The sequence below is a fragment of the Plodia interpunctella genome, chromosome 8 (assembly GCF_027563975.2).
Source record: "Plodia interpunctella isolate USDA-ARS_2022_Savannah chromosome 8, ilPloInte3.2, whole genome shotgun sequence".
In the NCBI taxonomy this organism is placed as follows: domain Eukaryota; kingdom Metazoa; phylum Arthropoda; class Insecta; order Lepidoptera; family Pyralidae; genus Plodia; species Plodia interpunctella.
The window spans coordinates 7,660,883-7,732,971 of record NC_071301.1 but is presented as its reverse complement, the minus strand read 5'-3'; the positions used below and the strand labels follow the sequence as shown (position 1 = coordinate 7,732,971).

Below are 72,089 nucleotides of genomic sequence, written 5' to 3'. Positions count from 1 at the left end.
TACTTAGTTACTTTACCTACTCATTTACCAAATTACTCTCCGGACAAGGAACAAAATGGAGGAACAATATTACCATATTACACAAGCCGTTTACGACCGTGCCAGGGCCGGTACGGCATAGCATTTTCTTTATTACTGCCCAGATTGTAGCGTAGGTACCTGGATTTAGAATATTAGATTATTAAACATTGTTCCGAATTCAAAACTAAGATTTCGACCAGTATTTCAAATAGCGTTATAGATGTTACGAAAAACATCTGGATTGTGATTTGAATATTGGATTAAAACAAATGTTCTAAATTCGACACTAAGATTATTAGCAGCCAGTATTTCGAAAGGAGGCAAAAGAGATTGTTATTAAAAAAATCCAGCATTAGAATGAGGCAGGAAATTAAATCACACTTTTCAAACATGGTGCTTTGAATCTGATTCACATTTAAAAATGAAAACAATAATATTGAAACTAAACTAGCATTGTTCAGTTCATTATATAATCTTACATCAATATTCACATAACATGCGTAACATGAACTTGTTTTGGAAAAGTTAGTTCGTTTAGTAACGGGCATTAGTGCCGCACGAAACGGTTTCGCCCCAACTTCAGATTTCCCATTGCTTTTAAGAAAGTCACAAAAGTTATAAATAAATAAATAATAATAATTAATTGTCTTCACGTTTCAACGACAAATGTGTCAATGATGTGTTTTATGTGAAAGTATAATAGTTTTCCATAATACAATGTCAAAGTTGACTAAATCGAAAACGCTGGCCACCATAATCAGTTTTAATCAAGTGTTATAGAAAACTAAAATACTTTCTACTAAAATTCTTAATATAGTATGGCATAATCTGTCAAAACTTTGTTATTTTTCGGTAAGAAATTAAATAAACTGATAAAAATATGACGGTGACGGTAATATGTGGGTATATCATCTGAACACTTCATTTCATTCGATTATCAGTTTCTTCAATGAATCTTCAAATTTTTTGATCAAAATATTTGGTATTTTTACGAGGAGTTGTGTGCGTGTGAGTGCGTGCCTCATAATACATGTACATCTACACTGACCTACCCTACAAAAATCGAATGGATTTTATCAATATATGACAACGTAACAGAATCATTCAGGGGACCCTCATAAATGACGGCTCCACCGCACCTGTTTTCCAGAAAACCGTCCGTATTGAGGGATATTACATTGGTATTTGTTTTTGTACTAGAGAAAATGAGAAGCCCTGATTGGACTAGACCCTATTTCATGGAAGACGAGTTGTGTTGGCATCGAATAAATTATCGAATCGCCTGTATCGATGGACGCTGTTGTTTTGGTTCCAGTATAAACATAAACATTGTAATGGAAGATTTCACATACTGTAATAAACAAAGGCTTTTTTCTTTCAAGATTCTCTCTCTCTCTCTCATCTGAGCGTATTCCCAGTTTCTTCCTTCTACTTTTCGTCTCCACTTTTTCTTTCTAGATTATAAATACGGTTGTCTCATGTAGTATTACGTAAAATTTAAATTATTTATTTGTGAAAAAAGGAAATTTAAAATATGTTCAGATTTTTAGCTTGTTTAGGGGATGGCTAGAAGAAATAACTGAAAAAAAAGAACATTACATGCAGTGCATCTCTACGTTTAACAACAATAATATTCCCAACAAGGGTTGATGTAGTTGAAAAGGTTTATTTCTACACAGCCCCTACTGAAACACGCAAATGTGAGACAGAAATAGATAGACATAATTTCGCACATTGGCGACTTCTTCACAATGTCAAGAACAAGAAAAAAATTGCGACCAACAGCCCGCTGCTATGCCACCGAAGTCTCGATAAGTGGAGGAACGAGATATAATCTATCTTGCATCCCTTTCCCGCGACTTGATGAATGCCAGAGAAAAAAGTAGTAAGATAGATTGTCGTCTTGGTACTCACCGGTACGTGGGAACACATAACACAAATGTTGTAGAGGTAAAGGCTCATGCAAAATGTCAAACTGTTGGAGACTGGGATTATGTCTTGTAGGTCTTGGATTATTACAGACTATGAAACGATATATTATCCTATTATCAAACTTTAATACTTATGTAATAAAGCTCAATGAATAAAAATATAAAAGATAATCATCATCTTTCCCCAAGATAAAAATTAACTAAATTAAGCATAGGAACTCGGACAAGAAGAAATATGTGTGAAGCTTTTTATAACTTGCTTATGTCAGATGAATCGTGGATTATTACAGTAGGTACTGATGCCCATGCTGACGACCTCGGTGGCGCAGTGGTAAAGTGCTTGCCTCTGAACCGAAAGGTCTCGGATTCGATCACCGGTCGGGTCATGAATGGAAAATGATCTTTTTCTGGAACTTGGGTGTTTATCTATATGTTTTTTTATATGAAATATAGTATCGTTGAGTTAGTATCCCATAACACATGTCTCGAATTTACTTTGGGGCTAGCTCTATCTGCGTGATTTGTCCTAATTAAAAAATATATATTCTCAGACGTTAACTAGATGTAGATTGTCAAAATTAATTTGAGGAAACGACTTTGTTTTTTAGAATATATCTATTAGATAACACCTTTCTTCACATTCTTCAGTTTGTTCAAGACTTCGATCTATAACAAAAAAAAAACTGATCCATACTTATCTTCTATAGTCTCGTTATTTTGCTCTGCGGCCACGGACGATAAATTCTTGTAAACTCAGTTGACTTATTGAATGAAACGCCGCCGCCGCCGTGGGTGCGACGCCTTTTTCTTTATAAATGTCGCTCTATGTTCCTTATTACATGTTTGAACATCTCGCGTCGCACGATTTAGCGCGATTCTTTATTTTCTCTCTGTAACTTCTCCAGTTTGTAAGTGGCTGTTGAGAATGCTTTGCCTTTTCAAGCTTACAGATTGAAGTCTGGCATACAAGCGTTTGTGAAAATATACGCTTTAATATACTTGGTTGGTGTAACGAGATATACTTACAGTGTTGATTTTATATAAAACTAATTCATTCACGACACACACAAACAGTTTTTTGTTGTATGTCCTTCTTCATGCTTTAAACTACCAACATGTACTTATGCAAAATTTCAAGGAGATTGTTTGTGTAGATAGAGCGTGAAGAGGTAACAAACAAACTTACTTTCGCATTTATAATATTAGTGACGATTGAAAAAACTTAGTTTGTATTGAAATCAATTAAAAATACTTGTTCCAATAACAAGCCAGCTATTCCTCTCAGATATTTGTAAAAATAAGTCTAAGTATTTGTAACAATCCAATCGAGACCAATTTGAGAAAGATCATTTCCCATTTTGATCCGACGAACCCGGAACCTCCTCCGGTGTGACCGCCCGACATGATAATCATTAGGCCACGACAGGAGATCGACAAACTGGTAGAATACACAAAAAAATTTAAAAAATCACAACATGTCTGTTGTTTTCCTCATAAGCTAACCTTGTAAAGAATGGGCGCGTGCCGGGTGCTGGCAACATTGAATGATTGCTGACATAATCTTTTTGTTAGGCCACCAACGTATACGCCAATACACAAATTATAGTGGTAATAGAAAGGCTCAAACGACAATCATCACAGTATTGTCGAACGCCGACGCGAATGCTTGCGCAGTTTTGTATGAGTTCTTTACTGGATTTTTTTTTTAATTGACACAGACTATATATATATATATATATATATATATATATATATATATATATATATTACTATGATTGTGTTTACTTATATATATTATATCATATCATAAGAGTCAATTGTTGTATACCTACAAAGTTACTTTTCTGTGTCCTATTCATTTTGTACCAACGGCCCACGTTATTGTATATGAATGACAAGCGCCCACATGTGTGATATGAATTTGTTACCATTCACTTTGTAGTCCAAACAAAGCAACAGCTGTACTGTTATGCTCATTACACAGTCTAATATAAGAAATTTTGGAGTTACCTTTCCTTTTGTGGCCTCTGAAGGAAATTGCAAAATCAAGACTCAAGATTAAAAATTCGTAATAATTACCCCCTATATTATGTATGGTTTTATAAACACACTAGCTTTTGCTCACGGATTCGCCCGCGTTAATATCGTGCATCCGCTAAAAACATATTATTATCAATCTCGAGTTCTAAGCAACGTATTGCAATGAAACCTACCCCAGATTTTAAATTAGACTATCCCTTATACAGATGTGAAAACCACATCAAATTCCATCCGATGAGCGTTCGCTCATCACGCAAAAACATACAGACAGGCAGACAAAAACTCTAAAAAAATTGTTATGACTATTTGTTAGTCCCATAAAGAACCCCTATATTTTTCTTTAATATCTCCTATGTACACACATAGCGCACTTACAGTTTTACTATATATACCTATAGATTATCAATATTAAGGGAAGTTTTAATACTCATGACTCCAATACATGAATTTTTAAACACGCATGAAAGAGCCAAGAATCAAACTGAATCGCAGTCAGAATTCCTTTCAATTCCTCAAATATTTCTTGTCGTTAAAAACTTTTTCAAACAATATTCCTCTGATACTGAATTTTCCGTGGTCTACGATAACCATTTTACATCAGATAGCTTGTTTTAAAGTAGGTAACAGAATATGCTCTATATTCTGTTACCTACTTTAAAATCTTCGTTATCTTCGTTAAAGCAACGTTACGTAATGCGGTTGTTTTGTTCCTAGTTCTAATAGCCCGTGAAGGAAAACAACAGCGTTAATGAACTCTTAGCTAAGTACCAGAAACGGACTTAAAATAAGCGCAGATTTTTAAATTCTAGTTTTATCTGGACTATCGATTATGTAATCTATTTAATATATCTACATATACATACTAGAATTAATAAATCTGCGTCCTATATAATTATTTGTCTGTTTGTATATATATCATTCCTTCACTTCGCAATTTGGGGCAATGGAAGTATTGGTAAACTGAATAAAATTTTATCATGTTAACTGCAGATAACATTTTTTTTATTTTGCCTGAAAACTGAGGATGGAAGCTAGAGTTAAGAATTCTGTCTCCTCTAAGAATATGAATTTTATGTTATAATACAATGTGTTTCTATTATGTTTCAGTACAGAGTTGAGTTCATCATCATTTATACTTTTATGGCTCATCCCATCTTTGGACACAACAAAAAAAGGCGAAACGGTACAATAAAAATTACTTCAAACATAGATGTTTATGTCTCTTTATATCACAACAACAAACAATGATGGTATGTATCTATGTAATTTGAAACGAACATAAATGAAAAAAGCATCCGCAACGAAGCGCGAACCTGAACTTATTTATAAAACATGAGACACAAATTATAGACAGACACTACAGATACTACGTAAAGCCTCGGGAAATTACAATAGACTAGCAAGGTAAGTAAATACAAATAAAAGGCAAGAAATTGCAGAAATTAGCTGAGCTCAAAGTTGGGTTGGACAATGTTAGAAAGTTTACAATGATTGCTGATTATGACAGTCGATGGCTATTTCATCCGTATGGAAATATAGTAGCATGCATTGCTACACTCATTATAATTCTATCGGTAATGTCATCTCATCTTCTATAGTTAAGTTGAGTCCTGAGATTTGTCAAAGAAGATCTCTTCTTTGACAAATCTCAGGACTCAACTTGATTCTATAATCTAAGTTTGAATATTCGGAATTTCTTCTCAGCAGCAGTCGTTCTCAAATCCGAAATGTCAGTAGCTTATTAAAGAATTACTGATTACTGTATAATATCAAATTTTGCGTGAATTGCCTGGGAAGGTAAAATTTCCGAATAAATGATTTTAATTTTGAGTAACAAATATGGACGGTGTACAAGTTACAGTAGGAGCGCATTGCAGGACAAGACACCTTACAAAGGTACAGTATCTCAAGGAAGATAATGCCAACACTACAGCTTACTGCGTACCTACACGTTATTTTGTACAAAAAGCGACGTTCAGCTTGTTCCTGTTTGTGTATTCCCTTTAATTACGGAAAGTAGACAATTTTATCTCTAAACAATTTTGTTGCGTGGTCTACACAAAAATCTCAAGGCTTTACATGTTCTACAAGCTTCTACACTTGGCCTCCGTTCACTTCCCCATTACTAGTATCGCTAGTACGTGATTTTATCTAAACGCCAGTGAAGTTAACGTCAAAGTTACGTGGTGCACCATGTAACTTTGACGTTAAGATCACCCAGAGAATAATATATTATAATCATTGTAGTGTATTACCTAAGCTTCATTATTTTTTACGATTAAAGTTAACGATGTTTTTTCATCTCTTATTATTTACTCTTTAATAACTTTCAGGGCCAGTTAGTACTTTTCTGCTCCATTTAATTCTGTTGTGTACTCATTAGACACTGCCTAAAAACAAAATTATGTAGCTGAATTTTGAAATCGGCAAAATTTAAAAATAGAACGTTACAATTATACATATAATACCAGCCAGTCACATACCACTAACGACGGTAATAAAAATGCTATTATCTTGTTTGGACGAAAGTCGGCTAAGTACAGAGTAATTTTCTTGAAAATGATACCTAACTTTGTGTGTCCAAGTAGCAAAGTATCCAACTTACTGTGAATACCGTGAAATTTTGGAGCTAGCTTCCGCCTGCTACTTTGTCTGAAACTATACACGTAGATACCTTATGTTATGTAAGTATATGTAGGTACATACAGTCGGGACAGGGCAATTTGCAGAAAATAGCATCTTTAACCATTTTTTATTAAATCAAATATTAACGTTGAGATGTGTGTAGGTTATTCATTATATTATCGAAATATAAGGCACATAAGTTTTTTTTATGGTTCTTTCTCTCCATTCCTTGTTAAAAGTCTTAATTTTATCTGACCATCTAGTTTTATAGTAGTAATATGTCTGGAAGAAATGAAGGAAGGATTTTCGCCCAACACTGGGACAAAAATAGCTAAAAAAAAATACCTTCCATGGGAAACAGGACGGAATAAATAATAAGTATGGAATATTACTTTGTTACATTGATGAATTCAACCTTTTCGTACATACAGGGACTTTTTATACATTAGCAATATTTTGTCAATATGTTCAGTCCATGATTCTGAACAACTTTTAGTATGGGAGTAACTCCGAAATTGTGAAAAAAATCCTACTAAATTAAATACTTAAGTTGTGGAAAATGTATGGATCGGCTGATTTTTTCGCGATTTCAAGGCTGCTTCCATACGAAAAATTGTTCAGTACCATCGACTGAGCTTGTAGATAAAATAATGCCAATATATAAGAAATCAACCTGTATAGCCTAGCAACAGTACTAGAAACGGTATCCTCTCCTTAGAAAGAGTCCCCATCTCCTTTTTATAACAACCTGTATTGGAAGCCGACAAATCAGAAGGCTACGTGCTTGCTTGTCGGCAGCTGCATCATAAATAGCCAATTTATTACTATATCGAACATGGTCAAGTTAAGGAGGTTGTAACTTCTATATATCTATGGTAACTACAACCGATTTTTATACTACTACTCAAGCTTAATGTATTTATAATGTTAATTCATACTATATGTATAATTTATGTTTAGAATTTTCTAGAACTGAAACGATTATTTCATTTAAAAAAAAAAAACAATAATTTGCTAATATGTACCACTTATGCAATTTGGGAAGTTATTTCTATGTGTGATTGCCATACTTATGTTATGAGGAAGGTAATATACTTATCCAAAATAATGACATTCTCAAGCAAGCCACTAAAGGCCGCCGTTTTTTTCTTCAATGAATTTTACAAGCTTTTGATTATCTGTTCTATCTATGTATTCAAATTTTGCAAATTTTTGTTTAAAATTTTACACGTCGCTTCAGTTTCCATGACAGGCAATATTATGATAAGCATGAGATCGGCTCATCTTATTTCTTCTTCTTTTTTTATTTGAGTTTTTGTGTTATTACTATCACTACTATCCAAATTGTAACTAAAAACAATACCCGTTTGAAATCAAATCTAGATTTGAATTTCCATTGAGCACATAACGTTTTGGCAGCTCTGTGTATTCCATTGTTCTATGTAAACAAAGCATGCGTCAGACGCGCGCTAACAATCGCTTTATCCCGTGTATCGCATGCGATTCTGCGGACGATGCATGCCTTTCTTAGAATGGGGTTAGGAGTCGCTACGCTGAGTTGTAAACTAAAAGTACAATCGGCTACAAATGGCAATAATTAGTATCTTTTTCTTTCTTTTCTAATGTGTAACTGCTGACACTGGTGTTAAGATTTTATTCAGGAATGCCTTTAGACATCTGATATTACTTTTACGACTACCTACCGACATCTGGTGGCATGGCAAGTAGTCGCACACTCACTGGTCAACTTAAGACTGTCAACCAGTGTGCAGGTTTCCCTATGATGTTTTCCTTCACCGGAAGCACCGGAAAAAAATCTTGCTACAATTCAATACAAAAATCTTTATTTCCAAATCAAAAATACTATATTAATTTAAATTGCTGTAGATTTCTGTACTACCACTCAATTATCGTAGACTGTACGTACATAACAGTTCAGTAGCAATATTACGAATGAATGCATACCTATCTGTTATCGAAACCGAAATTCATTGACAGTTAACTGGAGTTGTAGCTATAGACCGCATGAAATTAAATCAACAATAATAATTATACATATTTATATATATTCTGTTTTCACACAATTATCCATCCATTATTGTTGTGAACACTTCCATCACCAAAATTTCTTTCCGTTTCTCTCGAAAATAAATGGTCTTTAATTTATTTACTCTTTATCATGTTTAGTACTACATTCTCACTGCTGAAGCGATAACAGTAATGGTAACCAACCTGTGTAATCAACATATGGACAAAAAGCCTTTTTAATCTAGCTTGTCCTCAGGCGAAAGACCACAAAAGTCTACAGCCGGTCACGTACGCGCTAATGCCGCTCGTATCTGATTACTCTCGTACTGGCGTATACAACACAAATGAGGTGGCTATTGTATGAATGCCATGTGTAATTGAATGAGGGTATTGTCGTGTTAGACGGTATGTAGCATTCTAATTGATTTTTGTAAGGGAAATTGCTTGCTGTTTCCACGAAGTTAAGACATGTATTCTATCTTCTTCCGAGGTTTTCAATTATACATAATTTCTTTTTTTTATGTCTTATTGTGTATAATTGTAAATAGTAGTTAGATGGTATCTATTTCCTATCATACATTGAGCAACAGTGAAATAGGTAACAAACACAAACATCTGTTTCAAAGAAAAAGAAAGGCATGAGAAATATTCTTACTTAAACCACTAATACTTTAAATGCCCGTATAAATAAAGCAGTTAATGCTATTAGGATTCAATTCTCAGGTAGGCAAATATACCTACCTCTTCTAACATAATCACCGGTAAAGGTTAAACAGACACAGTATAAGTAAACCAAGTAACCTCCAAGGATCATGATAAAACAAATACCCAACACTGTGCCAATACTTGATGCTATGCAACAATATTATCATAGCCTGAAGCGAAGCCACTATTGACAGTTTCAGCTCCTAGGGATTTAGAAGGATACCAACTACAAACACGTCAACATTTAGAACTATAGTAACGGGTTATCCTACCCTTACTCGCTTTGTTGGAACTTTGTTAATTTTCTTCCTATTTTCTTACTCTGAATCCATATGATGCTCCTTTTGTTGCCCTGTTCGGTAAAACAACACGTCCAAAAATAGGTTTATTGTATCTATTCCGTTAGACGACAATAAACCTAAAAATTCCTTTGGTTAATACATAAATTGTAGCCATCAGCGACCTCAGTATGAAGCTAACGATTTTGTATATGTAAAAAAACCGTGTCCGTACAGTAAATAGAATGCAAGCAATGCATTCTCATCCAAACTAAACGTGCACGTTTAAACTACAACATTTCAGCTCGATCGATAGCTATATGTATAGATACATACACTGCAAGTTAAATAAACGCTTGTAAAAATGGAAATATTCCTTCACACATTATGATTGAATATCTCGACGAGCGTGAGCGTATGTGCGCAAACATTTTTGACTTTTTAAGTTCCCATTTCTATTCAGATATCATAGCCGTCATTCGCACGCTTATTGTGATGTGGGCCTTAAATTGAATGACAAATACGCATACAAAAGGCTACATTATTTTTTTATAATATGAATAACATCTACATGTAAATTTACCTACTTTGATAATTTAGAGCAATTTGGCTAGAAGGATGTTGTATTGACTGTGCAAATATTTTGTACCTATATAGCTATATAAGTACCATTTCATTTTAGAGACCAGTTTTACATAAGTAGATATACATTTTGAAGGCTGGACAAGACCGAGCAATTGTATATCATTGGTGGGGTACCCATGATATGCAATAGAGATAGCAAACGAAGTCAAGGAGTAAGCACTAGAGATGGGAATTAAGACGAAATAAAACAACAGCAGAAGTCCCACACTGTAGATACATTATTTGACAATACAAATAGTTAATATCAAACAAAGGCTTTTAGGAGAATGAATAAAAGAAAATATTTCTAAAAATTAAAAGCTTTTCGTTTTCAATTTTTACCATCTAATTAATAAAAATATGTACAAGTAATTAATAACTATATTTATATATCAACTGTATTCGTCAAAAGGGACTAACATATCATCGCCTACTGTGAAGCCTACTGTATGCGATTTCGAGAATATAAGTGGAATTCTCTATCGATTTTCTCTCAGTCATCGAACACCAACATTGAATATTACAAATAGTAATCAAACAACTCGTAAAACACTTGTTTGTTTACTCATTCCGTTAGAAATGGCCGGGGATTTATTCCATCAAACTTTATTAGCTAAGATAACAAAACAGAAGCACAAAATTATGACTCCACCAATAAAGATAGGCTCATTTAGTGAACTGTAAAAATAGAACACCCTTGTTTTATTGCACAGTAGGTGCGGCAAATAAAACTCTATACATATACAGACAGTAAGTTCTAATATCAATATTTTACGACTTTTAATATTTGTTCAGTCTTATTTTCTTATAGACAAGGTTCATTTTTGAGTTATTGTTTCCGATGGTGGATTTCAGCACACCCGTGGCGCCACCGAGCGCCACAGTAAAGTAGTTAAGCTAACACAATAAAATGTAACTCTAAATTAGCTCCTCGTTTTACAAGCAATAAATTTAATAGCAGACGGCGGGGGCACCTATTGCTCTAAATTTTCACTTGGTGACAATCAGGTTAGCGAGGTGGGGTCCGCGTCGAAATCACAAGGCCAATCGAGTGTAATGTGATTGATTTGAGGACCCTCGACGAAAATAGGGAGAACGTAGATTCTGAAACCTAAATTGTAGTGCATAACCGCAATGGTCGTTCGTATTACTCTAAATCTATCTAAAGAAGAGCTTGGCCTTCGATACTAGAATTTTCAACTCATTTCTCTTTTTATTTTGGTTTTAAAAATTTATCTGTCAAACTTAATGTTAGGAAACTGTATTTGACGCTTGCAAATTTTTTGCAAATATTACTTTGCAAATTTAAATTTTATTTTTACTTGAGATCGTATGCGATTTGTCATTATTATGAAATTTGTTATCCAATTGCTTATTTTATGTTATAATTGTATTTTAATCAGCCACATTAACACATAAGAGCATTTAATATTTTATTTATTAAGTAGGTATCACTTTTCATCAGATTAATGAAAACTAATTATGAACATTCGCGCTCCCATTTTTAGACCTAAACCCATAACGGAACTTAACGAATCTTCTGCGGAACAGTTAAGAAATGTTTTAAACCAATTACATAGAGACACAACAACTAGAACACAGAAACACTTCCTTAAAACACTTCTTCCATTTCCTAATTTCAACGAGTACATTTGGAAACTTTTATTTCTTTAAATTGTTGTTTCGTAATTTGTTGTATTTCGTTAATTTTTACAGCTCAAACTCTTCTCAAACATGGAAATACCTGACGTGGATATAAGAAAGAATTTAAGTACTATAAACTATGCGGTTTTCAGAGTCCTAAATTTTCATTGTGTGTTATCATAAGTCATAACGCACAATGAAAATTAAAATCAATCTACCAAGAGAAGAAAGCTATCAATTCTCTCATGAGTGTCAAAAGTGTGATTTTTAAAACTTCTATCTACACTCACCATATTTTAGTCTCAGATAGGATAAAGTTCGTTTTTACTTAGAAACTTGACAATGACTCGACGGTTCCCTTGATGGCGTAATTGGGGAAGCGGCATCCGGTCATCATTTAATTCAATATAACAATATAAATAAAAATGTTCTTAAAATGGACAGTAATGGATATCTAGCGTACCGTGAATAGATAATAAGATAGTCTGCCTGAAGTGAAGTAAATATATTAATAGGAATGTATAAATACGTAGTTCGAGAGTCCAAGCATTTGATGGTGTTTCATTCAGGAAACTTCCTTTTTTTAAACCTTATAATGTAATTGATGTGTGTTAGGATTTACTGAAAAAACGCTTACTTTAAGAAAGATCTTATCTTTTCTTAAGAAAAAAGAAAACAAATTCTTAGGACGCAGAGTAGTTTTGCGTACCACTATCAGAAAAATTTTATTTTTTTGCACGATTATCTATTTGTCTATGTAGTCTATGGTAGTATTTGAACCGTGTAGATATTCGCCAGTCTATTCGCCAGTTAGTCGGAGTTCCATTAATTAAAGCTCGTTTGCCGAGACGCCGCATGCGGGCTTCTTACATGTCTTCACATTGTTCTAGCTCCGGAAGATTTTTACTTCTTTTGACCGCTGATACAGAGAGGTATTGTGAAACATAAAACATTTAAATACCCGTAGTAGATTTTACACCAAGATAGCATTTGAAACGAGCCGTAGGCGAGGGTGGATAGATACATCGAAAGTGAAATGTCGCTTATACTGTCGAAATGTATATTCTACTTTTCACTTCTATTGCGAGGTAATTGAGAATATTATTATAAATAAGCATTCTTATATTCGTTGATGTGTATCACGTCTTTATGAGCTTGAGAAGTAAAAACAAATGCTCTCTTTATCAAAATCGCCGCGTCGTTGTATATTTTAATCTGCCAACCTTCACTGCACACGAACGAAATATGTATGTAAGTGTATGTTGTTTTTGCTTTTGACGTTTTTAAAAATTAAGTATCTAATAATGAGAAATGTATGTCTCAGTAAACATAGAACTATTTAAGTAACGTTATCTTAATTTAGAGTTAAGTAAAGGATCTTATCTTCTCATATACCTAACTAAAAGATTTCATTAATTTGTTTCACTAAAAGATTTTATACTTCAAATATTTTTGTTGACTATTTCTTTACCAAAACTTAAAACACCTTTTTCATTCAACCAACTTCCAGCAATCAATCTAATACCCTCCAATCAAATCGGGCTTACAAAATATTTCTCCCACATTTCGGGGACATTTTTAGAAGGCAAGTAAAGGTGAAAGTGTACGAATACATTGTCCGTCTTCAAAAGATTCTGGGAAGAAAAGCGAGACTACTTCTTTTAACCTTCAATGAAGACCAAGACTGTCGATTTTTTATTTTGTCTTTTATTTTCGTTTTGTATTTTTTAAGATATTGTTTTTGTGTATTCTATTTCGATATTTATTTTTTAAATAAACATTTTTTAAATACTTTCACAAAACTGGCAGGATGCTTATAATTAATAATTACGTCTTGATAGGTTGGTGTGTATAGTTGAAATTTTATGTGAGTAAGGCAGTTATGCATCTTCCGAAGTACTATTGTGTACAATGGGGTATTATTTAACATCCATATTTTATTTCCAAGCTACATGAGTATTAGAAGCACAAGCAGATAATATAGAATTTTTAAAATTTAAGCATCCACTCAGTGAACTTTTGAAACTATATCTCAGAATTCAAGCTGGTATGACTGAATTTATTCAAAATCTTACAACTATTTTAAACATTTTGATACCTTGAGAGAGTTTTGCTGGTGTTATTTTTCAACGCGAATTAGAAATCCGAAAATTCAATGGAAAATCCGATGATTCTCGAAATTTTCCACTGGACTGTAACACGAAGCAGTTTTGCTGAACTCTTTTGTTTGAAAACTGAACAGTCGACCAAAATTAGATTGGTTTTCCTTTGAAACTATTCTATGTTCCTGCAGCAATAAGAACCAGTCTTCGTAACAAGTTTCAGGCTATTTTCGTACTTACGACGTCTAGCCTAGTCAAGTCTGAAATATTAAAGAAATACTTGAACACGTTTCCGAGAACTGTCTACTTGCCTCGGAATAGGTAGGTACCTTTTATATTTAGTTTCAGAACTTTCTGAGGTTGACTTACCCATTAGACGATACGTGATGTTGGTACTACCATTTAAATAATCATTATTATTATATGTGCACCAGTTCTTTAAATCTGCTGAGAAGTAAAAAAAATTGCACAGTCGTATTACAAGTACAGCGTTAGTAATTCGAAACCTTATTATAATTTGTTTTGTAAATCTAATATATTTTTAAGAAAAAAAATAAATTTTATTTGGTTAGAAAATTACGAAATAATTCACCATTCCGTTGTGATATCATTAAACTTTTATACCAAAAAGTTGATTATTTTTGCGAAACGAAAACGTGCGAGGTGTTCGATCTCGGGAAACAAATCGAAAGAATTCAAATCACGCGGTATACAAAATTTATGAAGCCGAGTTATAAATGAGACTTTTCTTATACATACAGAATAGCGGGTGGCATTGCCTAACTGTACCTAAGTAAGGCCAAAAACATCGAGTCTATTAGAGTTTTTATGGTATCGAATTCGAGGTATTTATTATCGATAGATCGATAGATAACTTTGTGATCTTGGAATAAAGTTAATCATCACAACGGAACTTGCCATGACGTACCTTTTTTCGTAGAAAAACCACAATCAAAGAAATATATTTGATGTTATGGATATTAAAGGTTTTTGCCAATACAAATACAAAACTGTTTATTGCGAAAATATATCTTGTATACGATATTTGTATATCTCACTCACTCATACCTATCTAAGTATATTGAAATCTTCGCACGCATAAACTTCGGGACTTGCAAGTCGCATGTTGAATTATCTACATATATATTGTAGATTTATCCTAATAAATGCATAGAAAACAATATGTGAGTATTTATACTTTCTTTGCCCTTATATTTATATCCGTAACAGCGAAATGGAGCCAGCAGTTGGTACTATACTTTTCGTGTCGGTGCGCTAATATGTAAATATTTACAATTACAATTTTCAAGCGCGGTAATTATTCTTTCTTATCGTTTTCAATGACAGGTATTACGTAATTTATTTATTTTATTTTGTACATCTTTAGTTTGCACCCTCTATAATTTGAAAAAATATATCTTAGTGTACTACGCCTTAGGTACTATTTAATTGGACATCGTCATTTGAATTTGCAAAGTAGTAAACTTTTTGTATCGACTTTTCTTTGTGGGACTAGGAAAAGTGAAGTTACTAGAAGACTTTTTTGACAAATAAGGGGCCATACGCCCTACGAACGTTCTTACACCATACCTATGCCCATTGCCCAAGTATAAGACACCATTATATGCACTAGGAATGCTATTCTACATTTCTAGATGTGGCTTGTGATACGTTAACAGTTAATACAAGTAGGTATTTTGTTTACATACCGAACCATTTCTTTTTGAATTACTCATTATAAAAAAGGTAAATTCTTACGTCATTCACTTCAATTCAATTATTTTGATGATGGTAAATAATGATCAGTCATATTTGCCTCCATGATAGTAATTTCATTAAGTAAATACAACGTTTGAATGATAAAACCTATCAATGGAGAATTTACGTCGGAAAATCACTGTTTGTATTTATATAAAATCCACTGTTTATGGTCAGTTATCCCCGAATCCGCTGGGATATGAACGAGCGATGCTCGCTTTTAAGAAATTAATATCGACCAATGCCGTCATTAGGGCACGATTCCATTGGGACTGAAAAGATTAGAAAATACATTAATGTTATTTACATACTCTCTCTTATCGTGTAAATATAAGTTTGGTCGTAATCAACATACCTACCTACATTGCTTTGTTTTAATGTGAGCTCTGTGCTTTGTATCAACACAAGGAAAAGCAATGTAAATTTTAACGGAATACTGAAACAGACTATCATATGAATCCATTAAATGTGCATGTTTCCAGATAAATCGGACAAATTGAAATACAACCCGTCCAGTTGTAATGTAAGCTCCTGCATTATCAGCCATGATGAATCTGTACATAGATCGTTTTCCATGAGTTGGTACAAAGTTCGCATTATAATATAACTAGTTACCCGCCCCGGCTTCGTTCGGTTGCAATATTACCTACGTATCTGGATACAAATCCAACCCGCATCAAAATCTGTCTGAAGAGCTAAGCATATGTACAGAGAGACAAACAGAGGGAAGCAAAAGTACCTATGTTTCTAGTTTCTTTTATTAGTATGTATAGTATGCAATGTAAGTATAAGGCAAACTGTGATAGATATAGGAAGTCAATATCTCAAAATTAACCGTCGTCGCTAGAACAGACAGAACTTATTTCTAAGGAGGATGGGAATGGGATGCCTTACTTTATAATACCTACAGCTGCATTTGGGGGCACGTCGAGCGCGCAACGACTCATTTTTATTCTGTTTACATGAACCAGCTGCTCCATATCTAGCAATGCTCGTAAAAACTGAATTGAAAACAGAATAAAACATGTATTTTAATGCCACTCGCGCATTTTTATTACTCCATTGACATGATGGCACGCCCCGAAAGGAAGAAAATGTCATTAAAAGGCATATTTATCATTCATAAACTTCTTTAATTACATATCTATACAAACATCGGCCAATTGGAATACATCTACACAATAATTTACAGTCTTTCCAATTAATACTCAAAACTTTTCATTAAAAAAGTAATAAATACGAAGAAGCATGTCGAAATGCGAAATTTGGTATCATTGTACAAAAGTTAAATAAGTATTAGAAATAGATTATAAAGTTCTATATATTTACAACATCGGACGATTATCGTCTATAACAAAACAATGTTTAGCGATCGCCTAAGGCTACGTCTAAGGCTTTAAAGATCAATTATGGAGATCGTTCGGGTTGGGTTAATGAGGTCCTTTATACCAGGTACGTTTGGACAGTGTGGTGGAGGACTACGGATTGCGGCTGATGGTTACGGCCTTGGAAGTCTGTGGACGAGTAGTCGGAGTCTATCGTGGAGTAAATATGTTCTGAGAGGGGGCGGTCGCAAGGCGAGCGCTCCGCAGAATTGGCAGACTTTCCGCACAGCGTCTGACAAGTGCTATTCAAAACAGACGCATCCACAGTATATGTATTTGAATTCCTCCCATAATTGAGTCTTTTCAACTTTTGCCCGTGGCGCTTCGACATCGGCATCGCATAACGTAACCTCTCCCAAAATCGTTTCTCTTTCCACGTTATCTCCAAACCTGTTTTGAAATACGACTTCAGTTCCGGATCTCGTGGGACGAGCCCTACGGCGACTATTATTAATTTATGTGGATTCTTTCGGAGCGCTTTCTGGAGGGCCTGTCGGAACTCTATCTGTGACCACTCAGTCGAGATAAAGTTTTTCGTTAGGACTACTATAATACGCCTCGAGGCTTCAGTCGCCTCCACGACTAAATCGGGAAATTGTGCATAAGTCGCTTCAAATTGAGGTACGTCTCTATAATGGAGACAGAGATGGTACGAGGGGTACCCGTTCTCGAGTTCTCTCGCTAATGACTCAATAACGAACTCCTCGTCTTTCGGACTATAACAAATATAAGCGTCATAAAGCTTATCAGCATCCTTGAAGGCACCGGCTAGTGGAGAGAGCTTAATGCCGCAATTTGAATATAACCACATTCTACAAGCGTATCTAAACGTGAACACTAAAGCTAATATTAATAAAATAAGCATGAACCCGGTAAGAACAGACGCCAGCAAAGGCAGGTTATTTGAAACGAAAAATGCGCTTACTATGGAAGTATCGCTTATTTCACTGCAAACGGTCACATTCAAATTCAATGACTTCTTAACAGAGCTCAGCTTATCATTTATACACCATAAATAATTGGTATCGATTACTTTTTCAACATTTTGAGAAACATACGTTAAGAAGCCTTGCAAATATTTACAATCGCAGGACCAGTTATTACTGCCAATAAAAAGTGTTTGCAATTTTTTGTTATTGTCTAAGTGCCACAGTCCATAATTCACGAGCCTGTTTCCATCCAAGCGTAAAATTTCCAACGCGCCCAATGAGGAAAACGTGTCATTTGAAATATACTCAATAACATTACTGTGGAGATACAGTTCCTTTAAGTTGCTTAGCTTCGAAAATTCGGGGCCCGATAAACGTCTTATTTTATTGTTATCTAAATGCAATATTTTTAGAGCACCCAATTGATTAAATGTGTTGTTGTGAATATGTATAATATTACTAGAATTTAAATAAATAACGATAGCATTTCGCATTGGATTGAAAACAGTTTCGTTTATTTCACTATAAACATTGCCATCTAAATAAATATGAGTAGCATCTTTTGGAAAATCATAAGGTATCGATTTTAGTTGTTTCACAGAACAATCAATTACACTGGTTGTTTTCGACGAGTCGTGATAACAAGAACAGTTTCTAGGACACACAGTTTTACAATTACAGTTAATGAAATCACAACATTTACAACTTTCCTCGCAAAAAGTGTCGAATTTGCACAAAAAATCTTTAACAAGTAGCGAACTAACGGGGAGATACTTGACACCGCGTACATAAGACTCTTTACATATCACATTTTCTAAATCCATCACTCGTGGATAATCCCTAGAAGTTACAGAATTGATAAGTAACAGCCATTTCATTGTGCAATCACAACGGAAAGGATTACCACTAATGTAAAACTCTGGTAACGGTCGATCGTCAGCCACTCTCGAAACACGCAAACTATTTATGTCCAAACTTTCAATCTCATTGGCATACATATCGACGCGAGTTAAATTTCTCTTGTCTAAAAACGTGTCGGTCTCTATACTCGATATCAAGTTATTATTTATAAACAGTAGCTCGACGCTGTTCGGTATAGACATTGCAGATAAAGTGACTAAACGATTATGACTAGCATCTAAAGTTTTTACATGTAACTCTTTCTGTATCTTGTAGTAATTACCAAGAATTTCAATGAAGTTGGCGTGGATATCCAGCCATTTCAAACTACCGGGTACAAACGCGTAATCGAACCAAACAAGATGGTTTTCCGATAAATTCAACCACAATAATTTCGTCAAAGCTACAAATACCCCATTTATGTCAGAAATGAAGTTGCTATCGAGACGCACGGCTTCCAGTTGCGTGTTCCTTTGAAAGGTTTCAGTCTCAATCGACTGTATTTTATTTTTTGCTAAATTGAGTACCTGCAGGCTTGGCAAACCCCAAAACATCCCCGCTGTAAGGTTTCCAATTTGATTGTCAATTAAGCGCAACCCGGTCAATTGCGATAGGTTTTGGAACGTACTGTTGGTTATTTCAGTCAACAAGTTCTCCCCCAAATCTAACGATTTCAAAAACGGCAACTGTAAAATGGCTTCCGGTATTTTGGTCAATTTATTAGAGCTTAAATCTAATTCTTTCAAATCTGAACAATTTTTAAATGCATTATCACTAATATAAGACAATAAATTATTATTCAAAGAAAGCTTATTTAAAATAAATAGTCCATTAAACATGTGATCTTCTATAGTGTGCAATTTGTTTTGGCCCAAATTGAGAGTATGTAGATTGAAAAGTGGTAAAAAAGCGTTATCCTCGATGTGCCCAATAGTGTTGTTGTTCAGGTTAAGGATTTGTAAAAAAAATAAGTCTTTGAACATATTGTGCGTGACGCGTGTGACCGCGTTGTGGGACAGGTCGAGCACGATTAATCTTATTAGACCACTGAACGTTTCATCTTCTATGTGGTCGCTCCTCAATTTATTCGCCGAAAGATCTAAAACGAGCAATTGTTCCAACCGATTGAATATTCTCTTGGGCAAAGATTCCAGCTCGTTATTCTGCATATAAATTTCTCGAATTTCTCTCGTATTATAAAACAACCCTTCTGGCAAATAATTTATTGCGTTATCGGAAAGGTTAACAACTTTTAATGAAAGCAGATCACTGAAGACATCAACTGGCAATTCGTTTATTTTATTGTTTTGCAGAAACAACTGTGTCAGTCTTCTAAGATGCAGGATTTCAGAATCGGCCGGCAGGGACATAATGTCGTTATGACTCAGGTCTATAGATTGCAATGTAGACCCACATTTGTGGCCGAAACCCAGTTCGTCAACAAACTTGATCTTGTTACGAGTCAAGTTCAGTGAAATTATATTTTCCAACGCACAGAACAGGTCCGACGGTATCTTTCGAATGTTGTTGTAAGCTAAATCTAGTGTATGCAATTCTCGGAGTCCGTTAAATGCGCCTAAAGATAACTCAAGTTCTTTATTATGACTCCACTCGGTGTTCATAGAGCGTATCCTCAGTGTCTTGAGGCCGCGCAGACCTTCGAACACGTTTCCGGGAAGGCGAAGTATTTTGCAGTTGTTTATGGTGATCTCAGCCAAACCTTGCATTCTGCCGAAGTGATGGTCGCGCAGCGTGCTCTCGAGATGCAACGGGCCGCAGCGCACGGCCAGCCGCTGCGCGCCCTCCGAGTGCGTCGCACCGACGTCCCTGTCCGACGACAACGTCCGCACATTGCACTCCACGCCACCGTTCTCACCGGACACTCGGAAACAAACATCTGCATCGTCAGGCGCTTCCGTAAGCGCCGCGCCCATCACTAAACAAAAGAATATCGCGGTAATTATCATTTTAAGCCGCACTGTGTCCATTTCATTTTGTCACATGGAGAGTTTCATGAATGAAATGTGGATCGTTCTTGGTCGCACGTCCATAGTCAGCTGTTGTTAGTGTTTATATTATGAGAAAACGTTTCGACAAAACTGATTATGGTCGGTGTTGTAAATAGAGCGACACGGTCGACGCGGCATGGTGAGGCATGTTCCCCCCGCGGAGGCGAGCCCGCGACTGCCGTACACAATGAAATGCCATGAATGCGCGCCGCCAGCCGCCAGAGGACCGCGGCGGCACCCATACTACTCTACCATCACATTTCTATCGTCGCCTGTACTAGTGTAGTAACCCCCGTAATTTTCGGCTTTTGTATAAAAAACGGGAGACCGTTGTTAATGATATTAGATCGCTATGCGGTTATGGTTCTCTATACTAACTCCTTGGTGTTTTTGATTGATCAAATATGAATAATTACAATTGTGTGAGTAGGTATACAAGTGCATTTATTGACATATTTTTTAACTACCTAAGTTGGAAATAGAGTCCCGAGAGATATTGGAAAATAGATATGTTTTACTTATTTAACAGATAGTCATATCGTATAGTTTGATAATTTATTTTCTACTAGCGGCCCGTCCTGGCTTCGCTCGCATAAAACAATTATAACATAGAATACTAGCGTACATAGGTACTACAACTACAATCAAACTGCGACACTTCCGCTATAGTACCGCTATGTTAATGTTATAACATTGATTGTCATAACCTACAATCGTATCTCAATGTGTATGGCGTGTGGAATAGCACCACTCCGTATCCTTCCGTTGATGTCGTATGAAGAACATAATCAGACTTGGCACCTGATAGCATTCCCAGAGTGTTGACGTCAGTTAGACGGCCGGTTGACCATTACTTAAATCTTTTAAAAAAAAACTGTCAACAAATGATTTATTGAACAAGTCATAGACTTAGTCTTGGCTCCTGTCAGAAGGGGCCAACACAAGTGCTGGCTTGATGTCAAAGATATGCGTTCCAATTCTAATGAACTAATAACTAAGGATGCCGAAGACCGTGCTAAGTGGAGGAGAAAAAGTAGGAAAGAGGACTCTGGGTGCAGTTCGAAACTCTCTAAGAAGCCGGGAGAACATTGAAAAATAGGCTTCATAATTTTGACAAAATTAAATACAAATCATACAGTCAACCGCATGTCTAGTTACTCTGAAATTACCTTTATGCCGCGGCAATTGGGGCTAGTTTGCAATTAACTTTTTGATTAATTGATATTACGACTAATTATCAGATTCTTGTTTTTTAACTTGATGAGAAAAAGGCCTACGTCAGTCACGTAGAACGAAGTACCTGAAAATTATAATAGTTTGCTTGTTGCATTAATGGGGCGGGGAAAACGTATAGTATTAAATAAAACAACATTGTTTCTATTTTTGCTTTAATTGCTTATTCCGTACTTAAACTTACGAACATATTTACAGTTTTAATCACTTAACAAAAAACCAAATCAACTGTAATAGTTTTAGTAATATCCTTACTTGCCTATATTTTATTGGATAACCGTATTACATATTTTAGGGCGGTATTCCACTCATCCAATTATTTGTCCAATGCTATCTTCTTCATTTTTTATAACATTACGAAAGAGCAATATTAGACAGTAAGAGATGAAATAAATAGCAATTACTATATTGGACAAAGAAATTTATAACTGGAATACTCATTTATGCAAGTTATAAACTCAATTCATACTATCAAGTGTACAAGAAAGATTACATAACTTGTTGATATTTAGTGTAATAATAAATCATTCTTAAATTATGCGGACTTAAAATCCAAGCGATACAGTCAAGCAAAAAAATAACTACCTATTTCATTGTCACGATTATTTACAAAATAATTAAATAAGCATTATACTTATATACAAAAAGATTTAAAATTTTATTGGACGTGAAGCTTATGGCTTAAATGAGAATCGCTGGGTATAGTTTACAAAATAATATCTATTAAATACCAATTCAGCATAGCCATAAATTACCGTACTATCACAAGTCTCTAAAAATATACTCGTATATCTATGTCTCACCGACAGCACAGATGCCCAGAGCAATTTAATAAAAATTCTTACAAGGTTCGTGTTGCTTTTGGCGCGTGGGTAAAATCATAACTACAAATAGGCACATAAATGGCATTTCAAATACTTTGTTCTAGATCAAGTATTATTATTGGAACTATATTTTGTTGTCTATGTGCCTGATCCCTACACTGTAATATACTTTGTACTACGAACTTTGTAGGTATTATCTGTGGCTCTTGTTAACTTGTGCTGTCAGTGACTAAATAACTTAAATTGAACTAATTAATCAACCTAATTGTTATTAGTTGGGGTGATCCAGAATTTCAGTCTTAAATTCGCTCTGGACTTCACTGGCAGAGTTATACACAATGTAACATCTTTTATAACACTATTCATTTGGCAATCATAATCGATAGCAACATTTGTTTCTTTTTATGTTAACAACATAGTTAACAATATCAAACTCACTATTGAAACACTGGATTATTCTATAACTCTTGAAGAAAAAACTTAACTAAACTCTTGATTTTGATAGCAGAAACAATTTGTAGCAAATATGTAAGTACTAATCAAGGCCCCAATACTAATTAGCATGTCTATTACTTTATTGCTTCAAAAATATATGTAATCCTCTTATCAACATTAATATAAGACAGAAGATAACAAGCCTATAGAACAAGGAGATATTTAATATTGTTAGCATCGACTAGAAAACTGTTTAACTGCTACACTCGAAGATATCATTAAGTTTAATTGTCCTTTATTACTGCTTTTATTTAATGACATCTCGGAGGGTGTCCAATAATGAATACTACATTGGTATGAAGTCTGTAAACATTTGTTAAACATACTATTCCATAGATAGATAAACTTAAGTCTAAAAAGTTCCCATATTTGTTTGTGTCAACAATTTCCATCTTTGAAATACATGGAAAACCAAACTTAATTAGCATACTCTTAATTGCTGATCAAACACCTGTACCTAAACAAATTATAATATGCTTTATTTATTTAAAAGATAGATGTCTATATATCACACAGAAATCTGAATTACATACCTTACATATTTTACTTACAGTTAAAGTAATGCATTTAGTACATATTCTTAGAACAGAGGCTATAATATTACAAACAGTAAAAAATCGGTGATATTTGAAGATGTAACTTCTTCACTCTATAGTTGAACCTAACCAACAGCCCCTTTCTAAGTACAGCATACAATTTAAATGTCATCAAACTATTCAACTGCAGCAACTATATCCAGTACATTATAGCACTGATGTTTGATCAGCAATTCACAACACTACAACAAGTGATGTCGTCACACCAACTGATGCGTTGTTGTCTTCCCATTGTGATAGTATCAGACCGAATATTCAGCTTCTGTTTCAGCCAATAATTCAACTTACTATCAACCCGTCAATTTTTTTATATCAATAGAAACAAGTTTATCTTTTTTTCACTCAATCACGATTCCATAGTTTCGGTCAAACACTACACTGCGGATCTCGTACAACACTAGACATCACATCACGTCACATCACAAGGGTGTCCAGTGGTGCCTACTTGTCGAGGGCCTGCAAGTGGTCTGGGCGGTCGCCGCGCGCGTGTCGCGCCCACATCTTGGCGTACAACATCTCGAGGCCGGTCGCGTACGCCTTGCAGTCGAACAGGGGGCTCTCTGTACGCGCTGTCCACACTTTTGCGCGGATTGCTTTTAAACTGCGAAAATATTGGTTACGTTTAATATAAGTGACTGTATAAAATGGTCCCATATTGTGGGAATATATTTCATAATAACTATAAAAATAGTAATTCTACTTCCTTGATGGCCAGTTGTATCCGCCCTTCCCTCTTAGCCCATTCCCTGTTGTTTCCGAAACCATAGAGCATCAGAGCCTAAGATCAGCTTACCTACTTCTTTTCTCCACTTCACACAGTCACTGGCATCATCATATGGACAATTGCTGAAATTGCCCTAAACAACATTTTCTCTTTCTTTAATTTGATTGGTTTAGCTTTTATCTATTATTGAGATTTTATTTCCCAATAAAAGTCATGAATAGGAAATATGATGCAAAATCTACTAAGTACTTACAGTTTTAGCTTTTTAAAGGCTAAAAATCTAACTACTTAGTATACTATATATAACTGAAAATAAAAATACTTACTATTCTCTATCAGTTCCTAATCTTACAGCTATATCTTGGTATTCCTGTCTCGTTCTTGCAATCAATTCCGGACATCCAAGCGTGTTGAGTTGAGAGGCAGCCACACTATAAAAGCAAATAATTTCACCGTCAATTGACTAAGTAAGAGTATTTATTTATTAATTTAAAAACTTTATTGCACAAAATTATAAAAATTAATTACTTTTGTGCTTACTATTTTACTATTATTCGTACTAGTGTAAATGTGCTGGTTAAACAATTGTTTATCTATTGTATCTTGATTTGCGCCATCTACGGGCTACAACGTATTTCTACTCATTCGTTTACTGGGCAGAGATGGGTTTACATCCGGTATTTGTCGTTTCTCAAGTATTTGCGAAAGACCAGATTCATAGCTCACAACATTGTTGCTGAGGGGGGAAGACCATTTTGGTACAATATCACATATGTAATGCTGTATTACTGGAACTCTATTGCCCAAAATAAACATATTTTTCTTTCTTTCTATTAGGTACCTTATAAACCAAAATCCCGCGAGAACAAAAAGACCTTGGACTAGATCAGTAATAACATAAATCGGTTACCGTGAAGCGAGCGTCTCTCCAGGCAGCGTGACGACGGGCGTGCCGGTCCACAGGATGTCCATGCTGGTGGTGTGTCCGTTACACAGCGGCGTGTCCAGGCACACGTCCGCCAGTTGTCCGCGTCTCACGTGCTCCTCTTTGGCCGCCACGTTCGAGAAGATTATGCGGCCGGGCGGCAGACCTGACAGGTTTATCAAAATTTTCGATTCAATATTATGATACGCCGTTTTTTAAATCGTTTTGAGCCCTGGACGACATCCTGCTGTTTTTCTTATATCAATTAGTGTGAGAGATACATAAAACCAAGCTTCACATAATTCAATTTTAGAGTATTGACATTTTTGTTCTAATTGTAAGTGTATATTCAGCTTATTAGCTTCGATTACAATTTGATATTCAAAGGCGGATTGCCTTTGAATCTGGGATAAACAATTAGGATTAGGAAAGGAGGAAATTGGGATTGAATTGATGAATTATTTTCATTGACAATAAGTCTCTTTGCATTGCCATAAAATAATACGTTTGTCTGTGCAGTAACAACAACAATATCTACCTTTGCAACAGATAGAATTTCTAACCAATGGCATGTCTATTGTTAAATATAATTATCTATTGTTTAAAATCAAACAAAAAAATAACGCAAAATAAGAAAATGTTAAACTAACGACCGATTCAGATAACTGGTATTGAGAATTTACATATTATAGGGTGTGTTTCATAAGAACCAGTCATCACGTATCCGGACATTCCTTGTTGCTCGTAAGTGACTATGTTGGAGAAGGTTATAGGATCGGGAGTGAAACCTGGGAAATAATTAGTATTATAATAATATTCGGGAAATATTATCTGTGCAGGACTTTTCAATGTCACATTGTCACATGACGTCTAGTCAGAGCAATAAATAATCGGCGAAGATACGTAGAGATAATCTAATCTAAAAACAACATGCAATATTGCAATGAATATACTCATCACAGGATTTAGTCGGGTAATTTTTAAATTGTATGTACACTATTTAAAATATTTTCAAAGAATAAAGTTTACCTAATTGCTGTGCCGTAGACTGAATATTGGGTTCGCCAACTGCCGGGAATCTTAGCAACCAGAGAACACTATTTGGCACATGTTTCAGTATATAAACCCACATGTGCAAGGTCAATGGGTCAATTTTGTACAGCTGGTTGAAATTGCAGTATACTACAGCATCGTCGGGAAGCCCGTATTGTTGACGGGTGGTGATCACGATAGACTGTGGCACTTCCTCGCCTGTCGCTGCTTTGTTATTGGTTTGAGTTGTCGCTAGGCCGTTTTGTAGAATTACTCCGTTTACTGATGTCTGAAAAAAAGGAAAAGAACATTAGGTTTTATCATCCAAAAGTATATGCATATTGTGAAGTTATAATAAAGTTTCATATTTTACCTGTACTTGTCCGGAAGCAATCATAGTCTCAATAGGTGTAGTGGTAGGTAATTCAGCAACTTTCAATGATATCTCGACGGGGCGGGCGGCTCTCACCACCTCTTTGATCTCTTTGATGTCCGTGTTCTCGACCAACGGCGACAAATCTGTCGCATTGATGACTGCCACATTGTCCGCGAGGCTTCCCAAGTTGTTATGAGACTTCACCTTGTCGCTCAGAATCAAACGCTCTTGCAAATGCGGGAACATTTGCTTATGGTCTCCAACGAAGTATGTATGAGGCATATACGCTAATTTCTCACTGTACTGGCTCGCCAATTCCACTGGTGACGTCACAGCATCAGTGACCAAGTAATCCATGTAACTAGCTCCACTCGTTCCCGGATATCCAAGCCACATGACTTGCACTGGCGCCGGCCGTAAAGCAAATATTTCATTCCGAGCGCCTTTAGTATATCCATTCATGTTCACCAAAATATGAATGCCGTCTCCGTATATTTTGTCTGCAGCTTTACCGTTGCAAGGCATCTGAGATAAGTCTATGAAATGCTCGGCTTCGCGCGCGATTTTCGATCGGAAAGTCGTGCCGTCGTCCGGACTCAGGGCGTAACAGAAGATCTCAACTTTAGTGCGGTCGTGTAGTCCAGGAACTGACTGCATCAAGTGCGATGTGGGATGATTTCCGAAATCACTGCTCACGTATCCAATTCGGAGACGGCCGTTCAAATCCCGCGGGAACTTGTACGGAGGTTTGTGAAGCACTTGCACCTTCTCCAAGCAAAGATTAGCATGTCGGGCGGCTATTGCCTTTCTGAACTCGTGAGTCAAGGGATACAACATTGAGTGGTGAGGGTGGACTGATGGCAATCTGTTCTTGTCCAATTGTTCTGCAACAATGCTCACCAACTTCTTCATGCGAGCTTCATAATCTGTCCAGTCGCAAACTATTTGCAAACAATGAGCCAAGTTGCAATAAGCGTCCGGGAAGTCTGGTTTTAGTTTCAGAGCCGTCCTGTAAGATTGGATCGCTTCTGGAATATTCCCAGAGTCCTTGTGAATACTAGCGAGATTGCTGTGAGCGTCGGCGAACGCCGGGTTGATCTGTATAGCGCGGGTGTAGCACTGTAGCGCTCCGGCTACATCTTGCATTTCTTTGAGTGTATTGCCCATGTTGCTGTAGGCATCCGCGAAGGTCGGCTGGATGCGAATAGCTTCTTTATAATGCATGAGGGCTTCATTGAGCTTGCCTTGTTGCTGTAATACAGAGGCTAAATTGCTATGAGCGGCTGCAAACTCGGGGAATACTTCTAAAGCCTTGAGATACAGTCGCGTCGCTTCTTCTATAAAGCCCTGTTCACGCTTAATATTCGCCAAATTGTTGAGGGAATCCGCGTGTGACGGACAAAGGCGCAGGGCAGTGTTATAACATTCTTCGGCATCGGCCACTTGGCCTTTTTCTTTCAACGCGTTAGCCAAGTTACAGTAAGCATCGGGGAAGTTCGGTTGCAACTCTATGGCCCTCCTGTATGTGTCGATGGCCAAGTCAATTAATCCTTGTTCATAGTACACGCAGGCCAAGTTTCCGTGTACGACAGCGTTGTTCGGAGACAAATTCAAAGCGCGTAGATAAGCTGCTACAGCCCTGGCGACAGATCACATATAATGTCATTAATATTCATTGTGCTTTATTCGTAATATATTCCGCTTTGATATTATAGCATTATGTTAAGTAATTAATTTACGCATATTACGGTAGCGATTATAACCGCAGTGATAAATAATGACGTAACTATTATAGAATATACATAAGCATCAATTTTACCTGTCAAAAATCCTCGCTTCCTTGAGAACGTTTCCAAGATTGATGTAGGCATCCAAGAAATTCGGATCCAAGGCCACAGCCTTCTCAAAATGATGAATGGCCAACCAAATTTCGCTTTGTGCGTTAAATACGCATCCCAAGTTACTCCATGCCACTGCAAAGTCTGGCCTCGTTTCGATTGCCTTCAAGTAACAAGCCTACACACACGAAAAAATAACATGTTAAAATTAGACAAGTGGATAATTGTTGCAATGATGAACGTTCTGGAATGTTTGTTACGCCAATGTCAAGACTACACCACAGCGTGGGTTGGGGCCGGGAGCTCAGACAACGTAGAGGGACCGAGCCCCAACCACGAGCTAAACGTTACGCCAACTGCGCCCTAGCACGAAACTACGCCGACAGCCACACACATCAGTAGGAAATGCAAACGACAGAATGCATCACAAACCCATACAAATCCATAAAGAATAAACAAGTCGGAGCGGTATATCAAACGCTTCCACTTCCTAGCCGATGAGAGGAGATGGTCACGACAATGATAAATGCAAACGAGATCCAATAACCTGTTAAGTGTGATTCTTGCAAACCTTTTACACTTTACCTGCGGCGGGCACGGCAGCATCGCGGCAGCTAGCGACTGGGGTACCAACCGTCACACCTACTGTCTTACCAGACAACACCTTGTGAAAATATAACAGAATTAGTTGATTTTGAGTCAAACTGATCACCTGCTCACGTACTCATATTATATTACAAATCAATTGTGGATTGTGAGGATCATATCGAGTCGGTCACACTGTCTTCTCGAGTGTTGCGACAGGCATGATATGGAATGACTAAATTATATTTTACAAAGAAACATAACTCACTACGTCATACCACTAATGAAATAAACACTACTTATTTGATCCTCAATCGAAATATAATAGAATTCACTACAAGCACAAGGATTGAAAATGTAAACTAAAATAGTGTTGAAGGTAACAGGATGATAATTATTAAAAACGAATAGTTAATACATGGATATTAGTGTAATCTCTCTTTACTATAGTTAATTTTTCACACGACTCGCTTTTAAATAACAGATCATAAATATTATCAGAAAAGAAACAAAAATTCAAAACAATGTTGTAAAGACACCGTGTGAAAAATTATTGTTTACGCAGTGCTCGACGCAAAATATTGAAAACAAAAAAATTTAATATATCAATATTCTGATCAATATTCTGCGAAACAAAATATTGAACAAAATAGAAAGCGACACCGTTATAAAGAATTGTTCTAAGAGATAGGTTTACGCCCTGTCACTAACTGTGCGTAAAGGTTCTAACTCGAGCGTACATATATTTGCCCGACGACGTAAACCAATCTCGGGTTGTGCTCACTTTTCTATTTTATTCGTACAATTTAATAATGGCTTAAACAAACAAAACCAGATAATAGAAAACAAGACAAATTGTTGAAACCATTATGAAAAATGTCTGGACGCGTGGCTGGGGTGAGGGGGGGTTTACGCAACGCTTTGTACGCTAGCGAAACAGAGAGTGCACTAATTTAATACGGCACAAAAGAGAAGAGTCTGAAAATCCTGTTAACTTCTGAGCAAACCGGCAAATGCTTAACATAATCATATTTACCTTTGCCTCGTCCAAACGTCCAAGAGCCTTGAGCAAATTACCCAAATCGCTCCTGACGCAGTAAAGATCCTGAAACAAATATTATTTATTATTTCTCTCTCTCTCTCTCTCATCTTCGCGTGATCCCGGCATATGTGACGCTGCAAAACCCGGGTTGAACATAATAAATAAACCATTAAATTTTGAAAATTTGGCAGGGATTCTACAACCGGCCACCTGCCTGTCGTCTCTCTCCTTGGACAATTGTTGCCTTTCAGCCGAATGAAGGTAACTCCTTGTACAACATCCACGGAAGGAAATGGTGTGCTCCTGTTCTAAGGAACCACAGGCCAATTTAATTTGTAGTTAGTAACAAATCCAAATTAAAGTAAGAACGTAATAAATCATGTCATATCATTCACCATGAATTCAAATGATGACACATGTGTCAAATTTGGTTTTTCCGTTTAAAAGTAGGAAAAAATCAATTTTGAGGAAATTGTTATGAAACAACTTCCAAAAATTCAACATATTTAACCTTTTTTATGAATCTGAAAGTGTGTTTGTTTATCATACTTTCACGTCAATAAAGTTGGACAGCTGTAGAATATTATAGCCACCTTTTGCCGCGGAGAAATAAATGAGAATACATATATGCTAAACATATCAAATCTTGGAAAAACAACATACAACCAATACACACAATACAGATAAAAATGGTGACATACTCTAACGAAACGACAATATATTCAGGATATACTTGGTAAATATAAATCAATCATGAACAAAACTGTAATCTTTCGTAAACACATCTACGCGGGGAAAAGTGAAGTCGTCGGCTGGCTCGCACCCGACGTCCTATATTAAATCATTTTTAAATTAGTACGGAACATCATAGCTCTCAAATCTATGAAGTCATTATCAAGCCATATTATACTGTGCCGATGTCCAACTGTACGAATGATTATCTGTGAAGGTAGGTTACTGATGAGTCATATGCTTGACACCATTGTATTACGGGTGTTAATATTATGTGAATGTTTTGAAGGAAACATATGGAGTGGAATATTTTTATTGAAGGCGATCTCAAGCGACAATAGGTTATTACTGACAAGGAAATAGTGTAAAATTAATGTCCAAGGCTATTATTTTATCTTGCGTAAACAGATCACTGTTTATCTATCTATTGCAATCTTAAATTTAAAACAAGATGATTTGAAATGATCTTTTTTTATTGCTTACATAAGTCAGAATAATATTTTATATATGGATCATTAAAATGTATTGTGACAATGTAAACACGGCTCGTGCAAAAAATATATTTCTCGTAATGTTGCGACAGGGACTTATAAATGGGAAATCGAAAAAACTATACTAGAAATGAAGCAAGGAAACATAAAAATAACTTAATTTCATAATCAGCAATAAAACATCTGGTAATCACTATACCTAGTAGGTTATTAATATAAAATTTAGCTATCAAAACAAAAGATACTATCCCAGATATTGCTCTGACATTGAATGTTTTGTTTTACATTCCAGTAAAACATAATAACAAGACATTGTTTTAAGAAATTTGTCAAATAAATAGCGGAATCAGATATTTGGTGAATATTTTTATGTAAAATAATTTTTGCAAACACTTTAAATCAAACCTTAGAGAACCTAAAGAATCTGGCTAAGAATATCTCGTTAATTTTTGAAACTGTTCACACAGCATACATATAGTTAGGAATACAATAATGTTAACCCATTTTTAATAATCAATATAAATCAAGCCCTGCGTACGATAGGCTTCACCATCTCTCTCTCATCTGAGTGTTTTCCTGGTTCCTTCCTCAGCCCTTTGCCACTTTGTCAGATAGAGGCTTCACCTGCGTATTGAAAAACCACATAAAAAGCAACTAAAACTCACAGGGTTATACTGAAGCGCAGTGACGTATGCCTGCACGGCTTGCTCCATGTCGCCGGCGGCCACCAGCGCCGCAGCCAGGTTGATGTATCCATCGATGAAGTCTGGCTTTAGCCTCACAGCATGTCTATAGTTCTCGAGGGCCTCTTGCAACTGGCCACGCTCCTTGTATACATTACCGAGGTTGCTAAAAAAATTAATTGTTTTTATATAATCTGTATCTTCTACACTGGATAGTCTTTTGTTCTGATTCACCAAATGTGTCTATTTAAACATTCTTGAAGCCTTCCTGTACTCTCCCATTCTGGTTTGTTCCAAAAACATTCTATGACACCCCAAAACCAACAGTCCTCTTATTAAATGCCTGCCAGCCTGATGTCATCCCTCCTTGGTATTTTGGATTGATATGGTTAGCGTTTTAATATTTTTATATATCTCTATTTGTTTAACTTCAAACAACTAGTATTGTCTCAATTAAAAACATACACATAGAAGTTTAAAATAAAGTTGATAAACATAAGTAGTAACTGTAAGTATCTAAACATAAACTCAAAGTAAGGTGAAATGAGCCTGAGGAAGAGTTAAATTTGACTGAAAGGATATTATGGCTACTGCAAGACAGATTTGTAACATGTGGGACCATATGTTAAATTTTAGAATTAATTCATTTATTATAAAGATTCATGACATAAGACAAAATGCTCAACTAATAATATCTCAGGTTTTTAATTGTGCAGAAACAATCACAAATTATCAAAACTTATTAATAAATTGTAATTTTTACTTAATTAAAATAGGATATTATACCAAATTTACTTGTTGGCAAACACAATTGTTGCCACTTAACAGCAAGACTGTTTAATTTTGGTATAGTAAACAAGTTTTGTCCAATTAACACCTTAACACTGGCAGCAGTGTCCTATGATAAAATATTATGGCAGTAGACCTAATTTAACAATTTTAGAGGTGCTAAAAATACAGAGACCATTCTAAAATAAAGGCAATTCATTACAGTACAACTGATGCCATTCTAAATGGGCCAGTGTTAATAGCATAATGATGCCAACATTTTATCTAAAATAAAATTTAGATTAAGACCAAGCCAATTAAAAAAAATAAACAAAATCTAGATTAAATATTTTTTGCTATTAACATTACTTTATCATGCAGTCGCTTAATAATCAAGTGTTACATTATTATAAAGGGTACAAAAAGTCAAGAGCTTGAAGGCCACATTTAGCAGATTAGGATTGTTAATTGAGATTAAATATTGAATACCAATGAAAAGAATATGTATAGCCCTCACTCTTTGGCTGATTTTCAAAATCTGCATGCATAAAGTCTGGCACATTCTATTTCATATTTTGTATTAAGCAATTGGCACACAGAATAAGAAAATACTCTTGAGAGTAAAATAATGAATTATTAAAAAGTGTTTTTAAAGATGTTACACAAAAATTTAGATTACCTACACCTATTTCTGAGTACTGGATGTCAGTACACAAAACAAAGATAAGTGCACAATTGATTTTATTAAAATTGCAATATACATATTATTTACCTGTAAGCTTCTGCCAACAATGGGTTCTGTTTGATAGCTAGGGTAGAGAAATGTGCTGATCTGTCCAGTCGACGGCACTGGAAGTGGATGGATGACAGCAACAGTAACACTCCTGTGTTGGTGCCATCTTGTCGCCACAGCTGCATACAATGCTGTTCAGCACTGTCATAGTCACCAGCCTGATACTCGCGATGCGCAAGCTCCAATAGACCTGCACCCACAACACTCATGATTATACGATGATATCCCAATATTAAATATACAATTTCGTTACTAGACAAAAAATAAAGTACCTAACAGCAAAGTAACTCATGAAGTCAAGAAATAACGCGTCACAGGTTTCCATCGGAAAATTACCACGCGGATATTCAATTAATCGCGAAATAGGTACTTATTTCTCCATACATAGGTAATGTTAACGTGATACACTTACCTACGGTTGATATTTGCTGAATATCAGACATTTTCAGGATTACAGCATTAGCAGGCACGCCAACGCCAACTATTTGTTGAGGCTGCGTTGTGACAGATTGTGGCACGGCAACATTGGCTTGAGGTTGCATTTTTGTTATCATTTTCTAACAATATGGTTTTAGTATAAATATAAAAATATTAAAATTAAAACACTTCAATGTCATTAACCAGATTTAGAAATGTTTATTTCACTTTTTCCATCATAAAATAAGAAAGATCACCCGCACAAAGCACAAAATCACCTCATTACCAACTCATTAAATGTTTTACTCGTCAAACTCGACCGACCTGCGCCCAATCCAGCCAAAGCCAATCATAAGTTTCATAGACAAGAGAGACAGACTATCACAATCGGCCGGCCAACCTGCGAGCGAACTAGTGTTGCCACTTCACTATCGATAGTCGATAGTCATAATTAAATAAAAGCATTATTATCGCTATATCTACCGAAAGTATCAATTGTGTCAATACTATCGATCACATCTATAGCCCCCTTAGCGGCAACACTAACAATAATTTTCTTTATTTATTTACCTAATTATTCACAAAATAATTAAAAATACTTTATTTACTCTAAAATGTGTTTTGTCACTATCACACTTTATAATATTTGAAAATTACAGAAAGAGACATAATATATTTTAGCTTAGAGTATGTTTTAACTTTTTTATGAATAATAGGGGTCTGTCTAGCAAGTCATGGCACACAAAAAAGTATTTTTGTTGTTAACACTGAATATACTACGAAATATCAATTTGATACTTTCATTATGTATTTTATTAAATATAAATACATTAGAGAGAATTAGGCATAATTTACTAGAAAATAGTCACATAAAACGGGAAATTACAAAATAGGCGGATATGGGTAAAGTATCAAAATATTTTGTATGCTGTTGAAACAATTTCAATGTTGCCATATATGATTTTAATAAATACGTTGTGACACTACTCACTAGTCCGACTCTAGTATCGAAGCTTAATCCAATGCACTATCGATATTATTGAGAGTACTGCATTAAACTGATATTATGTACCAAACGAGCCATAGATACTATCGACAATTGATGAGGCCTATCTATACATATAATTTATAATTGTAAGCGGGCTATGTCTGTACATTATTTAAGAATTTTTGACTGTCTGTATATGTGTGTGTGTTCGCACATCGTGTAAAAACTACCGGATGGAATTTGATGCGGTTTTTACAGTCCTAACTTAAAAAATGGTATAGGTCGCTAATAAAGACGATTCTGAAGTAAACTAGATATCGATAGTTCTGAAACACTAAAGCAAACCATAGAGTTTTTTTTTTGTTTCGTTTGTCCATACAGCCCCGTCGTCTGTAGTTGCCTAAGTAGTTGCAAACCATAGAGAACGCGGGAGGCACGCTGCGACGGTGACGACGCACCGGAGCACAGAGGGCTTAGTGCGGGTTTGCGTTTTACTTCTCACGATCGAATGAAATCGGTGTGGTTGTCGTTGCGTCACAATGGCGCACTGTGATTGATTTGCTGCGTCTCACTTCGAATCGATTCGATGATGAAAAATGAAACTGGTTTGCGTTTCATTTTGCGGGCGCACTAAGCCCTCAGTTGCGGATCTTAAATGAATCACCATGGTTTTCGTTCGATAATCACCGGTTGCATAACAGGTTTCCGCTTTGTATGAAATGGGACGGGAAGTTGTATGCAAAGGCAAAACATGGAGGTTAGAATAGTAACGTTACCAATGAGGAGTTATATTACAAAGGTAATGCAAAGGTAACGATATTAGGAAACGGTAAATTGACATAACGTTATTAATGCTAAAATCAAATACTGCAAAGTGCTTGAAAGACAATATAAACTTTAGCTTTCAGGAATTTTGTATGAATGAATGAATAATAGTTTAGTCGAAACTAAAATCCGTATGGCGACAATGGCTTTGCATTGATCAACAAAAAAAAAACCCCGCCTTCATGAGATAAAAATAAAACTGCAATAAACATTTTGAATGTTAAATATTTACTATTATTTAACATAATACAAAAAATATATAATACTTATACAAAAAATATTTCAAAAACATGCGTGTTTTTTTCTATAAGTACTGTTTGTCTATAAAATTAATTATAGTAAATGAATTGTATGATTCATAAAATGATTTATGATAAGTATAAAAATATATCACAAATTTCAATTCAATTTAATATAAGTACCTGTAGAATATTTCATAGGAAGACACTATTTGCTGATGATAGCACAATAACAATAAAATGTAATGATATAAATCTTTACAAATTAGATATTAATTCAACTTTAACTTCAATTATAATATGACTTGAAAATAAATCTTGATAAAACCAACATAATACATTTTAGTCAAAGACCGCAAAATAGACAAAGTTTTAAAGTTGAATATCAAGGCCGAATTTTGAATGAGGTTGCGTCGACTAAATTTCTGGGGATAATAATAGATTCAAAATTAAACTAGAAAGATCATATACATGTAACGTGCAAAATACTTTGTAGTTCCGCTTATGTTTTATTTAAGTTATCAAATGGATTAAACACGAAAGTTCTTACTGCATATCACGGTTTAGTTGAATCAGTTCTTAGATACGGAATAATTTTCTGGAGGAATTCTACAGACAAGGATTTAGCATTTAGCCTTCAAAATGCAAAAACGTTGTATTCGCGTAATGTTTGGTCTACAAAGTATCGTAAAAGCCGCTTTTTAAACAACATAAAATTCTAACACTTCCTTCACTTTATATAGGTACTTGAGGTTGCAATATTTGTTAATGTAATGCTCATTTATTCCCACGCCTTTGTGATGTTGTGATAATTATAGACTTTGTTTACACCCTTCTAAAGTGACATTACTCAGTAAAAGTATTGTATGTACCTATGGCACCTAAAATTTATAACAAAATTCCACAATAATATAAAAATCAGAATTTAAATTTATTTAAAAAGCACCTCAGGTCCTTACTGATTGATAAATGTTATTATAATTGGAAGGATTTTTTTTATGATAGAAACAGATTTTTAGTTAATTTTATTTATTCTATTTTGTTTTGTGGGATACCCGTGGACGGTGAAACAATGTAAACTCATGTTTTTGCAAATGAATAATCTTTGTCTAATTTTTCAACATTTGTTTTCATTAATGTCATACATAACCTATGCATTTTGTCTTATACAAAACCTACAAAAAATATTAACTAATTTTATCTCACAACCCATTTGCAAAATACTTATACTAATGAGGAATGTAAAGTACCGATTAGTAACAGTGATACTTATTGGGAAAAACGCAAGTGGGAATGTGTAACACTGTTACAAATTGCAACAACAATTTTATTCCCGATGAGCAGCAGTGTTTATTATGCCACACTATCGCCGAACTCAGACAAAATGAGGACTCCAATGAATGAACGTAGTACCTACGTATTTTGTATGAGAGCTTTTATTTACCGTAATGAAAAACCAGCAATGCATGCCGAATCCGCTAAAGTTCGGTGACGATAATAAAATGTCAATTGATCAATTTTATTTTTTGACTTCGACATTTGTGACGTCACTTGTGCCCACCGTCATAGCCCCATATATTTTTTTGTTGTTGACACATACATGAAAAAAAGTATCAACTCGATGACAACGGCCCTATTGGGGCTAACAGCTAACTCGATCTGTGTGATTTGTCCATATTATATATTTATTTATCACTATTTGTGATTTATTCCAAATAAGAAAGAAGATAGGCAACTTCGGTGAGGTCCTGCGGCACGGACTCATGATAGCACAGATACAGTTCGCGCGGCTCCGGCGAACTGAATACGCGGCTGGAAGATATTCAAAACATGTTATCATAATTTCATTTAATGTAATTTCTATGCATAACTGTTGAATACAATTGTCTGAACAAATAAGATTTAACGAGAAATAATAAACAATATGCCCGGTTGCTTCCCAGACCAATATAAATTAGAAGATGATAAATCTAAAAAAAGTTTTTGTAAACAAATATTAGAAAATCATCCTACTAATATTAGAAATGCGAAGGTTTGTGAGGATGTGTGTATGTTGTTACTCTTTCACGCAAAATCTATTGGACAATCGGTGTTATGAAATTTGGTACACGGGTAGAATATAACCTGGATTAACACATAATAGGGTACTTTTTATCCCGAAATTCCCACGGGAGCGAAGGCCGGGGCGCATCTAGTAAAAAATACTCCTTCACTGCGGAACCCAAAAAAATTTAAACAATGTACTGTACATACCCAACAACCCAAAACTGGAAGTTTTCGGAACCCTTCTTGTTGATCCCGCACTGAGCAAGGACGTGCGCGGGCGCTTGGAACAATATGCCGTGCTCTTTCACCGCGATGAGGATTTTATTCAGCGGCGGCGACGGAGTCTGGTTAGTTTTAAACCTGTATTTGTCAAGATATAATATATAGTATCATTTTATTCATTACCAAAAAATGCTGTGGCTTAGCTCGGGTAAAAACATTATCATCAATACATATCAATCAATACTCGATACATATAATAAAATTGAAGAAATGTGAAATTTGTACATTGGATTTTTTTTTAATTCTTCATGGAATGTACTTAGTTACTGATATAGATGACGAAAATATAGTTTTGGAAATTTTTGTCTGTCTGTCTGTCTGAACGCGCATCACTTGAAATCTACTGGACCGATTTGCTTGAAACTTGGTATACATACCAAGTTTCAAGCAAATCGGTACCTTATATACCGGGCTAACATCTTAGATACATTTCATCCCGGTAAATGGTCAGGTTCCCGTAGGATAATTGAAAAACTAATAATGAATGAAAATACCTCGGAATCCCGGGTTAACATCTTATAGACATTTCATCCCGGAAAATGAGGAGGGTCCTGTAGGAAAATTAAAATAACAATCCAGGGAGACGATTTACTTTAAAATTTTGCAGAAAGAAAAACGGGTGAAAATCTGTTAATATAAAAGTTCTACACCGTCGAAGTTAGTGACTTGAAAATTCGGATTTTGGTTGTTTACAACAAATTAATGAATACGTGTTTCAGATTTTTCTGATAATTAACCCTCAACCTTCAAAAGGGGGGGAAGGTGAAAGACTGTATGGGACTTAATACAATTTTCAAGATAAAAAGCTGAAAATTCTTACTGACACTTACTTTTTGTAGTAAATATCAGTAAGTAAATACAAAGAATGTTTAATTTACGTTTGTGGTTAATAAAAAACCGGGACGTAAAACGTTAAGGAAAATGGGAGGGCACGCGTTGCAAAAAGCGGGAGTGGGAGTCGGAGCGGGAAATGGGAAGGAGACACGTAATGGGAAACAGGACGGGACACATTGCGAAAAACATGATGACACAATATGTAGGAAACGGTACAGGATATCTACATTACATAACAGGAAGCGAGATTGGACAAGTTTGCGGGACGAGACACGCAGCGGGAAACAGGAAATTGAACTAAAGATGAGAAAAAATGCGAATTTAAATCATATATCTTTATCAGTCTGACAGAGTACGCGATAAAAAAAATTACTAAGATTTTGCTATGCAATTCACGCGGGCGAAGCTGCGGGCAAAAGCTAGTACTTAATAAAATTAAACACCTAAACGTCTCTCAGGAGAGCCACGTGAAAATGCGTACAGTAGTTTTAAAGAGCTAAGCAAACATAGGAATAACAGACAGACAGCAAGAGGCGACTTTGTTTTATACTAGCCGCCCGTCCCGGCTTCGCTCGGATAAAAACATAACACATAAAATTATACACCTAAACCTTCCTCGGGAATCACACTGTCTATTGGTGATAACCGCATGAAAATACGTAGTTTTTAGTTTGTCACGAACAGACAGACGCGGTAGAGGTCTTTGTTTAATAATATGTAAGGATAATAATAATTACCTAATACTGTGTTGCAACAAGTCGTGTATTCTCCTGCAAGCGGACCTAAAAGTCCCAATGATATAGGAATACAGAGCGTTGTTGGCTTGCGCTTCGATATTCTTGACGGGCGCTATCAGCATTCCCTTCGCAGAGTCCAATTGGACAAAGTGGAATAACACGTTTTCGTCGCCAGCTGTTATCCTGAAACCACAATTAATTCTTATTTTGATTGCTTTATTACTATTTATTAAAACAGTTTAGCACGTATAATCACCACTAGTTTTAGTCAAAACCATTTATTAAATACATTAACTTTGGCCCGCGGTTTCGCCTGCGTTAATTTATTTCGCGTTAATAACTTATTATATAGTAACTATTATCTCGGGTTCTGCAGCGTATCGCGATAAAACCTATACCAGATTTTAAGCTGTCATATATAGCTATATAGCTGTCAAAAGCGCATCAAATTCCAGTAGTTTTTGCGTGATTCGCAACAAACATACAGACAAACAGATTGTAAATAAATTCTGTTTTAGCTTTTAGTCCTATAAAGACCCTCTTCTATGTACAGACTTAACCCACTTACAGTTTTATTATATGTACTAATTGTATAATGATGAATAGTTACCCAATGTGAAAAAAGAAATATTTACCTATGAGTAGTGACCCTGTCTATTTCATTGAGCAGAGATTTCCTCATGTCAGACATGTCGACACTGCTACTCGCTTTGCCATCCTAAAATAATAAAGTATATTTAGCATTTTACTGCATGCAACTAATATTCCCGTGGAATTAATGTTCTTATTAAATTTATGTTCTCATAGAATTAATATTGTCTTTTAGTTTGAAATTGTTTATAAAAATAAAGTTTATTTCATGTTCCTAGCTAAATATCTATACTATTATTATTAATAGGTAAGCGTTTGTGAGTTTGTATGTTTGAGGCGGGTAATATCCGAAACTACTGATCGAGCTCAAAATTATTTCATCATTATAAAGGTATATTATCTAAGATTGCTATAAGCTATATTTTGTCTCAAAATTCCCACGGGAGCGAAGCCCTGGGCAACATCTAGTTTTTAATAAATCATAATCAGTGAAGGAAATCCTTGTGAATTCTTTACCTATTTTGTTTTTTGACGACCTCATTCACCTATATAATTACACCTCCCGATCGGAGGTCCCAGGTTTGATCCCTAATAATGATTAGAAAGAAAAGAAGAGAAACATTCAATGGAATGTTTCTCTTCTTTTCTTCTTTTTGAATGAATTGAATCTATATATCTATTTAAAATATACCGTTGAATTAGTACCCCAAAACACAAGTCTCAAACTTTTGGGCTACCTCAATCTTTGTGATTTGTGCCCACACATTTATTTTTTTATTTATGTATTTGCGAATGCCGTACCTGCCTATCCCAATCTGAATCGGAACCGGAAGAGTCCCTTTTGTTTTTCTGTTCCCTATCAGCCCTTCTTCCTTGGACGCGGTCGTCGTTGATTTCACTGAAAATTTTACAAAGTAATATACTAAATTCTTTATCCATGTTCTTCTTCTTCTCTTCGAGTCGAAGTTGCAGACAAATTATATAAATTTCGATTATGACTAGTAAACCGTTGTTTTTTGTAGTAAGATATGGTAAAATATTTGACAATTTGCAATATAAATATGCGTTTCGCACGAACGGGAAAAGAGGAAGAACCAGATGAAAAAAATGCCGCTTTCCGGCCCCGCCAAATCCAAAACGCATACACATTAGGTACAGTGTTAAAGCGTAATAAAGTAATTAAGTACCATATCAGACACATTAAAAGTTAACTTACCTATTACTCTTCAAACTGTTGGAATCTTCAGAATAGCTGACATCAAAGCTGCTAGAGTGGCGATACTGTTTCTGCGGCCCACTGTACCACTGGTTATACAAACTGTGATGGCTGCCAAAGGTGTTCTCAGAGTTACATGAGTTTATTTGCTCCGACGAGCTGTGGCGCTTCTTCAAGTCGATCGTGGACTTCGACAGTTTTAGCGTTGACGATTTTAGTGTGTCAGCTTTTAGTGCTGAAACAAAATAAATCAAAGGTTATCAAAGGAAATAAAGGCGTTTCTTAGCAGCGTACCAAATTTCGTTAAAAATAACTTCATTAAATAATTTATTGTTTGAATAAATCTCAAACACTTAACTCATAGGTTTCGCTCACTAAAACAATTTACAGATACGCAGTAGAATTGGAATTCTCATATGGTGGGGAGGTTGCTAGCCCTTTGCCTATGAGAAGAATCTACAGCCCTTGATTGACCTTCACACCTGCGCGGGAGCGCGTTGGGATTTGTCGTGTCTATGTTTTTTGTGTGCAGTAGACTATTTATTTTTTGATTAATTTTTGCTACAATATTCTATGTTTTTCTAGAGCCATACCAGCATAGAAGCAAAAATGTAATAAAGCAACATTATTTTACCATTTAGTTCCCTCATTTTCCTGCCATGCTTGGTGAGGTACTCCGGCGACGTCTCCAGTTGCGGCTGAGTGTTGGAGCAGAACCACGAGGCGAGGTACTTGTTGAGGCCCACCTCGTACAGTAGTTCTAGACAACTCTCGCACTCCTCTACGTAGAATGGCGATGGCGGCGTCACGCCTACTGCCTGGAATATAATCACCCTTTTCACTTCTTTTGCTCGTAAAGTTTAACATTGTTAACACACGCTTGGATGTGTGTGGCCGTTTAAAATTAGATTTTAATCTCTAAAGCATAAAGCATGATTTTCTTTTTAAACTCAAGTGTGTAAAGTAAAAAAAAGTAAAATGTTCTAGAGCAGCATTGTTCAAATAAAATTATTAGTGGCCAGTAATTTTGATTAGCCAAGACAGCCAGAACATATCTGTGACTATTCGATATCGATACTAATCTATTAGCCATTTATGGCCGAGTGTTTGTGGAAGAAAGTGAGGCAATGGCCCAGTGGCAATTGCCACTTTCTTCCACGTAGCACAATTCAGTGATATACGTTCTAAATAAATACCTACATCTTCAGTACAACCTCCAGCCTCCATCAAGGTGGCCAGTATAAAATGACCTTTACCAACGAGCAGTAGAAACCAGCGGCCGTCTGGAATTCTGAAATAAAAAATATCAAATTTAATACACCAATGTAATGAGCGGGATTTTGAGTTTACTCTCATGGAAACTTAATCTTTGGTCTTAAGAATGTATAGTATAACCGACCGTGCGCAAAGTGACACTACACTCTTAGTACTGTCTCTTAGTACTCTTCTAAAAACAAAGGGTTGATTTTCAAACATATAATAAATACATTAGGACAAATCACACAGATTGAGCTAGCCCCAAAGTTGACACGACCTGTAATCGAATCAAGGACCTCTCGGTTCAGAGTCAAGCACTTTACCACTGCGCCACCGAGGTCGTCTATATTATTGTGGCTTCCTTTACTGTATTTTACCAGAGGTAGACTATAGAGGTAATAGTTGTTCGGTTTGAAGGGTGAGAGAGGCAGTGTATTTACAGGGTACTGTAGCAAAATATCCTATGACACATAGTAGGCAACGTGCGTGTGACACCCGTGGTGTTGCAGCTTCCATAGGGTGTGGTGACCACTTGCCTGTTTGCCTGTCTGGTACTGTATAAAAAACTTAATGAAAACAATTACCTAAATTCTGTATTTTCTTTCTTATTAGCAGTTCTATGTTCATGAATGAAAACTTCTTTCCACATAACGAGTTTCTCTAGTTCCTGTTCTGTGCTCAGCTTTAAAATACCATTCAGTTTTAGATACGCGTTGATCTCCTTCAAATCCTCGTCTTGCAAGTGACTGCTGAGCAGGTGACCAGAGTAATATAAACAGGCTCCTATCACTGTGTATAGTCTTTGAAAGTTTTCTACGTCGTCTGTCTGAAATAAGTAAAATATTTTATTTATTTTCAACAAAATTCAACAGGCAGATTGATTGCATACTGTGAAGATTGTTTTAGTGATCTGTTATACCGAACTCAAGAACTGCTGTACTAATTTAATTTTAAATTAAATTTTGGTAAATGGGTAGTATCTTTATCCTTACATGTTATAAAACAAAGTCCTCTGCCGCGTCTGTCTGTCTGTTCACGATAAACTCAAAAACGACGGCACGGATTTTCATGAGGTTTTCACCAAAAGTGATTCCTGGGGAGGGTTTAATTGCATAATTTATTGTTTTTACCAGAGCGAAGCCGGACAGGCCGGTAGTATGTATATAATTCGTGTAACACGTCACAATTCGCGAATCCGTTTATAACAAATTGCCAGATGTAGACCTCACAAAAAACCCGAATGACCAATACAATGAGGTGTTCAATATAGTAGAAAAAGAATTCAAAAAATCTTTTCCTATCAAAACTTTCATCAAGAAAGATAAACTTAACTTTTGTGATTGGGCCTCAAACGGTATCTATATTAGTAGAAACAGACTTTATGAACTTTATGGCCAAAAACAGTACAATTTTAATGCGGAATTCATAACATATGTTAAACGCTATTCTAAAACTTTTAAAAAAGTATGTTCTGTCGCGAAATCTTTGTATTTAACTAATAAAATAAAAAATTCGAGTGATAAGATAAAGACGGCCTGGTCTATCATAAATAAAGAGACTGGTAAAATTAACACGCGCGACGTAAATTTTGTATTAAAACTTGACGGTAAAACCATAAGTGCAGATGACGAAGTTTCCAACGAATTTAATAATTTCTTTTCCAACATTTCTAAGAATATCACAGGATCCCTTTTCTCTTGCTCCTATGCGGCAGATGATCTATTAAAAAGAAATGCTCCGGACCCTAAGTCCACTTTTACATTCAGACATATTACACCAGATGAAATTATATGTGCTTTTAAAGCCCTAAATGTTAAAAACACTGAGGACCTGTGGGGGATTTCCGTCTCAGTATTGAGCAGCATTATTGACCTGATTGCTCCTCACCTAACCATAATATTCAATAAATGTATATCTGAAGGCGTGTTCCCAGACTTAATGAAAATAAGTAAAGTAATTCCTCTATTTAAACAAGGCGTTAAACATGATCCCACAAACTATAGACCTATTTCTATATTACCCACTCTAAGTAAAATATTTGAAAAAATTATTTTCAGTCAACTTGTGTCGTATTTTAATATAAATAAAATTTTACATAATCGTCAATACGGTTTCACCAAAGGTCGTTCAACTACTGATGCAGCAGTCACTTTAGTCGAAATAATTAATGAAGCTTGGGAATCCAAGCAAGATGTCATAGGTATTTTCTGTGACTTATCGAAAGCTTTTGACTGTGTAGATCATAATATACTCAAAAATAAACTTCAACATTATGGTGTCACTGGCGCGGCTCTTAGTGTTCTTTCGTCTTACCTAGATAATAGAACACAGAGAGTAGAAATTAACAAAACAATTTCCGATAGTGCACCTGTTCACATAGGCGTACCTCAAGGCTCCATTATCGGTCCCTTTTTATTTTTGATTTATATTAACGACCTCCCATGCCTTGCCCAACATTTATGCGAAGTAGTTCTATTTGCAGACGATACATCCTTATTATTTAAAGTCAATAGAAAAAGTGAAAACTATAACTTTATAAGTAATAGCATGTCGGTAGTGCTTAACTGGTTTACAACCAACAACTTAGCTCTAAATACAGAGAAGACAAAATGTATTAAATTTTCTCTCTTAAATAACTCGCACAATGTTATACCTTTAACAGTAAATGGTAAAGCTCTAGAATGGGTACATAGTACTAAATTCCTGGTCATTACTGTGGACGACAAATTAAAGTGAGATAAACATATTGAAATCACGGCCAAAAAACTTAGTACGGCAGCTTTTGCAGTGAGAAGGATCAGACAGTGTACGAACATAGATACAGCTAGACTTGTGTATTTCAGCTACTTTCATAGCATTATGTCCTACGGACTATTAGTTTGGGGTAATGCAGCTGACATAGGAAAAATTTTTGTATTACAGAAAAGAGCTATCCGTTTTATTTATGGGTTAAAACCTCGAGATTCTCTTCAAGAACTCTTCAAATCAATTAACATCCTCACTGTTGTATGTCAGTATATCTTTGATGTGCTTATTTTTGTCAAATCAAATTTACATTTATATAAAAAATTAAACGAAGTAAATAGTGTAAACACTAGAAATAAGCACAAACTTTGTATGAATAGATTCAGGCTTAAAAAGGTTCGGCGGTCTTTCGTGGGTCAAAGTGTAAAATTATTCAATAAACTCCCTGCAGAGGCTATTAATCTGCCAATGAAAAATTTTAAAATTTATGTTAAGAAAAATTTAATGGATAAAGCGTATTACACAATTAACGCCTATTTGACTGATAAAAACGCTTGGATCCTCCCGACAACTTTGCCACTCCACACATGATCTCCTAATTTTTATTTTACTGTTTTTTATTATTTTATTCACAATTTTGAATTTTGTTATAATAATTCGTATGGCATTTAAATTTTATTTGTAAAACATGTACGTGATTTGTGATCTTCAAGTGTCTGAATTATACTTCTATTTCGACGAATAAGAATTGTAATTATGAAGTCATGGGAATCGAGTGTGTCATGCTCACTCAAATGGTCAATCTGGTGGTGGCGTCGTGGGCCGGGTCGTGAGGTTCCCTCTATTATGGTTGAGCTACGCGATGGCTGTCCCATGCGTCAACTCGTGAACGGGTGCTGCCAGAGGGAACTGGTCATCTCGTTTCTCATATATCTTCATGTAAGTTAATTGTGTTTCACATCGATATATATATATATATATATATATATATATATATATATATATATATATATATATATATATATATATATATATATATTATAATCAGCACTCGGATCACGATCATAACCTGTTTTGATATACCTTTTGACTATGTACATTATGTACTTTTATATATTATTAGAAAGAAAAGAAAAAAAAAAAAATTTTTGTAAGAAACAATAATGGTAAGCCGATCTGGCATGATAGGGACCAACACTGTTCAAATGAGTTTCTTTCGGCATTTCTTCTCAGCAGTGGTCGTTCCGAAATGCCAGTAGTTTCTAGCTTGTGAGAAATAACTATAAATTTAAAGATTGACGAGAAAAAGTGCCTGTGAAGGTCTAATTTCTGAATAAATGATTTGAATTTGAATTTGAACAAATTTATGTAAGTTATAGCAAATTAGCTATTGCTCGTTGTATGTAAGTTATAGCAAATTAGCTATTGCTCGTTGTATGTAAGTTATAGCAAATTAGCTATTGCTCGTTGTATGACGAGCTTGTTGGTGGAACTAAGATTAAGTAGTGATGGGTCGATAACCTATCATTTCAATACATATTATATAGCTTTTTCCTTAAATTTACACTAAAACTCTATGAGGGAGCAGGCAGCAAAATCTACGTATTTTTTCTAAGGAATACATGGATTAAATTTAATACTTATCAATTACATACCCATTCTCGATAATCAGCTGCTTCAATCTCAGTAATCGCATCATCAACTTGTACTCTCACATCCAACGGCAAAGTCACAGAATGAGCGGCCAATAAATCCTCAAACTTCCTAACATTGCCTTCTCTGTCTGTAACACCGTGCAATACGGACACGAATACTCGAGAAAATATACCATCCAACTTGTCCACATTGTTAGGCTTTGTAAAACAGGACTTCAGCGAACCATACAAAAATTTCAGCATTCTTACTATGTCATTAATAAGTTTTTTTGCTGAAAATACATTGACGTATTTATTTGGGAATGCGACTAATAACAGATCTCCATAATTCGTTGTATAGGTAACATTGATAAGACATTCAGAATAAAAAACTGTTGATGTGATCGGATCACTTGTCCCCAGAGACTTGGGAGCCAAATGGCACAAAGTGACATAGGCACCTCTAGTGTTATACAAGAAATTTTGGTTGTATGGCCTTGGATAGCAATATAATACTCCCTTGTCATCATTGTTCTGATATTCAATATCATTGCAACAGATATACAGAACTGCACACTGTGAATCTCTGAATAACTGAGTGAGAGAATTGTCAATATTTTTTGAAGTAAGTAATTTCACGTAATCAATTTTAACATTTTCTGTTGGCATCTGAAAAGTCAACTTAGTGCTGAAAGGATCTTCAGCAATCCTTTGAAGAACATTATTAATGTTATTAGAGTCAACTTCAATTCCATTTAGTTTCCATAGAATATATCCCTTTTTTATTTTCGGTGAATATATTGTGTGGGCTTCAATGGAAAAGTCTTGAACTACTAATTTCTTGCCATCTGGGTGAACTTCCAGACTTATGCCTAGCATTTTTTCTATCTGGCAATTCTTTTCACTGGTGAAAATGAAGTTTTTGCTGACCTGAAAATAATATAAAAAAGAAACTATAATCACCACTGACAACAGAATAAGGAGGCTTTTGCTGCCCAGTCTGGGGTAAGTATTAAATCTAAAAATTTTGAGATTCGGCTGTGGCTGCTTGCCTAATGTCAACCCTCTTTAGAGGTGCTAACTATCTAAATCTTCTTTCAGTAATCTAACACAGTTATATAAAAAATCTGAAGTCCAAATCCATCGATGTTTGAAGAATTTGAAGTAATGAAAAAATATAAATCACCATAATATCCACAGCCGCATCAATATCCTGTGATTGTTTACTATTGGCTTGACATATAGATGAAGTGGTACCACCATCTTGCTTATTTCCATGGTCTATATTTTTTGCCTTGCGTACTTTGAGAGCTTTAAATATTCTGCCTAAAAAGTAGACACTTAGATTAATGTCATAGATCAACAAAAGAAAAAAAATATATTAAAATGTGTAAGTTATAATATGTTAATTGGGTATAAACCTGTAAGAATAGATTGTTATAAAGAATTAATAAATAAAGAAATTCTTATAAAAATCTTTACTTAAAAAAGGAAAATAGCACATCTCCAAAATTACCTTTTGCTGACCGCCTGGTGGAAGATCTTTTGAAATTATTTCTTAATTTAAATGCCTCACAGTTTTCCAATAATGGGACTTTTGAATCCGCTGCTGAATCATTACTTACTTTGATTCTAATATAAACAAGTTCTCCATCTTCACCCACATCTGAATCCCACTCTGGCACTGAACTAAAATTATATTTGTTCACAAAAAAAATTTAAAACAGAATTGTGTCGTTATTCAAATATACATCATACTTTTCTATAATATAAGCATACTTCCTACACACATTACAAATCAGGAGATGTGTAAATTGATGGATGAGGAACAAAAACACCAATTTAAAAAGTTGCACACATGTGTTAAGGTATTATAGAAATAAGTAGAATACCTATAATGCTCCATTACAAATCGTTAGAAAATCGAAAATCATTGAAATAATATTTAGTAAACAAAAATTATTACGTTTTCAACACTATTTACCTTTCAGAATCAGAATATTTGGAATCATTTGAAGAGCTTGTCCAATCATTATCCGAATCACATGGACTATCATAATTAACTTTACTCTTGTAATTATTCATAATAAAGAAAACCTACCATCTAAATCTAATGAAATGAAACATAATATAGGTAGGTACAAAAAAGTTCCACAAAAGTTCCTAAGTGTAAACAAAACAAGCAAAAGCAACACACGCACGCATGCATTTCTTAGGGATGTGCAATTTTTATCGATATAAAAGTACATAAAAATAAAAATTAAAAATTTGCAAAGCAACAAGCCAAATAAGCAAGTAACTAACAGTAAATCACATCTCCAGATGCTAAAATCGCCACATAAAACCTAATCATAACAGTATGAAAAACTAAAAAAGTTCAGGAAGCTACAATATAACTCTGATATATATAATAAAGATAATCCCGCAAAAAGATTATTTTAAATCATGTATTCATGTGGTCGGATTATATTTTTCCTGAATAAGACGTTATAAATATTAAAATTTCTTTCTTCTTATTTTATTGTAATGGCCCCATATCATTTCATTCGCCAAAACATTTTCTATAAAACATTTACATGCAATGCATGGTTACAAATTCAATATTCTTTTACACATATACCGCCATCAATCACCACTTCGCAAAGATTCCTATTTCTGAGATTGCACATCCCTATGTTTGTCACTGTCACAAAAATGTGAAAAGAATATTTTCTTAATTTTCATGGGATTATGCCAAAAACACAGAGCGGCATGGAACCTTATCATCTCTCATACATTTTCCACCGAATGCGTACTTGGTCTGTCTATTGCTTAGATCATTTAATAAATAATCTAAGGTCTATTGAGATACAGCTATTTCTTTGGTGTGAGGGTCGGTCGAATGTTCATCACCTATTCAGTCATAGAAGTCGGTTAGAGTTAACTTCAGCTTTAAAGAAAAAATCTTTATGCGATGTATAACGCGATCCAAAAAAAGCAACTTGTTGCTTTTGAAGTTTTGTCGGAAGAGCGGTCACTATCTCTTACTTGCTTTTGGCGTTTGGCACGAAAATTCAAAAAATGGCAAATAAAAAGAAATAAAGTTTTCTAGTCCATTATAATCAGTCAATAACTACTACGATGTGGTAGAAAACATGTTTTTACTATAGGATAGGTTTCTAGGTTTGCTGAAATCAGAAAACCTACAATGTCAAGTAATCTGGGTAAATCCTCATCATATATTGTAGATAAACGGAAACAATATTGTGAAGAAAATAGGAATGATGTTGATGAGGATGGTTTTCAGACCTCCGATTTGGATGCTACATACACTGTCAGCTATAGAAAACGCGGCCGTTGTCAAAATCAAGATGTAGTAATAGAGTCAAACGAAATACCTAAAGAAATAACGCAATCAGCGTGTAATTTACAACTGGTATGTGTAGTTTGATAATCTTGAAATCCAATCGATTATTCTTATTTTAAACGTCTAGCTAGCTATATAGTAAGTATACCTGTCGCTGCTATTTTAACGAAACCGCCGTTATATAAAACTAGCTGTGCCCCGGGGCTTCACTCCCATGGGAATTTCGGGATAAAAGTACCTATCCTGTGTAATTCCAGGTTATGTTCTACCAGTCTATCAAATTTCATAACAGTCCGTCCAGTATATTTTGCGTGAAAGAGTATCAAATACAATCCTCACAAACTTTGGCATTTAAATTTCTAGTAAATTGTTTATTTGTAGTAAATTTTAAATCACTGGTGCCATTGAAGATGCAGCGACGCAGGCTTTGGTGTCAGAACTACCGTTGATCGGTACCAGTGATGGTACAACTGTCCTGAGTCCTGACACAATTTTACGTCATTGGTACTATATATTTATGGTGAAGCGAAAGCAGCAAATGATTTTCGTAAAAACCTATTTGGTGCCTTGAATATATTTTTTTAATATGTATTTATGAGGTATTCGTTGTTTTTCAGGATTCCCTAAGAAGACTTAAAGACAGTACAAGAAAACTACTGTATCTTATCGAAGAAATTCAATCAAAAACTCATTCATCACAATCAAAAAATGTATTAGTATCCGGAACGCCCAGATTATTGAACCTTGTCAGACCTATACCTATAGCTTCAGCTGTATGATTTTATTTTCTTTTTTTATTTTATTTTAATATTTTTTTATGCTAAGTACATCATCATATCATATTACAGCTACCTTCAGTGACAGATCTTTTAGGCGCCCAAAGCTTAAAACAATTGGAATCACAAACGAATGCGTTAGACGGGATTTTTATTCAGGTAAGTAAACAATACGTTATGTACCTACTTACCTATGTATTGTTACTAACTGGCTGCGCTTGCGTGGAATTTTCGGGCAGAGAGACTGTCTAAATCCACGATATAGGTACCTACATTATTTATATATATTTTTTAAATTGTATAAAGTTTTTGTTTATTTCATAGGACGAAGATGATGACTGTTCTATTTACAAAAGACTAACTAGAAAATGCCACTGTTTAAACAGACCCGAATACAACGACTTCATAATACATTTCAACGAAGAGACAAAATTCTTCACAAACACCGTGGGAGAAATCATAAAAAACATGAAAATATTGAAGAGATTCCTTTACATGCATGGAATGTACACCAAGCGCGCTCTGCAGTTTTTAAACGAAGTGCATATTATTCATTAATTTTTATTTTTTAAGATATATTATTGGCGAAACTGTGATATACATATATATCTACTTACGGAATTAATTACGAAATATCATTTTTCAAACAAAGCAGTCCAAGATATTCTTGAATGAAGTTAACCAGCCCTATGGCTCTTATTACATTTTTACTTAATTTTAGGGTTTGTCTCAATCTACGTATACTGAGAAAGTGGAAATAATACAAGGGTGTGCTTACGCAGACATCTGTAACTTGTTTGATGAATATTCAATAGCTATTGTTTTAATATCATGGCCATGCAAATATGAGAACTATGGAGATTCAATAACGCAGGTAAGTTAATGTTTGTACAGATTTATTAGTATTCGTAGAGCTATTTGAATTGATTAATAAATGTAACATTAATGCTTTTGTTTTAGGAGCTGTCGTCAAGTTTTTTACATAAACTCGTTCAACTAGAGGAAGGGAGGCGCTATTTAAATTTAAGTACAAAAATAACGGATGATCTGAAAAAAATTATAAGAAAACGTGCCGCGAAATTAGAATATGAAACACTTGAAACACTTAACATCGTATTAAATATACTACAACCGCCTTTGTGCCAAAATGTTATTAATGCGACATACTACAACAAACCTATACTTGAAGGTAAAAAGACGTTTACTAAACGGCCCCAAACTAGACTTCAAAGTACCGGTATAAAAATATTTCATACCCAAACAAATGGTAAACGACAAAAAATTCAATTGATGTATACAGATTAATTATTTTATTATACGATAACAAATAACATTGGATATTTGGACATTTGACGTGTAGGTAATAAAAATCTTTTAAAATATTATTTCAATTTTTTAAATTAAATTCAAACATTATTGATAAATATTTTAGATTACTTGGGCAGCAGAACTATCAAAGTTTTAGGACATAGAAAGAATATGACGTTAGATGAAGTATTTTCACAGTTAGAAATCTTGAACAACTACAGCACCAGAGATAAGGGAAAATCAGAATTGACGAACTATCTCCCAGTTCTGATGGCTCTGTTTAAAAATATGCTACTTGAATATAACAACAGTGCAATGAATATAGTAATCACTAACATACTAAATAATATTGTGGCAAAAAAGACTGCAAAAGACAAAGAAAATGATATGGATCTGCCGAAAACTGTTGTCATTGCTGATACAGCTACAGAGGTACACGTTCATTAATTCCAAGTTATTTTTATTTTTTGGCGGCAGTTAGCATGTGATCAACTATATTATTTTATTACAATTTATATTATTTTTTATTCACAGACAATCGCAATGAAAAATGAAAGTAATCAAATACCGCCGGTAAAGAAGGCTCAAATTAAAAAGAGCAACAAAAGCAAATCTAAAGTCGGACTCGGTTTATCTCCCAACAAAATGAGGATAACATCAAACCGTAAAAGTATTTAATTTCCATATACTTAAAACAAAATTTCATATTTTTTATAATAGGGCTAGGGATAACAATCCGTTGACCAGTTTACAAATTACTGTTTGAATCCATTCAAACAGTAATTTGTAAACTGGTCCATTACCATTCATAATATGACCATTCAGACTTCCGGATCCGGTCCCCTAATTCCTAGCTAGGGTGCCAGATTTTCTCTTCCAACGGCTATTAAAACTAGGCTGTTCTAATGTTTCATAGTTGGCTATGCTACGAAACATTAGAGTTCGCACCTAGAAAGAAGTTCTGTGGTAATATTATGTGGGACTAGCAATAACAGTAGACAGAAAAAGCTATAGTTTTGGTCTTTGGCAATATCATTTTCATGAAATTTTCTAAATACTTGTATAAACTCGTAATGATTTATTACAGTAATATAACTTTTAAAATAACGGAGAGCGGAATATCGCTAGCTGTTATCCACAGAAAACACATTGAAAAGTAGTTCATGTCACCTCTAAACTTATATCTCCACATACAAAACAATTCTCTTTCACGTCAATGTGAATATTAGGACTAGCCTTATTATACATACATTTTAAATGGATAGATGTAGATTATTCTTCAAATGTGTTAAAAATTAAAAAACCTAGTCGATAAAAAGCAATTTAGTGGTCAAAACCATGGATATTATATGTATAGATAGATACAGTATAGAATAAAATAAGTAAAAGTTTCTCTCTGGGGAATAATTAATCAATTCATGGTGTACCAACATGTTGTTTCAGTTTCAAATTGGGAACCTTCAGTCGGTGTCATAAATGAATCTAAAAAATGTAAGTATTTAAGCTTCTTCAAATGAAAATTGGTTTGAATAAAATCGATCAAGCAGTTTACGAAATATGGGATAATTTCGATATTTACATATAGCATTTATTTATCTATTTACAAAGCGTTTCAAATATTGAATTAAACTTCAACCTTCTACATACGATTATACACATATTAATGTAGGCATTTAATTTGCGAAAACAATCAGATTTTTCACAAGAAAATTGAGACTATAAAATTTAATGCTGCTTTCTGATGCTAATAGAAGCGCGCCACATGTCAAATTAAACGTCGTTTTCGAAAAAACATTTTAGGATTTTCTCAATTTGAAACTGTTTTTAGATAACTGTCAATAAAAACCGGCCAAGATCAAGTTGGACTCGCTCACAAAAGGTTTTGTAGAACCAAAAAACTATGACTTGTTTTTCATGCATTATATGCGTTCCCATATAAGTTTGTGTAACTAAATATATATGGAACCCTTAGTGAGCAAGTTCGCCGGTTTCTTAGCCGGTTTTTTTTAATATTTTGATTTTTTCAGTTAATCATCATTTAAGAAGCTCTATAATAGTTGTTCCAGTGGAAAAATATGAATAGGCAACAATGTAGTAAATTAAAACATATATTTATAAAAGCAATGCAACATTAAGTCATTGTTAAATTAAACATATTATAAATAAATAGTGTACAAAAAATAAATCTATAGAATATAAAAAACTTTTCATTCACCACCCCTATTTTTACCAATATGGAAAATGTTTTAATAAGATAAAAGCAGAAAGGAATGTTTGCATATCCACTTATATAAAAATACATAGTGTTTAGCCTTATACACTATTTTATTTTATTCCTTTTAAAAACAATATATTATTATTTCAATAATACAACCAAATCTGTCAATATCTTTTGTAGCTTAAAATGTGCCTATATTTATGTGGCAGACTTAAAATCTTTGAGATTAAACTTTGGTATTTATTTAAGTCCTGTAAGACATTTCTGACAAAAATGTTCTTCAAAAGAAATCATACTTTTTAATCAAAATTTCTAGGATCATATTCATTTTGTTCATCAATATAGTGGCTACTATGTGCCCGTTGGTGCCTGCCATATTGAATACTTCTATTCTTAATAGCAACTTGAGGACTTGGTTTAAAAAACATTGCTAAAAGTATATAAAAGCCACCAACAATCTTGCTTAAAAAATCCAATACTCCCAAGAACATTGGTGTAGTATTTTTAACTAGAATAGATAGCTCTCTTATTAGTGCTAAAACAAAATTACCCAAGAAATTTATAAAAGCTGTGCTACCACTAAATATGGCAATAACAAATGCAAAGATAAATGTTACTAATTCTTTCAGATTTCTGATAGATAAAGACATTTGAAGAGTTTCAACAATTTCAGTATATGTTTCTTTTATGGAAGTGTTATCAACTCCATTATTACTCGAATTTGCTTCATTCACTTTTTTTTGTCCAGTCAGAATGGGTTCAACTTCCAAAAATGCGTCAGTTATGTGTCTCAAGCATTTTACTGCTATAATAACTTCATTGTCTCGAATCTTCACAGTTTTGATTTGAAACCAAAATACTCCAAATGGTTGGTTTTCGATTTCTGTCCATACGCATATACCATGAGGTCTGTATCCTAAGGCTTCAGAATCTGTAACACCAATCCATTTAACAGTGTATAATAGTTTTAGTTGATGGACAGCTTCTATCAAGTCCCTTTTAAATTCCGTCTCAGCGGGACTTATCAGTACGACGTCTCGATACCCAATATCTGCATTCACAAGCCTCCTTTCTGTGTAGCGACCCAGAAATATCCGTGACTTCAGCCATTCTTTTATGTTGATCTTTTTGTTTACCCCGTCATCGGTCTTGTCTCCTAAAGATGAAGCTACTGAAGAATGAAATGATGTACTTTGCGTAGTATCTAATTTAGTCATCATATTTATCGATTGTACACTTAAACCTTATAAAAAAAAATTAATCCACCGAAAAAACTATAAAACGCTGAGAAAAACAGAGAAAAAGAAAACATCAGTAAAAGATTTTGACAATTGATTGATATGATAATCGACCGACAGATTGACGTTGTCGTTTGCAATTTTTTTGTAGCATGGTAAATCATATTATTAATCAGATTTTAAAATAATTCAGATTACTTTCAGTGCAGTCGAGATTACAAGTAACCTGATTAAAATTAATCAAATTACATTCAGTCTCTTCACTTTTTATTCATTTTTTTTAGAAAGAGTAACAAAACGTACATACACACAACCTCACAAGCTTTCGCATTTTATATTTGTATTGTAAGAGATTTTATATTTATATTGGAAGTAGGATGTCGGTGTTATATCTGAAGGTGTATGAGTAGCGCATGGAATAGGGCATATTACGCAAAGCTCAGCGCAGATGGCGCTATTGGTACAAGTAAGATACACAAACATTGCCAATAGGGAGTATTACTGCACGTTTATCCCGCCAGAGTACAACACTGTATGTTAGGTACACAAAAGCTTTACGCCTTTTGCTATGTCGATTAAAACGTTTATTTTAGAGTACTTTACTAATCATTTCGTTATGTAAGCATTCGTTTCTGAAAATATACAACAATGTAGCATATTCGGGTGCCGAAATATTGGGAAAAATCGTTTTCCATAAGATAAAAAACTTCGAAAACTATGGTATTCGTCTCACGCTGTAAAATTTTAGAACCAGTAAACGGTCGATAAATCACTCCACACTTAACATGTGACTTATTAAAATATGGATTTCATACAGGTAAGATCTTCAGTCAAAATCAAGTTTATTTCAGTTTATGACCACAGTTGACCAAATATTGCAGAACATAACCTAAAATAGTGTTATTATTTTCAGGATAATTTACTAAATCCTTCCTTTTTCCTTTAAACTCGCACCACGATTGCGTAGAAGGTATTTTTTTGTCTGCAAAAATATTGAAAATTGGCGCTTTTTGCCTCAATTGGCAATGTTTGTGTACCTTAGTTGTACCAGTAGCGCACTCTGCGCTGAGCTTTGCGTAATATGGAGGCAAAATGCGCCAATTTTTAATATTGTTGCAGATTGATACTACTGGAACTATCTTATTATTTTAGGTTTCTCCTTTTGGGATTAGGCACATAGTCCGGTCTATATATAGATTTAACACGTAGAGGCCCTTTGGAGAGTTTTGATGTTATGTAGATCTCCCGCCAAAACCTGCATTTTTAATACCTATTTAAGTAACTGAAAAATGAAACGATATAGCAGTTTATAAAATTTGTACAACTCTTTATTGGGATACTGACAATATTTGAAATAATGAATAATGCACCAAGTAAGGTGATAATTGAGTATTTACAAAATGCAGCTTAGCTTAATATTTTATAAGAGGTTTACTACTATTCCATTTATGATACGAATCTGGATATAACTACTAAGTACAGAGAGAGTGCATTTTAAGGTGCATTTGTACCAAAGCTCGTTTAGTACCATGAAGCTATAGATAGATAAGACTGGAGGTCGCACTCCCAAGGGCTTTTGATGCTAGGTACGTATATATTGCTACCTCTTTCATTAGTGGCTCGACCTCTTATATAATGCAAAGTTTATATATGGCGGTACAACGTACACAACAATATTATGTACGGTAGGCTATGTGGGTAATTCACTAGGTATAAGATTCAAAACTATGTATGAACTTTTGCCGATCGTACTTTGCACCAAAAAGTTCTTAGCAGTGCGGGCTCCAGTACTGTTTAAAGCTTCATGTTTATTATATACGCACCTTAACATAATGGTGGTTCTGAACTTAGCTGCTCACGCACTAGATTGACTTAATCAACATAACTTTTTCAATTGTGACTTTTATTTTCGGACACCCTTATGGAATTGAATTATACCTATATTCCTAGGCGGAAATACAACGCAACTATAATATTCATAATAAACTTAACGTAAAAACGATAACGTAAAGCTCGATTAACCTTTAACAGACGACCTTACGTCTCATAAACAGTAGGCCGAGTATGAAAATTATTTTCGACCGTATTTGCTTACGAACAAGATGAAAAGTATTTATCCTGACACAATTACTTCAGTGAGCATTTAATTCTCTCCAAGTTAAGGAGCTAGTTAGAAACGGGCATCTGCTCCCAGACTTTCTATCAATATTTCCACATTTCATTATCACTTAAAAATTAATCTTAAGGCTGACTTTTGCATGCGCTGGTTTATATTCTTAGCAAATATGGTTAACATAACAAATTTTCGAGCTTGGCCTACGGTAATCATGGCAATATGTACAGGTCGTCAGTTGAAGTTAATACTTAGTTGCTAATTTATAACATCAAATAGGTCGCCTGTTAATTTAATACTTAAATATTATAACATCAAATGTCAGACTTTATAGAAATTATAGTGGCTGTATTAACAAAGATATTCGGGGAATACTGCAGAAAAATTGAAAATTACATAACTTTTATAAAGAATACCTTTTTCTACATTGGCAAAACAATGTTTCATGACAACTGTATTCTTGGGAATTTAAACACCGATCACACGATGTATGATTATGATTGATATAAAAGAGAACCAGACATTACAAGCATTTTTCGAAATAATACCATTCGATTTTATATTATCTAATGCTTTGATTTGAAATACAATGACTTTGAACCATCTTCAAATATTTAAGTAAACGAAGGAGTCATATATGTTTTCCATAAGATTATAATGTGATAAGGTCTCAGGTGCGAGCCTGTTCCTCTAAAATCCTGGTATAGGCAAAAAAAAAAACAAAAATCTACTTATTTTAATAGAATAATACTAAATGTGCATTTACTTTTACCTATTATAAAATTACGGAAGATAATCGAAGGAAATTATTAGATGCAAATTATTCACATTTTAAAATGAATCAATTTATCCTCTGGAAATTGAAGAATATCTACGGAAAGATTGAAGATATCTGAAATATTTATAAGACGGACTAAAAGACCTAAAGAATAGAATCGTCCATACTTATGAATTTCCTAAGAAAAATGTATACGCAAGTGTCAAAATACTTAGCACAATATAAATCACAATTCTTCTAACTAGCCATATGTAGGTACTTAGTGTACATTTTGGACTTAATTAAGAAATATGAAAAACCACAGTAGACCATTAATTCTGCATTTCTCATTCACAACCACATTATATAGATAAACAGTATATTTCGTTGTGAACATAAGATAAAATACATACATATACTTCACAAAAATCGTAATACTTGATTCAAATTACATCTGTTAAATGCGTAATACCATAGACGCTGTCACGCATTTTGCGTAATTTTAGCATTGCAGAAACATGTCGATAATGGACTAAAAAATCGATCGAATAGATTGACTAAGGAAATCTTAATCATAAAACATCTATTTAATAATATAAACGTACTCTTGTTGGGGAAAAGATACTGGATTGGACACATGAGATAATAGCCTCTTAATAATAACGGAAGATATAGTAAAATTAGCCAGTCAATTTACCGGAGTCGTAAGCACCCTGTATGTTAGGCCAAATATCGAGTCAAAAAACCGACTATCGATAACACTAAATGGCGACTAACATTTAAACCTCTAAACACAATAGTGTGTGCACAGCCCAAACACGGACAAGTCGATTCGAGTATGAAATTCACGTCCTAATAAACAAAACATGGGCTGGTTAACATGAGTAAAATTTTACACACGCAATTTTTAATACATAAACGGTGATGGAAAAAATCGCGAGGAAACCTGCACACTGGTTGATTATAATTAACTTGTGTGTGAAATGGAGAAGGCAATGGCAAACCACTCCATTAATCCAAGAAAGTTGTTGTGTGTGTTTCATTCCACGTAATGACCACGACCCTCAGCCATGAGGAATACGACTATGAAGAAGAAGAAGAAAATCGAAATTATTTTACAGATTTGTGTAAACTGAATCTATTTTTTGCTGATTTAACTCTATTCGCTTTCGAATTGACTTTCAAGGAGCAGGAAAAGGGCATATCATAGTTTTATGATAAAGTGATTGCCATAGCCAATATTTTATGGAGAAAAAGTGGTAAAAACTTGACTGATGTTAAAAGCCAGCCCTCAAAATAAATAAGTCTTCAATTTGGTTCGTTAACTAGCATGATTGAAACCATCCTTAAACACGATTTGGTATCCAGCAAGCAAGCTCAATGTCGAAGACACGTTCAGTCTTTATAATTTCAATTCTTGTAATCCATCGACGTATTCCTTCAGCAGGCGGCGGATACTGCCGCTGCCGTTGACGAAACGTTGATTTTTTACGCAAATCATGAAAGAAATATTTAGTTATTTCACAATAAGGAAACCGTGGACACTGGCGAGGAATTTGTCGAAGTTGTCCTGAAAACGGAGTTTGTGTGGACGAAGACCGTCAAATAAGACTCCGTTAGTTAAAACGCCGAAAGCTTCTTCAAGTCTAGGGACGTTTGTGGGGTCGTTTGCCGCGAATGCCTCGATCAGCTGACGAGCCAAGCCCTCTAGTAACGCTGGTTTGACGCAAGTTAACGCGTAGATGGCAGCACCGGCGGCGGGGATGGAATCTGGAGGGATTTCCATTTTGATGATGAGCATGAGAAGTAATTCCGCCAGGCTAAGTAAGGATAGCGCGTAAGGGTTGTTTTCGCCCAGTGTTCTGGCTTTGTTGGAGAGTCCTACTATCGTGTCGCAGCAGAGAGTGGACACGTCGCACGAAACTGCGGTGAGACCCACTCGCAGGGCTGTCACTACCATGTTGAAATCGTCGATTGGGAGATTTATTATCTGTGGACAAAATGATACCGCTTTATAATAGATACAACTCAATTTTATTATTTGATGCGTCTTTAGTAAAAATTGTTTTGACGATTGTGAAAAAACCTTTTGGCACTCTGTCTAGAATACGGCAATATGCAATAATATAGTATTTTACTTTTTTATGACATTATACAGACTGCTAATGATGGTAATGATTAGCGACCGGACCACTCTATCTTCCATTAATGTTGCATGGCAAATGTATGTGAAATGAGAGCTAAGGTCAGTAAATTCGCCGCTAGGGGCGTTGGAGAAGTGGAAGGTCCGTCGTTAAACAAAATTTTGACGTTTATTTTCCGCACATGTGCGCGAGACAAGATGAATTTGTGTGTACATTACCTGTTCCGCATGGTCCAGGTCCCGCAGCATCCTGTAGGCGTGGTGCGCGAGAGTCGGCAGCGCCAGCAGCGGCGGCGTCACGAGCGGCAACAAGATCCTGAGCCCGCGCGCGCACGCGTCGCCGACGCCGAGCTCGGCGCGGCAGCGCGCGATGCTGCAGATCAGCTCCATCAGCGCGCAAATGTCCTGGAGTTAACTCACGATTATAATAAACTATTCTCTATAAAAATCAAAATCAGCATAGATCAACAAAAATAAAAAAGTACCAAGGGGATTGGACATTATTTTCTAAAAATATAAAAATATGTAACACCATATTTTTGAAAGCTTGATGCTCCAATTCCTTTTCACAGCAGAAAACTGAACAACGCGGCACGACAGCTGCTACGCATTTCCTCGCCCGATCGACTTACAAACACTAAACCTATTATATCAATATTAATCCGTGCATTCTAATTTATTATAATATCTTATCCGTGACCATATTTTTTTTTTTATTGAGTCATTAATTTACACCTAGCACGCGTCCTAACTCTAAATTTTTAAACACACGTAATAAAATGTTTAAAATAAATAACTCACTTCATATGCTTCCTCCTCAGCGTCTTGTGGGATACTAGATATTTTGCCTGAATTCCATCGAATATAAACTTCAAACGTGGTGTTGCAAACCTCGAGGAACCTGAAATACGAGTGTTTTGTCTCTTATAGTCATAAGACAATAGTCCGCGCCACGTAAAAAATCCGGAAGGCGCGGCGCCACAGTCGCTGACAAAAACTACTTGGTCAATCTGATATTGATAGTTCCACATATTGCCGCGGGACTTTTCGTGGCGCGGACTTTAGTCTTAAAAGGAGTGACCAACAGGCCAAAATACAACAACAAATAATGATCTATAAAGTTGGTCAAGAAATAAATGAAATGCAAAGTTAGAGTAAGATCCATGTCCAAAACAAATTTGAACGTTAGTATTGTGATCATAACAATATATAGTAAAAGAACCTAACGAATGAGGTTCTTTTACTATATATTATACTATATGTTATAACAATATATAGTAAAAGAACCTAACGAATTCTATTCTTTTACTATATATTATGATACAGTGAGCGAAGAAACGATCACTCCCAACCCGAACCCGTGGTACACCTGATTTGTCCACCTAGGTGTACCAAAGACATTTTTTCTTTCCATAGCATTAAAAAAATGTAGGAAAGCGAACCCTGAGTTCCAACGCTTAACATCTAGGGGAAAAAATAAGGAAAACGCTCAAGTAAAAGAGATACTATAAAATTAAAAAATAAACACACTTATTAACGTTAGCGGGTTGCACAGAGTGCAGCATCCTCTTGGCGCTTTTGGCCAAAAAGTTCAAAGCTGGCAACACCACGCCGGGGTAGTTGTGGTACCGGAACACGATGCCCGGGACTTTATCCAGAGCCCCCACTAGCATCATGAATTGCTCGTCCATCGCACCTACCTAGAATTTTCAAGTCTGATAAATATGCCTCATATATTCTTTGAACATGCTTGACAGAAACTGTATGAATCGAAAAATGATCGCTTCGGTTTGGCACATTTTTTTCAGCAAATAAATAATATTGATTACCGTTTCCTGTAATATTTATGTGTGCATAAATCTTTAAAATAATAATTTCTATCTTTTAGACATTTGTTTGAAATAAAACATAGAGTACTTTTTATCCCGAAATTCCCACGCGAGCGAAGCCCCGGGATGCAGCTAGTTATAAATAAGCATGCTAACCTGGGCATCGAGCCCGCGCGGTGGACCGTGGCCAATTCTTCTTATTTATACGGCAGGCCAATGCTCCAGAAGTGGGAACATTTAGATCAATGAATAAATGATAAATTTATATGGACACAAATCATACAAACGATTTTAGCCCCAAAGTAAGTTAGAGACTAGACTGGTGTTATGAGATACACTAGCTCAAAAGATACCATGTACGACATAGATATAGGGAATGCTGCCTGCGTATTGGGCACCTTGTCTAGTGGCCATTTTGTAAGACCATTTAATATAATTTATATATTTTAATTGTACGTAAATATAATAATATCAGTATATATAACCTCGTGGACCCCCTCAGTGATGCCGATGAAGCAGTCGAGCGTGTCGGCCAACATGTTGCGCACGGGCTCCGTGTCCGACTCGGAGTTGATCAAGTTCATCAGCTTCTCTTGTAGCGCCACTGTGCTCACTAACAGACGGTTGCGGACTTCACCTAAAAGGAAATAAGATAAAAAATAATGTTTAAAATTATAAAATCGCAATAAAAAATCGACACACGTAGAATTTGTGACGTTAATTTCGTCACAAATTTTACGTGTAAACGAGATATTTTGTCGTTAATTTCTTTAAAAAACTATGTGGATATCAAAGGATACTAGTGCCGCGGAAGTAGTCTTGTGACGTAAACGAACTATTATCGTAATAAAAATTAAACTTAAAGACAAAGATAACTTATTTGCAAAAACATGAGTTTGCGTCATGTCGTCTTAAGTGAATCTTGCTCAGTAACATAAAGTAAAGAATAAATAGTAAAGTTTATCTACATAAAAGTGACGAAAACCGAAATTGACGTATGTTTTACTGGGATTTCAATAATATTTTTTTGGTTGCTGGCTGGTTTCATTGCCTTCTTAAAAAAAAATAACAAAAAAACAAATTTCAAAACGTACCGTCAGCATATGTAGCAGCTATGGCGAAGGCCCGATGAAGTTCCCTCCTCAATTCTCCAGGAAGGTTGTTACCCGCCGCTTCCCACGCTACTAAGGCTAGGAACTCTTCACACGCGGCCAGTGGGTTTTGTCTGCAGAAGGTAATAATTGCATTTTTCATAGAAGAAAGATAGAGCCGATATAGATAGTCATAAGAATATACAATATTTTGTAATCCTTATGCTGTACATGTTTGCAAATAAATGTATTATGAAACATCTGGAAGAAATTCTCGCCAAACTTAAACGTGTTCTTTTTTTTAAATGTAGTTTGAAAAATTAAAACATACTGGCCGTAATTATCTCGTATCGTAATTGAATCTGAAGTTTAAAATTTTAAATGAGTATGTTTTCTTTGAAGTCTGTGTTGGCTGTGGCGATCTGTGTGTGCATGTGTCTCAGAGTGGACGCGGGAACACGTGTAGCAATACTGTGGTATCTGATGCACAATACAATACATACTTGTGCTGGATGTGCGCCAGAGTGGCCAACAACTGCAACGCCTGCTTGGCGGCGGCGGGCTGCGTGTGCATGTGTCTCAGAGAGGACGCCGCGCGCGACGCCAAACGAGAACACGTCCATTCTGCGCCGCGGTTCCCTCGCCCAAATGCGACTTCAAATACTGTAGACATCTGGAGCCGAAAGGTTCACATTGTAAGATCGGTTGGCACTAAGTACTGAACTGATTGACGCCCCGCGTGTCTAGAACTCGCGTAGAATCGAAACCCAATAATCTCTCCTTTTTATCGAAGCGTTCTCCTAGTATCTTCCGCCCAGGTTCCGCTTGCCTACTTTTTCTTCTACATTTCTACACTTCGGCATCCCTAGGTGTCGCACATATCATCCTTGACTATCAAGCCAGTACTTCTTGGGTTTTTAGTGGGCGTGAGGAAAGTCATGAATGTAAATATCATACGAAGAAAGTTCTCTCTAGTCAACGTTCTAGAGGTTAACGTTTTCATATATACTTAATTTTCAGTTTTAATAAATTAGTATAGAAATATTGATGAATAATGCTAATGCACACTAGTGAAGGTTGTAGGACAATTTTTAAATTACCATATTGTATAACGTGTAATGCCATTACCTAACGTAATATGTAAATCAAACGAGTCGAAAATCTATTTTTACTTATTTTATCCGAAAAAAAATTGACAACATCATGCAATATGAAGAACACGCAATATCGCGTGCCACGTTATTGTCAATCAATTACATTTTAAAACAAAGTCCATAATTTACTCTCACACTTTTTGTACTCGTGTATACAAAAAATAATTACAAAAGAAATTGAATTAATTCCATCAGCCTCAATTTTATTTTTATTTGAGTAAAATGCTGAAGAGTTTGTTCAAATCCCATTCACGCTTCAAGCTCTGGCGTTGCGTTCAAAACGTTTATGCGACCTTCATTGTAATACCTGCCTGTTTTCAACCCTTTTTGAAGTATACTCACATCCACGGGAGGTTAGGCGGGAAAGCACTTGATAGTCTATTAGATTTCTTAAAAGTCCTCTGCCGCGTCTGTCTGTGTATCTGTTCGCGATAAATTAAAAAAAAACAACGGATTTTCATGCGGTTTTCACAAATAGTGTGTTTTCCGAGGAAGGTTTAGGTGTATAATTTATTATATTTTTACCCAAGCGAAACCAGGAATGGCCGTTAGCCTTATATAAAAGATAGAATTTACCCAATCATACCTCAGAATATTGCGAGGCCTGCTGCATTAAATAGGAGTTGGCCCATATCTTGAGTAGCCAAGATATGGTCGCGGACAATTCCGGACTAAATACTATGCCCAGTCCGGCTTCCAAAGCGGCGCACTCCCACGCACTTATCCGAAGTATTTCGCCGATCAACCTACAAAATATCCATATATAATAACAATTCTTATATTTTCTTTGGAAAACTTAAGTGTGTTAGGTAACAATTACTAAAATATAAACATATCGACACAGTTAAAAAAATAAGATAAAATACAAGGCGAGATAATTATATACTATATTGTGATCTTTTTGTACTTTGAAATTTTATTACGTCACCAACTGAATTCTGCAGCGTCATGTCTTTTAATTCATATTCATGCAAATAACTACACATCTACAAGTAAAACATTTCCGGCGTTAAGGTTTAAGATAAACAGAAATTTGTTTCGTTTGTTACTCAAAATTGATAAGACTTGAAGAGGTGATGCTGTAATGGTTCGAATCCTACTTGTGCCACATGAGTTTGTATACCAATCTGACTCATGTATAGTAGTTTTCATCGACCACCACCTGCTTCCGATGAAGAAAAACATCGTGAGGAAACCTACACACTGGTTGATTATTAACTTGTGTGTGAAATGGAGAAGGCAATGGCAAACCACTCCATTAAAAGTGCCAAGAAAGTTGTTGTGTGTGTTTTTCATTTCACGAAATGACAACGACCCTCAGCCATAAGGAATAGGACTATGAAGAAGACTTAAGACTATCGAATATTGAATGACTTGACGATTACTAACTTGAGAATAGGATCAACGTTCTCCGTATTGGTGGTCTCTCCAACGAGGTACCGCAGCGACGCGTCAATGTTCGCGTTCTCCCTAATGCTGTATGTTATGATCTCGGGCGGGATCATCATTGTCTCGCCCTCGGTGCAATCCACCGCTAGGAAATGTCCTGGAAATAAAATCTCGCTTACAACTGAGCCAACCAAGATAGTGGTAGTTTGCAATTCACTTTTCTCTATCGAATCAAGAGTCAAAAATCAAAACACTTTTTCACATCAAATTTTATATTAAATAGCAATTTCTTAAAAAATTAAACACACGAGCTGACTAGTTCGGACCTGGCGGCAGCACCCGTTCACGAATTGACGCATGGGCACTTTAAAGGGAACGTGATAATTATGCAGCAAAAACAAAAGCAGTACTAGAAGAGGGTGGTGTTCCGAATAATCGAGATATGCTATAGTTATGAGTGGTTGTAGTGTTCCTAGGGAGGACCTATCTCGTCTTACCAGCAATCATCAAAATCCAGTGGAGGTCTTCAAACAGGTTGACCAGTTCGTTGCCACTGCTTACCGGCAACTTCCCCATGTGCATCAGTTGTAATTGAGACTCCAATCTGTAGCATGAAAAAAACAACACTTTTAAGGGTTTCTTACTAAGCTAAAGAAAAGACAAAGGATTCTTTCAGAAATTAGGCCTTTACAGACGCTTACGATGTCAAAATTAAATTATTTTTGTATTTCTGTTAAAACTCGAAATTGCTAGAATTTCGGAGTGATCTCTGCTGAAAAGAAATATCGAAAGAAACACATTTAAACAGTGATGGTCCATTCTTATTTTGTTAATAATAATGGAACCCTTATACGATTTCTTTGTTGTCCATAAATTGTCGACAAATTTGCTATTCTCCAACTAGTCAAATCAGATACATCAGATTTTTTCTAATGTAAAAACAAAATTTTATATGGAGCTTATATGAAAGTAATGTGACGTCACGGATTTTGCAGTCTCATGAGACTGAAAAAATACTAAAGTCACTTGCTTTTATCTTTCTCATCTGAGAGTGCTAACAGGAAACTGATACTGAACGCACACTCAGATGAGAGGTGGATGAAAATCCACCGCTGTGATGTCCTGAAGTCCGGAAATCAACACAAAATAGACTTTAATTTTTTTTAAATGTTACGACCCTCTTTGTGGATGCTGTTGTTGCATAGCTACAAAGGCACTTTATCCTTTAGTCGCTGGAGGGTATGGAGTGGCTCGTTTCTGGGGCCACACGTCACCAATTACCTCTTGCTTCTATCCTGCAGTAAAGTGAATAAAACGTGGCAGCAGTGCGCAGGCGCCTTTCGCGCAATCGCGCCTATTGTGAGAAGCACGTTGCTGTGTTGCTTGCGCTCATCTTCTTCAATATCATCCTTTATATCTTCTTCTGTATTTTCTGTACCCCTGTTGACAATAATAAAGAACAATGAGTACTTACTTACATTATGCTTCTTAGTAATCTGCACCCAAAATCAAGCCCGCGGTCACACCATTTACACACACCAGGTACACATACACACTAGTAGTGTGACATTGAAGTTGAACTAAGCAAGACAGATATAAAAATGAACAATCTGTTCATAAAGAGTAAAATATAAATGAGGGTGCTGTATGCTCTTGGTTGGCACCAGTCAACCAAACTTGACCATTCCATTTAGTTTGTTAAAATTTAACACTTTCAGGGCTAAACTGTTGGGCGAGTATTGATGAAATTTGGAATAGATTTAGTTAATGACATAAGATCAAACAGGCTACCTCGGAATTGCCGGTAACAGCTTATTAGAATATAAAATAATGATGATTAATTATTTTAAATACAGGATCTCATGAATATGAACACTTAATATATTACCTTATTCCATCCGGCGGAGCTAGTCGACACTGTAGATAAGTGTTGAAGATTTCTATGCAAGGGTTCATAAGTGTCTCATTTGTATATCCTGTGTCATGGACTATAGAACACCAAGTGTGCAAGAATTTATTGAGTGACTCACGCCATACGGTATCGTCATTAATCTAAAATTTGATTGATTTATTTAGTTCTATCTACCTAATAACAGTTACAAGTACCTGGCATAAAAATATCACACTTAAACCCTTATGACTTTCTTATAACATATAATTATTACTTGATTTTGGGGACATCAACGCAAGCACCAGATGGGTGATCAGTCCTCTCATAGTGGGGCCATTTCACCCAATTCCCACTCAAAATATAAAGTAGAAATTATAAAAAAATATTTAAATACTTACTCCTTCTTCTATAACAGATCCTCTGATACAGTGACAAGTCAATGTTGTCAAATTCTGAAGAAATGTTGGAGGAGTTCCTGCTATCATAGCCGGGGTAAAGAACTGGATAAGTCTGCGATAAATATCTGCTATTCCTAACATCTCCCGCTCCACAGGCTGAATATAAGCCATCATATTCAAAAAGCTACTCACATAATTCTCTAAGTACTGTTGCTTAAAATTACGAATAGAAACTACAACTCCACTTAAACTAGCAAGCTGGACAAGACAAGTTAAAGATGGTCCAGCTAAATCCGGATTAGAACGAACATACATATGTATTTCAAAGAACAAAGCTAGAAGCTCCGGCTGCATTATTGTGTCTTTCCAATTCATACTCAAACGTAAAGCAGGAGGAGTGTCACAATCATATATTGCTTCAAATGCACCAATCAATCGCTTTGATAACAATGGAGACACATGACTCCAGCATAATACTGTCTCTACAATAGTCAACAGTTGCTTAGTCAATAATGCTTGCTCCCCTTCAGGGCGATGTCCCGATCTGACTATCTGTTCTAAGACACCTACAGTAAATCTAAATATACGCTTCAAATCCAAAGCTTCAAAAGACTTCTTCAGCCTGAAATGGACTTCCCATATCAATCCCACATCTGCAGACTTGACAGTTATAGCATATTCCTGCATTATGGCTAATATCAGTGAGCTTGCCAATCTCTGCTGACTTATTGGTGAACTGAGAATTATCTTTTCCAATTCACCCAGTAAAGCTTTCCGCTCCCTTCCTCCATCATCAATGCTACCTCTTTTGATTATGATAGCAATGGTCTGAAACAGATATTATTCAAAGTAATTGTTTTGTAAAATTTTTGTACATATATTTTTCTTAGCTATAGTTGGGGTAAAAATATTTTATAAGCAATGAGCAACATATGAATAATGGTCTAATGTCAAAAATGCACTACAAACAAATACAATTGCAAAAAGTAGAAGTACATACTTGTAAAAGTTTCTCTCTCAGAAATGAGGGAGCATCCTTCCTCAATAGATAATTCAATAAATATTCTCTTAAAGATGATATATCACTTTCAGAAAGCAAACTCCATTCTCTAATGAGTGCTGACTTGATTAGACCAGCAGCTTCAAACCGGACTTGGTCAGAAGAAGATTTTTCTAAGATTTCTTGGCACAGCTGGTACGGATTCTTGGTATTTCGGAACTCAAGAAATACACTCTCTGCTTGATGGCGCTGCTCAGACGTCACCAGATTTGGTGGTGCCTACAAAATTTACATACTAATAAATATTAGGTCAATAAAACTATGGCTGTTATCCTGGTTACAGAAAATGAAATTGCAATATGTTGAATAAAGTTGATTATATAGTCTAGTGTATTTTAATTCATAATTTTAGGAACAGCAATTGAGTATTTACCATCAGCATTTGGGCAGCTGCCTCCAATGTTTGTATAGCAGCATCATGAGCAGAGCTCTGCATCATTTTGAGACTAAATATTTTATTAATAAATTTTGAATAAAATTAAGTTTAATGTATTATTTTAAATTTAAGCCATATGTTTGAAACATTAAATCTCATTTAATTTAATGAGATAATACACAAAAACAATTAGAATATTTTAAGTTTTCGTTTTCGCTGCTGTGATGACATGACAGACGTGACAGCTGACTGAATGAAATTGAAACTACAATGGACAATGAATGATATTTAAATGAATCACAGATTTTTTTACCTGTGAAATGAATGAATATTGCCTAGATTATTTAGAACCAAACTCAAATTGACTAACTTTAACAAAAGAAAAGGTATGCTTTATGCACAGAACCACAATTCATGGAATTAATAGGTTCTTCGTCGAAGTACTTTCGTACGAAGATTTTTAAAGTTTCCAAACCTCAAAGAGAACTCTCTCATTCTTGAAAATTAGTATATATGGATATACGTACCTAGTAAGTACTTGAAAAGTAAGGAAGTTGTTGTATGCAAAATTTCAAAAAGATTGGTTTAGTAGATTGAGCGTAAGAGGTAACAAACATACTTTCAGATTTATAATATATTTGTTTATTGTTATTATAATCTATATAAGTCGGGGGTACAATTTAGATGAGTAGATACAGGCGAGGTGAAGTAGTTATGGTCTGTGGTGAAGGTGTTAGTTACATTCAATCTTAGATTTCGTCCACATGTAACACACACCCTAAATTATGTATTTACTAGCTGCGTCCCAGGGCTTCGCTCCCGTGGGAATTTCGAGATAAAAAGTACCCTATGTGTTATTCCAGGTTATTTTCTACCCGTGTACCAAATTTCATAACAATCGGTGCAGTAATATGCGTGAAGAAGTAACAAACAAATATACTTTCGCATTTATAATATTTGTTGGAATACTAGCTTTTACCTGCGGCTACGCCCGTGTTATTTATCGCAGTTATTTTACCCACACCCATATTACCCACACGACAAAAGCGGTACCTCCCAGTAAGCTAGTACCACA

At 35.2% G+C, this 72,089-nt stretch overlaps 6 protein-coding genes across 7 annotated transcripts; 1 reads left to right on the top strand and 5 right to left on the bottom strand.

The window, feature by feature from the left end:
• Positions 1–16,868: 16,868 nt before the first annotated feature.
• LOC128671929 (toll-like receptor 7) lies at positions 16,869–21,186 on the bottom strand. The gene has a single exon (XM_053748774.1). It carries the CDS (start codon positions 20,956–20,958, stop codon positions 17,200–17,202), a length of 3,759 nt encoding a protein of 1,252 aa, XP_053604749.1. The 5' UTR covers positions 20,959–21,186; the 3' UTR covers positions 16,869–17,199.
• Positions 21,187–22,353: 1,167 nt separating this feature from the next.
• On the bottom strand, positions 22,354–34,880 carry sxc (super sex combs). Of its 2 annotated transcripts, XM_064436100.1 has the most exons (11): positions 34,529–34,855; positions 34,096–34,306; positions 32,538–32,721; positions 30,644–30,712; positions 29,608–29,686; positions 29,004–29,200; positions 27,182–28,823; positions 26,806–27,097; positions 25,762–25,942; positions 25,178–25,282; positions 22,354–24,728 (listed from the first exon to the last, which is right to left on the bottom strand). In XM_064436100.1, the coding sequence occupies exons 5-11, from the start codon at positions 29,626–29,628 to the stop codon at positions 24,569–24,571; spliced, it is 2,598 nt and encodes an 865-aa protein (XP_064292170.1). In that variant the 5' UTR covers positions 29,629–29,686; positions 30,644–30,712; positions 32,538–32,721; positions 34,096–34,306; positions 34,529–34,855; the 3' UTR covers positions 22,354–24,568. The 2 variants fall into 2 exon arrangements, with proteins under 2 accessions (XP_064292170.1, XP_053604495.1); XM_053748520.2 differs by lacking the exon at positions 29,608–29,686 and having other exon boundaries at positions 34,529–34,880.
• Positions 34,881–36,626: 1,746 nt separating this feature from the next.
• On the bottom strand, positions 36,627–50,583 carry in (inturned). Its single transcript, XM_053748762.2, has 13 exons — positions 49,912–50,583; positions 49,444–49,616; positions 49,114–49,253; positions 47,949–48,857; positions 44,133–44,374; positions 43,492–43,582; positions 42,926–43,109; positions 42,292–42,526; positions 41,877–41,973; positions 41,120–41,202; positions 40,485–40,667; positions 38,839–38,991; positions 36,627–38,397 (listed from the first exon to the last, which is right to left on the bottom strand). The coding sequence occupies exons 1-13, from the start codon at positions 50,010–50,012 to the stop codon at positions 38,292–38,294; spliced, it is 2,697 nt and encodes an 898-aa protein (XP_053604737.1). The 5' UTR covers positions 50,013–50,583; the 3' UTR covers positions 36,627–38,291.
• A 341-nt stretch (positions 50,584–50,924) lies between these two features.
• Positions 50,925–55,525, top strand: LOC128671922 (uncharacterized). The gene is made up of 10 exons (XM_053748763.2): positions 50,925–51,342; positions 51,891–52,046; positions 52,122–52,208; positions 52,374–52,589; positions 52,771–52,923; positions 53,010–53,238; positions 53,482–53,789; positions 53,892–54,027; positions 54,801–54,848; positions 55,385–55,525. Exons 1-10 carry the CDS (start codon positions 51,115–51,117, stop codon positions 55,438–55,440), a joined length of 1,617 nt encoding a protein of 538 aa, XP_053604738.1. The 5' UTR covers positions 50,925–51,114; the 3' UTR covers positions 55,441–55,525.
• On the bottom strand, positions 55,448–56,923 carry LOC128671925 (uncharacterized protein). The gene has a single exon (XM_053748768.2). The coding sequence runs from the start codon at positions 56,793–56,795 to the stop codon at positions 55,875–55,877; it is 921 nt and encodes a 306-aa protein (XP_053604743.1). The 5' UTR covers positions 56,796–56,923; the 3' UTR covers positions 55,448–55,874.
• Positions 56,924–58,119: 1,196 nt separating this feature from the next.
• On the bottom strand, positions 58,120–71,298 carry LOC128671918 (exportin-4-like). Its single transcript, XM_053748761.1, has 15 exons — positions 71,012–71,298; positions 70,579–70,857; positions 69,579–70,406; positions 69,178–69,341; positions 68,571–68,729; positions 67,787–67,893; positions 67,290–67,446; positions 66,487–66,646; positions 65,250–65,419; positions 64,750–64,880; positions 64,141–64,292; positions 63,357–63,526; positions 62,628–62,727; positions 62,046–62,231; positions 58,120–61,673 (listed from the first exon to the last, which is right to left on the bottom strand). Exons 1-15 carry the CDS (start codon positions 71,075–71,077, stop codon positions 61,200–61,202), a joined length of 3,303 nt encoding a protein of 1,100 aa, XP_053604736.1. The 5' UTR covers positions 71,078–71,298; the 3' UTR covers positions 58,120–61,199.
• Positions 71,299–72,089: the final 791 nt, after the last annotated feature.

Coding starts and splice junctions, on each gene's coding strand:
- LOC128671929 (XM_053748774.1), bottom strand. CDS start 20,958: ATGGACACAGTGCGGCTTAAAATGATAATTACCGCGATATTCTTTTGT.
- sxc (XM_053748520.2), bottom strand. CDS start 34,670: ATGATAACAAAAATGCAACCTCAAGCCAATGTTGCCGTGCCACAATCT. Junction 34,307..34,528: donor TCAGCAAATATCAACCGTAG/GTAAGTGTATCA, acceptor TTGTGGGTGCAG/GTCTATTGGAGCTTGCGCAT. Junction 30,713..32,537: donor CTGCGCTTCAGTATAACCCT/GTGAGTTTTAGT, acceptor TATTTGTTTCAG/GATCTTTACTGCGTCAGGAG.
- in (XM_053748762.2), bottom strand. CDS start 50,012: ATGAATAATTACAAGAGTAAAGTTAATTATGATAGTCCATGTGATTCG. Junction 43,583..44,132: donor AAAGAAAATACAGAATTTAG/GTAATTGTTTTC, acceptor TTTTTATTTCAG/AATTCCAGACGGCCGCTGGT. Junction 43,110..43,491: donor CTGGAGGTTGTACTGAAGAT/GTAGGTATTTAT, acceptor ATTATATTCCAG/GCAGTAGGCGTGACGCCGCC.
- LOC128671922 (XM_053748763.2), top strand. CDS start 51,115: ATGTCAAGTAATCTGGGTAAATCCTCATCATATATTGTAGATAAACGG. Junction 52,590..52,770: donor CTCTGCAGTTTTTAAACGAA/GTGCATATTATT, acceptor ACTTAATTTTAG/GGTTTGTCTCAATCTACGTA. Junction 52,924..53,009: donor ATGGAGATTCAATAACGCAG/GTAAGTTAATGT, acceptor CTTTTGTTTTAG/GAGCTGTCGTCAAGTTTTTT.
- LOC128671925 (XM_053748768.2), bottom strand. CDS start 56,795: ATGATGACTAAATTAGATACTACGCAAAGTACATCATTTCATTCTTCA.
- LOC128671918 (XM_053748761.1), bottom strand. CDS start 71,077: ATGATGCAGAGCTCTGCTCATGATGCTGCTATACAAACATTGGAGGCA. Junction 65,420..66,486: donor AGGCCTCGCAATATTCTGAG/GTATGATTGGGT, acceptor TTTCGGCTCCAG/ATGTCTACAGTATTTGAAGT. Junction 61,674..62,045: donor ACCTGGACCATGCGGAACAG/GTAATGTACACA, acceptor TTTTGTCCACAG/ATAATAAATCTCCCAATCGA.